At 34.3% G+C, this 72,089-nt stretch overlaps 1 protein-coding gene and 1 long non-coding RNA gene across 2 annotated transcripts; one reads left to right on the top strand and one right to left on the bottom strand.

The window, feature by feature from the left end:
- Positions 1-15,357: 15,357 nt before the first annotated feature.
- Positions 15,358-51,919, bottom strand: LOC131037790 (probable disease resistance protein At4g33300). The gene is made up of 5 exons (XM_059219654.1): positions 50,418-51,919; positions 17,826-18,235; positions 16,984-17,339; positions 16,688-16,899; positions 15,358-16,226 (listed from the first exon to the last, which is right to left on the bottom strand). The coding sequence occupies exons 1-5, from the start codon at positions 51,094-51,096 to the stop codon at positions 15,358-15,360; spliced, it is 2,526 nt and encodes an 841-aa protein (XP_059075637.1). The 5' UTR covers positions 51,097-51,919.
- Positions 15,594-25,281, top strand: LOC131037791 (uncharacterized). The gene is made up of 4 exons (XR_009372262.1): positions 15,594-15,722; positions 15,839-15,916; positions 22,569-22,642; positions 24,859-25,281. It is a non-coding gene; the product is annotated as an uncharacterized LOC131037791 (long non-coding RNA).
- Positions 51,920-72,089: the final 20,170 nt, after the last annotated feature.

Below are 72,089 nucleotides of genomic sequence, written 5' to 3'. Positions count from 1 at the left end.
CTGGGCATGGAAAAGGGAAGCATGATGGTGGAGGAGCATGTATTAAAAGAGCTTTAGCACAAGAAGCATTAAAGTACCAAGAGAATGCAAACTTGAAAGATGCAAAATCAATTGTTCAGTTGTGCAATGGTACAATTGGTCTAGGTAATCAAGGTAAGTCTTCAGTTCGTAGGTTTTTTTGGTTGGTAGATGATACCAACATTGCAAAATTCAAAGATTGTTGTACATTGATAGGATCGAGTGAGCTACACTCTTTCAAAAGCTCTAATGAAAGTTCATGGACCATCCATATGCAACAGATGGAATGTTATTGTTCCTCATGTAGAGATGGTGCCTATAATGAGTGTGAGTCAAAGGAGTGGGTGGGCGAATGGTGTATGAGGCCTCTAATCCCACTTGACACATATTGACCTCTGAGTGCACTACAACTCACATAGATGGAAGAATCAATTGACTTTGACTGTGTGTCAGATTTAGTCCAACCAGGTAAATTATCCACATGCAATTTTTTTTACTTTAATATTTTACCTTAGTTGTTTGCTAAATTCTTCTCACTTTATCATTGCAGGGCCTGTTTATGCAGTTATTGCAGCTGAAGACAATGAAGAAGGAATGAATTATTAAAGAAATTGGATAGCCCTATGGTAGATGGAGAAAATATTGAGTACCCCACAGAATCAGTAGTTTTTACTGCTACATTGCTTAGAAGGTACCCAATGAAGAAGTCTAACTTGTGGTTGTTTGAGGACTTCGAGACACATAGGAAGATTCTTCATTATTCTAACCTTGTTGTACCTTCAAATGTTCATTTGATTAGATAAAGGGGTAGACCACTAAACATGAGCCTATGGAAGGTTCATGAGTTTGACCATAAGGCCATACTAGACATGGTAAAGAGTAGAGTAGATCCAGATGGTTCATTGGATTAAATGTAAATGCAAAAAATTGTAAGATCAATCATATTTGGAAATATGTACATGACTTGTATTTTTTGACTACTCGAGGCATTGTAATATAAAAATTTGTGCTTTTGTCTTTTTTTGTGTGATTTTATGTAAATAATGTCATTTTGGTCACATGGGATCATTTTGTGAAGTTTTACGCTAAGATGGTAAAAGATGTAAAACTTGCTCATTTATTTTCAATCACTCAAAGTGTGACAAATTGTCAAATTCAGTGTCATTTTTCTCGATGTTAGTGACATGTAAGAACACGTCATCTGATCCTATGGGTTCATGAGATGGTACTCTAAAAAAACTTCTCTCAGTTTAGGTAGACTCCGATCCAATTGCTTGTGGTGACACTTTCTTGGTTACGACAAAAAGTGTTACATGAGTTCAATGAAAAGTTGCACAATGCCCCATCTTTCAATCCTCTCATTGCGGAACCAAAATTTTAGTGCATACTCATCTAGGTGGCTTATTTAATGCTAGGAATACCTTCATTCCTTTAGTTAACTCACCCGATTGATGTGGGCCATACCCTAGCAGCAAAATCGCTCAAGTTTCTCAAAGTTGTCAATATTTGGCATCACATTTCTCAGCGCCCATTAATCATAAGAATAAGCCAAGTGATCCTATGAGGTCATGTTATGGCACTCTAAAAATCTTCTCTCAGTTTAGGTAGACTCAGATCCAATTTCTCGTGGTGACACTTTCTTGGTTGTGACAAAAACCATCTGATGAGTTCAATGAAAAGTTGCACAATGCCCCATCTTTTAATCTGCTCATCACAACACTGAACCATCATCTCATACACATTGGGGTGGCCAGGTTTATGCTAGGAATGCCTTCATTTTGCTCTCCAACTTGTCTTATCGATGCGGGCCACACCCTAGCAGCGAAATCATTTAAGTGCTCAAGTTGCTCAAACTTGTTAATATTCGAATTCGTATTTCTCAGTGCTCGTTAATCATAAGAATGAGTCATCTAATCCTATGGGGTTGTGTTATGACACTCTACACAAGCCTCTCTCAGTTTAGGTAGACTCTGATCCAATTGCTCGTGGTGACACTTTCTCTATTGCAACAAAAAGCGTCAGATAAGTTCAATGAAAAGTTGCACAATGCCCCATATTTCAAGCCACTCACTGTGACACAAAATCGTCTACTCGTACGCAATGGGGTGGCCTTTCTATGCTAGGAATGTCGTCATTTTGGTCTCTAACTCATCTGATCGATGCGAGCCACACCCTAGCAGCAAAATCGCTTAAGTGCTCAAGTTGCTCAAAGTTGTCAATATTCAAAATTGCAATCTAAAAAATCCTCTCTTAGTTTAGGTAGACTCGGATCCAATTGCTCATGGCAACACTTTATCAGTTGTGAGAAAATGCATCGGATGAGTTCAATGAAAAGTTGCACAATACCCCATCTTTCAATCCACTCGTCGGGGCACCAAACCGTTAGCTCATATGATTCAAGGTGGTCCGGTTTACACTAGTAATACCTTTTTTTTCTCTCCAACTTGTCTGATTGATGCGGGACACACCCTAGCATCAAAATTGCTTAAGTGCTCAAGTTGCTCAAAGTTGTCAATATTCAGCATCACATTTCTCGGTGCCTGTTAATCATAAGAATGCGCTGCCTGATCCTATAGGGTCATGTTATTGCACTCTAAAAAAACATCTCTTGTTTTACGTAGACTTGGATCCAATTGCTCATGGTGACACTTTCTCGGTTGCGACAAAAAAATGTCAAATGAGTTCAATAAAAAGATGCACAATGCCCCATCTTTCAATCCGCTCGTCGTGTAATGCCCCACCAGGAACCCTAAAGGAAAACAACACAACTAGGCAACTAAAGGGTGAAATAATTTTTTCTTTTTCTTTTAAAGACTAAGTGCACTAACTAAAACCATTGCATGTTTAATAACATAGCGGAAGTCTAACATATGTTTCCCTAAGGGTTACCAACGAAGATTAATTCATAGATTACATTAACACCACAGTTAATCCAATTGTCCATTTAATTAGATATATTAAATTTTTAAGTTCAAAACTACACATACATCTAAATTCCATAATGAAGAAATGAAAGTACTCCAATGTATCCAAATTCCATAAAACAATTTAACATAAGATCAAAGCAACTGAAATAACATACATTCCACTGACATACTATTACAATATCCACAAATACATGGCTTCCAATAATGCCATAGATTACAAAGTTACATTATCAAGGCTACATAAAAGTCTGATACAATGACCACAAGGTCTCAACTGAACAATGATCTCGAACAAGAGCTGGTACATGAACCACGAACCAAGAAACACCAGCAAAGCCTTTCCTCACCTGAAGATACAATCTAGAACATCCGATGGGAAGTGGCACTACCCCCTGACCGTGTGATCCCGAAATGGAACCACCTCACTGTGCTAGGAGATAGTAGAAAACCCACAAACAAGCAAAGTAAGACAAGTACAAAAGGACTACAAGCCTCTGCAAACATCCATGTAACTCAACTCACAAAACACAAGTGACTCTAAGGAGAGAGTGTCATCACATGTCTTATGGTGGATACCATGGTACAGCCTCCATAGGTCCCGACCCCCATCTTGTGTTTCTCCTGGTAACCTCTCTCGAGCCTTCGGTTCCAACTAAGTCTCATGCGGACCCTACCAATCCTTTCGTGAAGACAAGGTGGTAAGTTTGCCATTCCAGGCCTTCTCATAGCATTATGAGCCTTGTACTAGCACTACACCTATGCACGAGGTACATTATCTTAATTAATATTTATCTCACTCCCCCCCAATATATTATTAGGTTATCACTTTTTAATTGACTTTCGACGGGTTATCCTGTCATCCACTTCGGGCACGGCCCCCACTCAAAAGCCACTCTCTCTCATAGGAAACTAACAGGAAATGTCTCTCTACGAGAACTCTATGGTGAAACAAATAACCATAGCTAATCCTGACAAAGCACAGGTGAAGGATACACAATCACTAACCCAAGATTGACCATTTGCACAAACACACACAATGGCTCATATCAATAAGGTTATACAACAACACCTAACGAAGGAAATATAACAACATAGGACACAATGACAACTCAACCAGAATTGCAACGAAATTAAGCTTGACTGCAAACACCATTTACAAAAGATCCTAATATATGCAATCTTTTCTTAAAATAGCCAAAAGCACAAATAACTTGCAATTAAAGATTTTCCAGACAATAAGAAAATACAACTATATTAATACAAAGAAATCAATTTTGTCATTTGTCCAATAAGGTTAAATCAATCACATAAAAATTAACCCCCTAATTATATGTTTATGATTACTTTACAAACAAACCCGATTAGATTGTATCAATATTCTAAATTAAACTCCAAATTAAAAATTATATATAATAATATAATATAATTACATAAATATATATATTCTATGAATATAATATTATATAATTATATCATATTAAATTATATAATAAAAAGATGATTTAATTTGAAATATCTTTCATTTCCAAAATAACATAATTAAAACCACATAAAATACTCTATATATATTATTAATTATTTTATTTAATTAATTAATTAATTTTTTTTTAAAATTTAATTAATTTTTTTTTTGTTTAATTTTTGTAATTAATTTTTTAAAAATTCACAACTACTTTAAAAACAGTAAATAATTTATTTTTTTTAAACAGAATTAATTTCCAAACCAATTTATTTCCAAGGAAATTATTTATTACACAATTTCTCCAAAATAATATAATAAAATAATTTCCCTTAACTTCTAATAATACAATAAATTTAATTAATGATTAAATTTATTTCTATATCACAGAGATGCACAAATATTAAAAAGGACTGCCATAGCCAAATATCGAAACAAAAATCAAACAAGAGGAAATGGTTTCTCTAGTAAATCTCATTCTTCCCAAATCTTGCAATTTCCATGTACAATAAAAATCTTGGCAAAATTTGGCAAAATAACTTTTCTCAATTTTCTCAAAATTTAATCTACAAACACCCAGGTAATAAATTCTTTCCACAAACTAGAAATTAACTTCAAGGATAGACTTTAGCCAAGAACAAGAAATAATCAGACAAAATTTTAGATTTGACAAACATCTTAACACACATCATTTAGAAAGAAGAAAGAAATAAAATATTTTCTTAAAACAACAATCAAAAGAAGCCACCCAACTTGGTATAGCTTTCCTAGAAGAAATCTATAGAAGACCCCTAATCTTTCCAATAAGCTTCCAATAAATTTCTTCACCTAAATTCCTGACTTGTTTCCTGTGTATCTAAAATAAAAACCTATTTCCCTATTTAAACTAAAATTCTAGGTTCAATAGCTTTTTCTCAAAAACCTAAATTTAGAATAAAAGTAATTTTATTTTCTTTTCTAATTTTATAAAAAAACATAAGCTAACATGCAATAATTAAAAAACATTATTCTTTCTTTTCTTTTCTCATGCAATTAATTTTCTAAATAAAGAAATTAAAGCAACAGTATAATTCTAATTAATTCTTTTATTCATTTATTTATTTATTCATTTATTCTATTTATTATTTTATTCTATTTATTCTTTTATTTATTTAAAATTCTAGGAAATAATAAATACAATTAATCTAATTTATTTTTCCACTAAAATTTAAATAAAATATATTTCTAATATCATGCAGGTTGCAACTTAATTTAATAATTTCTTTTAAAATACTAAATTTATAATCTCAATGCATAAATAATTCAACTATGAGACAATTCCATAAACTTAATTAATTAATTAATTCAAATCCACAAAAACACACAACTGAGCAAATCAAAGCAAAGACTCATAAGAAGATCAAATGACAAAATACGAAGGCCGAACTAACTGACAGGACGACCAACTAACGACACTCACACGAGTGTAACTGAGTAAAATAGGGTCAACTACTATCTCCTCCACTTCCATCAAAAACTATAAGGCATGCTCAGACCTATGAAGCTAGGTGGAGACGATACCCCGAACCTACTCGGTACTTGTACCTACAATATCCTACATCACCGAACCACACATGCATATATATACAATATAGAAAACAAGACATACACACCGATGAAGGAGAACTGTGACGCTCCATGTCTCACTGAAATGAGTGAAGGAAAATCATCCCCTTGCATCCAATACACTTGCAGACACACAACATATAATTCCACATTGCATAAATAAAGTAAAATGTCAGTACATAGCAATAATCCATAAAATGTCATAAATCACAAGTACTGAAATACTGCAAATAAATTATGCATCTCACATCTAGATAAAGCATGAAATAATGTCATAAAAATCTGAATAACACATCATGGTAATGTATCCACTGAAAACAAACAATAATAAAGTATGAGTCTAAAGAGTTCAAACGAGTAGGGGTACTACATGTCACGACACCGAGCCATCAAATCATACACTTTAGGATAGTCGGGTTTATGCTATGAATTCCTTCGTACTTCTCTCCAACTCATTTGATTGATGCAAACTACACCCTAGCAAGGAAATCACTTAATTTCTCAAGTTGCTCAAAGTTATCAATATTCGGCATCACGTTTCTCAGTGCCCCTTAATCATAAGAACGAGTCATCTAAACCTACGGGGTCACGTAAGGACACTCTACGCAAGACTCTCTCGGTTTAGGTAGAATCCGATCCAATTGCTTGTGGCAACACTTTCTCAGTTGCGACAAAAAGCGTTAGATGAGTTCAATGAAAAGTTACACAATGCCCCATCTTTCAATCTGCTCGTTGCGGCACCAAACCGTCACCTCGTACACATTGAGGTGGCCAGTTTTATACTAGGAATTCCTTTTTTTTCTCTCCAACTCATCTGATTGATACGGGCCACACCCTAGCAAATAAAATTGCTTAAGTGCTCAAGTTGCTCAAAATTGTCAATATTCGACATCGCGTTTCTCAGTGCCCATTAATCATAAGAATGATCCATCTCATCCTATAGGGTTGTGTTATGACACTCTACACAACCCTCTCTCGGTTTAGGTAGACTTTGATCCAATTCCTCATGGTGACAATTTCTCGGTTGTGACAAAAAGCATCATATGAGTTCAATGAAAAGTTGCACAATGCCCAATCTTTCTATCTGCTCGTTGTGGCACTAAACCGTCAACTCATGCATGTTAGGGTTGCTGGGATTATGTTAGGAATTCCTTTGTTTTTCTCTCGAACTCGTCTAATCGATGTAGGCCACACCCATAGTAGCAAAATCGCTTAAGTGCTCAAGTTGCTCAAAGTTGTCAATATCCAAAATCGTATTTCTCGATACCTGTTAATCATAAGATCTATCCATTTGATCCTCCAGGGTCATGTTATGGCACTCTAAACAAGCCTCTCTCTATTTAGGTAGACTCTGATCCAATTTCTCATGGGGATAGTTTCTCGGTTGCGACAAAAAGCATCAGATGAGTTCAATGAAAAGTCATACAATGTCCCATCTTTCAATCCGCTCATCATGAAACCAAACAGTCAGCTCATACACATCAGGGTGGTCGGGTTTACGCTAGTAATGCCTTTTTTACCTTTCCAACTCGTTTGATCGATGCGGGCCACACCCTAGCAGTGAAATCACTTGAGTGCTCAAGTTGCTCAAAGTTGTCAATATTTGGCATCATGTTTCTCGGTGCTCATTAATCATAAGAAGAAGACGTCCGATCCTACAAGGTCGTGCTATGGTACTCTAAAAGATCCTCTCTCGGTTTAGGTAGACTCAGAGCCAATTGCTTGTGGCGACACTTTTTATGTTATGACAAAAAGCGTCAGATGAGTTGAATGAAAAAATATACAATGCCCCATCTTTCAATCCGCTCATTGCGGCACCAAACCGTCAACTCGTACATGTCGGGGTGGTTGGGTTTACACTACAAATTCCTTTGTTTTTCTCTCTAACTCATCTGATCTATGCGGGACACACCCTAGCAGCGAAATCGCTTAAGTGCTGAAGTTGCTCAAAGTTGTCAATATTAGGCATCATGTTTCTCGGTACCCATTAATCATAAGAATGAGTCGTCTAATCCTACGGGGTCATGTTATAGCACTCTAAAAATGCTCTCTCAGTTTAGGTAGAATTGGATCCAATTTCTCATGATGATACTTTCTCGGTTGCGACAAAAAGTGTCAGATGAGTTCAATGAAAATTTGCACAATGCCATACCTTTCAATGTGCTCCTAGCAGAACTAAACTGTCACCTTGTATGCATCAAGGTGGTGGGGTTTACACTAGGAATGCCTTCATTTATCTCTCTAACTTGTTTGATCGATGCGGGCTACACCCTAGCAGTGAAATTGCTTGAGTGCTCAAGTTGCTTAAAGTTGTCAATATTCGGTATCCCATTTCTAGGTGCCCATTAATCAAAAGAATGAGCCATCTAATCCTACGGGGTCATTTTATGACATGCTAAACAATCCTCTCTCAGTTTAGGTAGACTCAGATCCAACTGCTCATGCCGACACTTTCTCGGTTGCAACAAAAAGCGTAAGATGAGTTCAATGAAAAGTTGCACAATGCCCCATCTTTCAATCCATGCGTTGCATTACTAAACCGTTAGCTCGTACGTGTCGGGGTGGCTGGGTATATGCTAGGAATGCCTTTATTTTTCTCTCCAACTTGTCTGATCGATGCAGGTCACACCCTAGCAGCGGAATCGCTTAAGTTCTCAAGTTGCTCAAAGTTGTCAATATTCGAAATCGTGTTTCTCGACGCCCGTTAATCATAAGAATGAGTCATCTGATCCTACGGGGTCATGTTACAACACTCTATACAAGCCTTTCTCGGTTTAGGTAAACTCTAATCCAATTTCTCGTGGTGACACTTTCTTTGTTGCAATAAAAAGCGTCAAATGAGTTCAATGAAAAGCTGCATAATGCCCCATCTTTCAATCTGCTCATTGTGTCACCAAACCATTGGCTCGTATGCTTTGGAGTGACAAATTTTATGCTAGGAATGCTTTCTTTTTCTCTCCAACTTGTCTAATTGATGCAGACCACATCCTAGCAGTGAAATTGCTTAAGTGCTCAAGTTTCTCAAAGTCATCAATATTTGGCATCTCGTTTCTTGGTGCCTGTTAATCATAAGAACGAGTCATTTGATCCTATGGGGTCATGTTATGACACTCTACACAAGCCTCTCTCAGTTTAGGTAGACTCTAATCCAATTTCTCGTGGCGACACTTTCTCAGTTGTGACAAAAACCTTCAGATAAGTTAAATGAAAAGTTCCACAAATATCTCTTCGTAACCTCAAATTTAGTGATGTCTTATCTCTTCGTAACCTTTCTTCTAGTTGCTCAAATATCTCTCTCTTTTTTTAACTTTATCATGAGTATGTGTGTAGTCTCATACTCTTATTAAAGTGGGGGTTAAATGTAGCACCATAAACTATAACCCTTATGAATTTTAAACTAATTTTTTGTGTCATTTCCTTGGTGTGTTTCCTCCTAACTCTCCCCAAGTGTTATTTTAGCCTAAATACTATAAAACTGAAGTCATTTGATTATATGGTAATCTTAACCCCTTTCTTGGGACCAAACACACTTGTTTCACACTTGATTCACTTTTATTTTGGGTGGAAAAGCGAATTTGGGTGCCCTTTTCCCTTTTCTTTTAAAAGGGCATTCGGGCACCCTTGTACCCCTAATATGGGCCCAAATTTGAATATGTTAGTGCTTGATTCATGCAAGTTAGTTCTTGATCCTAATACATCAATATGATTATTGGAGGTCAACCTAATTTATATAATAACTTGATAAACCTACATAAGAGCTTCCTTATTCATTCATTTTCATCCTCAAGCATTCCAATTACAAGTATATTATAGCATATAAAAAAGAAGTCATTTCATCCCACCATATTCTTCAAGCATTCTTTAGATCTAAGCATGTCATGGAGCAACAAGTTAAAACAATCTTCATGAAGGCATGTGTTTATGACTAATTCATTTAATTGTCTTCTCATGTCATGTCATATTATTAAATTAACAATTATGATCACATTCAAAGAGCATTGCATCATCAACCATCATCAATTATATTAGGCTTGAGGTATAATATTCAACATTCTACTTTAGATATTTTTTTTTAATTTATCAATTTCATTCAAGGGTTATTAATTCAAACTCAAGGTTTGACCTAGGAAAACCCTCATAAAACTATACCATTTTCCTCTTTTGTATGTGCAGGTGGTAGGATCTTGAGACAAGATATACAGATTTGGGAAGAGTAGATAAAAGCCACATAGAGCCAACTTATGTAAAGGCAGAAAGTGGAGAACAAGGTTGCCCAAGATCTATTATCTAACACTTTTCCAATAAAAATTTAGGCATATATTTTGAGGAGTGTCATGATCCCAAAATTATCTTTAAAGTTATCTACATTAATGCTCCTCAACAAGGATGGCCACACACTATTCTCCCCCACTTTTGAGTTCAAATTTTAGACATAGGTTCCTTTTTTCTTCTTATCTCTAGATGTGTACATTATATTTACATATCTGATTTGAGGCTATTCATATATGTTGATAATTGTCTTTAACTCTAGATCTTGCATTTAATTCATATCATTCAATAGCTCATTTTGAACTCAATCAAAGAAGGAACAAAATTGAATTATCTTTCAACACCTTTCATGTAATTAAGGTTGAATCTATTGAGTTCATCCCTTTTTATTTTAATGTCAATTGGAAGAGGGTTAATCCCTTGTTTACAAAGCTAAAATAGTGAATCTTATTTCCAAACATTACAATAGTTGTGCCCAATTTTTGTTGTACATTCAAATGAAGGAGAGTTTTATTTTATTGGTAAAATTCAAACCTGTAGAGATGAAAAAAATTAGTTAATTTTCACCTCAAAGTGGAGCACTTGGGAAAGAGGTAAGGGTAACTTTTTATTTTCTAACATATATCTTTTGCAATTAACTATGTAGGGAGTTTTGGATAGTGAAGGAAAATACTTTTTGGGGTGGGTTTTAAGTTCTAATACTAAATGTAAAGTTTTGATGCCAATAGCTAACAGGATGAGAGGGGGGGTTGAATCATACAAACTTAATAATCCATAAAATCAACAGATTCAACCTCGGTAACTTATACTTCAGCAATATAACCAAAAACTGCTAAACATACAAACTCATAAACACATAATCATCATCACACATATAACACCAGATTTAACGTGGAAACCCAAATAGGGAAAAAACACTGTGGGATTTCGGACCCACTAAGAAATACTCTTCTAGAGTATGCTTGGTTAAAAGAAAATCTTGTTAAAGATTACAAACACATTGCTAGATGTGACCTGGTTAAGGGATTTCCCTCAGATCTGTTAGGATCTTCACTTTGTTAGAAGTGACCTTATCAAAGGATTCCAAAAACTTATTTAGAATGTTACTTTGCTAGAGGGTTTACAAATAAGACTGTTAAGTCCACTCGGTTAAGAGAATTTCTGTCACTTACAAAATAACAGTAATAAAAATATATCTGCAACTTCACATCTAAAATGCTAAAGCAGATTCTTGTTTGCTCAAAATAATCTTGTCATAGGACTTATCTTGTCCCTCTGCTGGGCTCTCTACTCTATTATTCAAACAGGTCTTCAAGCTTCTGTTCTCGGTAATCACTATGTAGCATCTCTGTGCTTACACTTGCCTGCATACATTGTTTATCAACAATTCCTTATTTATAAACAATTTGCTAACCGCTTAATCTCCTTGATCACATTTCCCATGACCAATCTTAGCCATCAGATCTTCAATCTTGACTAGGTTCAATGCATCCTTCGATCTGAACACGTTTTACCTTGCTTAGGGACTTGCATTCCTTTCTTGAAACTTGCACAAGGTTATTCCAGTTCAGTCTGCATTGTAGATCTTCATGCCGATCTTCTATTTCCATAGATCTTCAACAAACTTCATGCACGACATACCAATCATTTATATATCTCCAGCTAATCATTGTCCTTCATTTAATAATGCTTGTATTCATCCAATGCGCTTTGTCATAACTCGGTTGCAACTCGGTAAATACTAAACTTTACTCAGTAGACATTCTGCCTTCATTAACCGATATCGATAACCTTAGGGTTTACCGACTAGGTTCTTTGCTCGGTGACATAGTATAGTATTAACCTTACAATCAACAATATATGTAGGATATCAACACTATCTAAACATCATAATCTCATCATTGTCTAACTCCGTAATAGTTTCCCATTGAATAACTTATTCCTCCTCTTTCTTATCACATTGTTTCTGTGTCTTTTACTGACATCTTAATTCTCTTCAAATCAATCTTCTCAAGATATGGCAACATCATACTGAATCAAAAAATGAATTTCTTGACATCAATGACAAAATAATGTTATAAATATAGTTATCATCCTTTTTCAGTTATATCAATAATCTTCAACAACCTTCTCAATATCCTTAATGAATATCAATAATCTTTCTTTCTATTGAAATATTTGTAAGAAAGAGATAGAGAGTTGGATGTCTTGATATTTTTCATTGGTACATTATTGTTGTCAGATTTGAGGCAAAAAGAAGAATGGAAGTATAATTTTATTATAATCTTTATTTAAACTTAATACATGCTATATCTCTTTTCTTTGCAATGTTTTTTCCCCACAATTTTTTGGCAAGTAAATCCTTTGATACATATTGGAATATTAGTGTTTTATAGTTTTACAAATTTCTAATTTAAATCCATTTGATATCTTCATTCTAGTCAAATATTATGAACACTTAATTTTATATTTCCACACAAATTTCATGTTTCTATATTGTTGTAAATCAAGCCTCACATCTCACCAAATTGGTATCGTAATTGGATGTTAAATAATAATTAGATATTGCTATTTCTTGATAGAAAAATCCATTCAAATAATTGTGTGAAAAGTATTTTTTTTTTTGGAGGGGGTTAAAAGACCATAACCCTATAATTATATTAATATAAATTTACAAAATTACATAAATTTATAGATTAATACTCCATAATAAGATATCATTCTCCATAATAAGATATCATTTGGAAGTTATAGGGTCTGTTATGGCAACCCAATCCTCACACAATATGAGCATCCCAGATCAAAAACCTAATTTCCCTATTTTCTATACTTGATCCGATAATATTGATTAACCAAAAAATCAAAGTCGGCGAGTGATCTTCGAGTAAAACAGTCTATTTACAAACTAGGTAACTGACCAAACCAAAAAATATAGTTTCATTTTCTCGATATAAACAGAGAGGTAGTAACTATCCCTCTTGACTTTGTAAACCGAGAATACATATTTGTTTCTACATAATATTATCATTATAGTTCGGCTCGGCCTGGAATTTGACGAAGAGACTGTAGCAACATTCCCCTTCAATAAAAAACATTCATTTTCCAAAACATCTTCCATTTCTCAAAATTTAACTACATATCAACTGGGCACGATCATTTGCAAAAAGAATTATGAAGACAACATTTGAAAACCATTATACTGTCAGTCCACAATCTCCATGCCCGCAACAAAGATGGGAGTTATCTTTCCTGCAACTTCTGTTGGGTCTCCCACAACTTGTATATTGAATGCTTGGTCTTCAACAATTTCTCCATTTCCCTAGACCTTGTAGACAAGGTGGTACAGGCAGACTGGAGCATGCTTTTGGTGGGTAGTAAGCAGAATGAAGGCCTGATAGGTCTCAGTTACTTTGTTGCAAATCCATGCACCTAGCTCTAGTTTGTGAGGCGATAAGGCTTTATCAAGCTCCATATCTTCTTTGGCAAGTATGGATCTCTTCACTGTAGAGTAAACGCATAAGAAGCCAAAAGTTTTAATCAGGCCCTTTCAACGGAATAGAACCCCGATTAACGCTTTCCGTAAGTGGAGGTCGTACTTGGATGGTAGCATTGAGGGTATTACCAAGAAACAATCTATCATTCACATAATTGACTGTAAGGTCTACCACTAGGGCATACAACTGGAGGAGGTCCATAGAATTTGACATAAAGATGTTGGCAACATGGGTGGGATACAAAAGGTAATGGACGACATCTAAAATCGGATGGCTTAAATCGTACATACTAAGTTTTGATTTCTAGACTTAAAAGTGTTAAATATGTTGCTTAATGTATGTGGTTTGAGGTTGGCCATCCAAAACATGATTTCCTATAACACATTTATACCCACTCAACCATGGAACATTGAATTGTAAAGATTCCATGAAATATTACCAAGAAAAATTCCATAGACTCTAGAAACTCACCCTGTGAAATAGGCAGAGAGATGGGCTTTTAGACTGGGGAGACATGAGCATGGTGGTCCTATGCAATCACTTGTTGAGATTAGTGACTCAAGCTTTAGCAACATGTATTGTCTTATTCACAATTGAAAATAAGAATTAAGGATAATTTAGAATATTCTTCTATTGTAATAGAGTTGGTACCATCTATGGATTGAAAATATGCTAGAGAAAAATAGAGAAGTAATTCGAAACTATTTAACTAGTGTATAGAAAAAATGTGCTACATGGTTTCAAATATTTCCTTCCCTATCCATTTACATTTCCTCAAAAGTTTTTCTGCAATTTTTCTATCATTCACAAATAAATATTTATATTTGAATAAAATTATTTTCTTAAATTCTCATAATTAATAAAAAATAAATTTTAAATAAATATTCTCACAAAGGAATCATATATTTATTTTGACAAATAAATGTCTCATATTATTTTATTTAAATATTTATGTTACACATTAATTAAAAAAAGAATATAAAAACTCAATACATTGAAAATAAAACAAAACTAATTCTCATGAAAAAAAATGATAGCTAAACAGAATAAATTACTCACATAGAACCATTCCCTAAGTGTTAAGATTTTTTAAGATCTTTCGATACTACTATGCTACTTGCTATATGTAGTGATATGCTATTGCATATAATTGCCCCTTAAGTGATATGCTATTGCATTTAATTGCCCCTTAATCAAAAGTAATTGAAAAGTACCTAAACATAAATGATACCTACCTCATAATAATATGCTGCAACTTATTAAATTTTTTTTTTTTATTAAATAATATTTTTTTCCTAACCAATTAAAATTAAATTTGAATCACCATCAAAAGAATTAGAATTACCAAACATTGAAAAATCCATGTAATTTGTATGGATGTCAATACATATAAATAGGAAACAATGATTCTCCAATCCACTGCCAAAGGCAAATGGGACTGAAAATACACTCGATATCAAAAGTAACTGATCGTATTTTCGGTGGCTTCTTCTATATGCTATAGCCGACCTTATTGAAAGAATAAAATAGTTGATATCATATCTACTAGGCCTATTTTGTGGTGCACTTGCATACACCTAAAACTTTATTTGCTAGGTAAGAAATGCATTTGAAGTGTTAGAAATGTGCAGAGATCTGAATCATGAAGCCAATCCAAATTAAACTCTGCTTCCACAATCTCTACTTCAAGTCCCGGGATAGAAAATCTCTTCGCCCGCAACCACTGCTTTCCAATCTCCTCATCACAGACGACACGTTTCAACGAACCTAACCCACAAACGGTTCTAGGTAGCCTCCTCAAACGAGAACACTCCCTCATGTCAAATTCACTCAATTTCCCCAATTTTCCTATTTCCTCTGGAAGTTTTTTCAAACCCTCACATACTGATATGTCCAGATATTCCAGCCACAAGAGATTTCCAATTGAGGAAGGAAGTTCTTTAAGGCCTGGTAATGCCGATAGCCTTAACACTCTTAGACAGCTCATACTCCCAATATCAGAGGGTAGATTCTGAATAAGATGACAATTTGTAACGGACAGCATCTCAATGGATTGCATATGGCAGATTCCAGAAGGCAATACCTCCAGATCACTGCAGTGATCCAGATTAAAATCTTGCAGCTTGATATTGTTCAATGTCCAGGTACTTTCAAACCCTTCACATAAGCTTAAAGAGAGCTTCTCTATGTTTTGTATTGCTTTGTTCTGTATTTCAACCGATGGTGCAATCAACCTCTCCAAGCGAAGAACTTTTAACTGAGTGAGTGAAGATAAGGCATCTATTCCTTTCAATGTGGCCCTTTTTGAACCATAATTGAATACCATGAGAATTTTTAGTTTTTTCATGGATTTCAAAAATGGGGGAAGAAAGTATTCTCTTGAAGAAAATATTATCACCATAACCTCTGCCTCTGGAAAAATCATTTCATCCCACTGAGTTTCATTCATAGGACCTGCACGAAAGCATCACAAATGAAATCCAATTAGGGCATTTTAGGTTGGAATAGGAATACTAATTTTTAGGTTAGTTTTCTACCATATTGTAGTCGAAACAGGGAGAATGGAAAATGTACATCAACAGAAACGCCAAACAACTAGTTAGAGGATGACACCAGTTATGTTACATGATCTTATGTATGAGAAAGCTAGACAAATGTAACAATAAATCTAGAAATGCAGAATACTTTGCATTGTTTCTTGAGCCAACAGAGTACATAGATGACTATATATAACAAATGTTTTAGAACATAAAAGGAATGATGGTTCAATAGTTTATGTGGGTGGCCTAGAGAAATATATATCTAGGCTTCTTTGAAGGTTGAATGAAATGTAAATTAAGCTGCATGGAGTAATCATTATTTGCTTAACAATATTGTGACAATTTATATGTGAACAACCCTTTTCAATAACCCACCTGTGTGAATAGAGACAATTTGAGCATCAAATGTTTTATTAGTATGCAATTTCCATTTCTGTGGTAAACTACTCTCCTTCCTAGGCATAAATAACCTTTTACTATGGACTGCACTGTCTCTGAATCCCAAGTACAAGGCTAAGTCTCGTATCACATCATGCTGAAAAAAGTACAGCTCCGAGGCATTTCCATAAGAGATAGCTGCTTGATTCCTGCTCAGAACAACCAACAATTCAGTTCAATGCTTAAATAAATGATAACAAGAAGTGTACGTATACAAGATTAGAGAAGTTCACCTTGGATTGCTAATTAAATTCAAAAGGTTTCTGCCTGCAAGTTCCAACAGGATGACAAAGGCATCTTGCCACTCTAATTTTCTAACATTCACCCAAATATCCAATAGTGTATCAGCACAGATTTTCTTGTCCTCTGGAAATGATCCTAAGTCTAGGAAACATTCTCTCACTATATCATCCAACAAATCAATACTAGTCGCTAAGCATTCAAGTAAGCCTTCTCTGTGATAATCTGATATAGATTCTCCTTTGGAGAGCCTGCTCTTTGCCCTTTCCCAAGCCACTTGAGGTTCCCCATGCAAAGTGCTTCCAATCACCTTCAGAGCAAGTGGTAGGCCTCCACATTCTGCTTGCACCTGTAATTGATTTCGAGGAAATAAATTTGTCAGGCAGCCTTATAGGCCAGTAAGATTACATCAGAACATAATATTTGCGGATAACATAAAGCCAACCTCACAATGATCTGCAATTATATTCCAACATCTTTAACATGGTTAATGCAACCTTTTAGCTAATGTTTCGATCTTGGCTACATATTCCTTATATTTCGTAGGCCTAGGACAATGAAACGTGATGAGGTTTACATGCAATATGCAGATGTGGATGAATCTCTATTCTTTCATCATATGCCAATAGAGGCACATTCTCCAAGCCATGTGTTAGTTGTATAATTTTATATATAATTTTTCCTCCATTCAATATTCTTGCTTTCACTGTGTGTAAGGCTAATTTATGCTTTACCCATTGAAAGTTTATAAAATATGTAAAAAAGAATGATTAAACCTAGAAACTGCATTCATCCAATTATATAAAACCCAATGGTTTAGAAAAAAAAAAATTACCTCCTTTACTAGATTTGCATCTGCAGTTGCTGGAATTGTTGTCTGTCCAAAAGCCCAGAAGCAGAAAAGGGACAGAGCATCTCCTTGGCTCAACAATGGTAATTGATACAGTTTAGTACAGGGATTTTTGGGGATAATAGAAATCTCTCTTGTTGTTATGAGGGTCTTGTATCCTCTGCCTTCGAATAGTAATTTATCCAGACTTGATCTGGACCAAACATCATCCAGTATCACTAGAATTGGTTTCTCTTGTTTAAGAAGTTGTTGCTGCAGCTGTCTTTGCCCATCCTCAACATTCTGAAACTCAGGTTTCTTCTTTTCAAAAAGTTTCTCCCACATGGTCTCTAATATTCCTTTGAGGTTTGGGCTTTGTGAAACAGTGATGAAAAGCACCTTATTCCTAAAGTAATCTAATATCCAAATCAAACAAGTGCCTTTTAGATGGAGAATTCCAGAATGCAAAATAAACCAATAATTAACACTGAAGAAATAAATAATTTAAATACATATTAGATAGCCAGAGTACCAGTACATGTGAACTACACAATATTCCACTATGAATTCTCAACCCCACAAAAGTAATTTACTACTAAGTAGTGAAGGGACATGCACTATACAAAATCCCTGCCTTCTACCTTATCCAGGATACCTAACATAGTCAGAGTATATAAGATAATTACCAATACCATGGCTGTCACAACTTCAGGTTCAACTATAACTAAGAGAATGAGTAGCTTTACACATAAAACTTTTGTGTGTACCTAGAACTTTTCGACCATAGAAGATGATTCGCACTTTCCTTCTATGGCCAATTTATGTGTTCTCTTTCCTGAAGGCCACATATTAGATAAATTTCATGATAAGAAAAACTAGTAGTTTCTATGTATCTAAACAATGCAGATATGATGTAACTATCTATGTATTTAGTTTCCTTTCTTTCTACACAATGTAGATATGACGCAGTTATATTTGTGTTTTGATTGGAGATTTACATTGCTGTAAGTTTTGCAAGGAGCTGCTTGCTTATATATAGACAGACGATGCAGTCTATTTCTTGTTGTATATTTGAACTTGAATATGGCAGGAAAGCTGTTATGAGTCATGTTAGTATAACTGAAGGAGGAAGCTGGTTGATTTTGTTTGCCAATTTTGTAAGACTTGATGGATTTTATTTTTGGTAAATTTTCTTTTCTGCCATTAAATCAGGATATTACCTTTCCGTATTTTAGACACATCTTTTGACTGAGAAATACATTTGCAATATAACATTTTTATTGGAATGCAAGAAAGAAGAATTAGAAATGGTACGCAATAATGTGATGTTATGAAAACTCAAAAGGGTTAAAAACACCTAGAAATTTGGCAATATGAATGAAGGGGTTTTGTTTTTACAGTTTGACAGGGATTCTTTTTCTAAGGCAATGTTGATGATGTTGGGTGCTGAGATTGTTAGACATGGGTGTCTTTAATATGAATAAACTTTGTGTGATACAGTTTTTATTAGTTCTTGTTTATGGAACTATAGCGAAGGGCGCTCACTTCATTTTTGATTTTCTGTATATTATATCATTTATGCTGAACCTATAGCATTTTTGCTTTATTTTGTATCCAGTGTTAATCTAAAGTATAACTGTAACTAAAAGATCAACCTTGAGGTGCTTGATGACATTGAAGCACTACTTATAATGTTTCTTCAGACCTTATGGGTAAAAAGAAGCGTTAGAATCCCATCATTATGACTATGTGATCCTTCCAAAATTTCCAAAACTTTTTCAATAAAATATTCTTGTTCTTGTCCTCTTATCATGCATTTTGTCAAATAATTCACATGTGAAATCTTTAGGCAGGTTTTCGGGACATTTTGTCATCTAGTTTGTGACTTATAAGTTTATAACTAGTAGATGAAGATTTGTTAATTGATACATTTTATCAAACAATTCACGGTTTTTGGCTCTGTGCTCCACGTTTTGCATTCATCTCTGCTGCAACATTTCCAACTCCAGTATCTAACAAAAATCCTCCATTAATTATGTTTTGATGGATGTCCCTGGCCTGCTCCAAAGTGTCCATTTTAGCACAGATAGGGGTGACTGTTGGCAAAGGGTGTAGAAACTATTTTTTGGCTACTCAAAAGGGCATGAGAAAATCAACAAACGTCATAAATTCACTTCATACCTTCCAGTTGTATTTGTATGAAGTTTATTAAGTGTTTTCAACAATTCCATTTGTTATCTCCAGAAATCACTGCATTCTACGAACCATAATTCTTCGGGACATTTTGTCAGAGAATTTAGGTACCTTTCCTGGCTGGTTACAACACAAGCATCTAGCAATTTTTCTCTTTAAATTATGCTTTGATATAACACCTTTCCTTGTTTAAAGCTTCTAATTTCTCATAGGTTTTGGGGACGTGGGCGTAAGTTGAAAAAAATGACTTTACTATTGCCAATTGCATTTCCTTGGAGTTTTCCGTAGCCTTTTCAGCAAATCTATTTTGTATACATCATGCAATGAATGCAGTCCAGAAGACCACATTTCTCCGATACATTTTATAAAAGAGTCTATGGGCCATATCGATGCTTCAACATTTATTATTATGTTTTTCAGTTTTTGCTTACATTTTTGTTGTGGCACTGAAATAGTTTTTAATCACATCATTTTATTCTTTAGACTTTGACTATGTCCATAATATAGACCATCAAATTCCAGGCCTGATGGGATCTCTCCTACAACAACAAATTATTTGGTACCATACATGGTATTTTATCATTCTTTATTTAGCACTGCATGATCTTTTTGCATATTCATGGTCTATGCAACTGCTGTTTTTATGCAGGGATATTTCTTTTATTTTTGTTTTATGCATATTATTTTGTAATAGTCGATAAAACTGTAGCATGCATGGTAAGAGAATATTATATATTTCAGCAACTTCACTAAGAAAATTAGTACATAATTAATATAGCCTTTAGTGTTATTCTCATAATATGCCTTTCAGTGCTGAACTTTCCGATTCTTTCATACAATTTGTTTGGTAGGAGAGCCTGGACTCTCTGGGCAAGGGAGCTTTTCATCTCCAGGATGTCCAAGTTCAGGGTAAACTAGAGGCCTCTGGCACTTCCATAAATTGTTTAAATACATTATTCTCTCCTTTCTAGTCGTATACTGCTTCTATGTTTCACTTCTGTACAATATTTCTTTGTGAAGGGAAATGTGTAACAACCATCAATAGGGTTTCCACATCATAGAACCCCATTTGAGGAGCTCAGTACTGCAACTAATGAATTTGGAAAGGGCAACTTATTAGGAGTTGGTGGCGTTGGCTCTGTATATAAAGGAGTTTTGGATAATGGAATATTGATAGCTGTCGAGGCTCTCAATTTGGAAGATGAAGCAGGTCATAAAACATTTTTTCATTGAATGTCTAAACATTTTTTCATAGAATGTCAAGTGCTCGGTAAAACGAGACACAGAAATATAATAAAAGTAATAACCTCATGCTGTAATCTTGACTTCAAGACTCCATATTATGACTCCATATAGAATCTTTGAATGATTTTATTAGTCCAGTTCCACGACACCTATATTTAATGTTTGTACGGAGAATTTTAGGATTCTGACCAGTGATTAGTGCTGATAACATGCAGCAAGTTAATATTTATTAGGCAGGGGTCTCATGGGGGTTTAAGTTTCTATTTTTAAGGAATAGGAGGTCTTATGGAGAATTTTTTTCGCTAAAAGATTATTTGAAATCTTTGTCTGAAAATTAGAAGCTCTGACTTCTTAGCCCTGCATATTTGAGTAGACGAAAATGGGATAGAAATAGAAATTGCCCCACCAGCTTAGAAATATTGTTTCTCAGTTGTCACTCATCTGAATTTAATTCCCCCAAAAAAGGATGAATCCCACCAATTTTTTTGTTTATAAATACAAAATCTATTTATCTGATTTTTATCTGTTTATACACTTGACCGACGTTGCACACACAGTAAGGGAGATCAATAATAATCACAGGTACTGTGCATGTTTTAAGATTTATTTTATTTTCTTTTTAGTTTGAAAACTTTTCAATTATCATTCCGTATCAAATTTTGAATAAAACTTCATCTCTCTGTTTTGTTGTTCTTGAGTTTTACTGTTATGTGTTAAAATGATAATGTGTATGTTGACTCTCCGATTAGTAGAATAGATACACCCTTTCTTTTACAGCCTTTGAACTTGACTGCAATTTATTTGTGTGACGAGAATTACATTAAGGAATATTTTATCACTTGTTACCTCAAATTTAGGAGTTTAAATTTTATCACTGCGAAATTTATGGGACCACCAGCTTTAATATATTCCTAAAATATCTCGGTAGCTTTTGCTCTGTTTTTAAGGAAGGCCCCCTCCATGGGGTCCCAGCCTTATTAGGTCCTCCAAAAGGCTCAACCTAGTTGCAGGTTCAATGTGGTCTGTGTGTGGTTCTGGTTGGGCCCAAGTTTGCTTTGGGTACTGCCTAGTGCCTAGGCAGCCAAGCAATACCTGGGTAAACTCGAGACGCACCTAATGACCCAAAAAACTATTTTTTCAACCCTAAAAAACTATTTTTTATTCTTTCACATCTCCCAATGATGGATTTTGCCCTAAACTTCCTCTTTTTAGAGTTTGCAAGTCATTTCACAAACATAAAGCAACAAGAAAACTATTTTTCCCTCCAAGCTACCATTGTTGGGTTTTGACAGTGGTTTCATTTTTTTGAAGGTGAAGCCTACATAAGAGGAAAACACACACCAAAAGGTTAGGAATCATTGGACAAGGAAGATTTACCCATCAAGGTGAGTAAATGTTTTATTTTTTTCAACCTTTTTCAAGTTGTTTAGAAGTTTTAAATATTTTCTTGAGGTTTTTATGCATAATAAGGAGTTATAATGTTATTTTTTAATTCAAAAATCAATAATTTTTTCATTTTAGGTTTATACAATATGGCCTGAAGTTCTAGTTTTGTCTCTCAAGGTCAAAATAAAGAGTCATTTTCAAATTGATACAACATTGTCTCTATGGTGATATACAACAATGATTAAACCAAGTTCTAGTGATGGGAGTTTTCTTTGGTGGTGTAACCATTGTAAGATAGAGTTTACAAGCTTAATTTTTTGAGTGAAAGATAACTTATGCACCATCCCTTTATAAGGAACAAAATCTTGTAAGGGGCAAAATAGTAAAGGGTTGTCACATGACCTAATATTGTCTTATAATATTAAATAATAAGAGGATGCCAAAATGAAAAGTAAAAAATCAAGTGGTCTTGTACATTCTCTTGCCAAGAAAAGCTTGGAAAAACCTCCTTGTGTTTTCACGCAACTAATTGCGCAATATCATTTCATGCCATTGCCACCATCTTTTGAAGAAGAAAATGTTTTGGTTTCATCAAAAAGAGGTTTGTTGGACATGGCCTTCAAAAATGAAATTAAAGAGGTTGTGAATTGGAGCATTGCTCGTTGCATTTTTTGCAATGGGCTTCCTTTCAACATTGTTAGATCACCTTATTGGCATGATATGGTGAATACCCTTTGCAATACACCTCTTGATTATGTTAGTCTTGGGTATGAAAAGGTTTGAACTACCTTATTGACTATGCAGAAAGTTTTAGTAGAGACATCATTATGAGTGATAAAGGATACATGACCCAAAATATGTCCATTAGATCATTTTTTATGGATAGAAAGATTACAAAAATAGACAATTGATTAATGTTATAGCAATGTCCCTTAAAGGGGCAATATTTTTTAAGGCAGTGGAATTTGATGGAAAGTGAAAGATGCAAGTTTCATTGCCAATACCCTCATGGAATTTATTGACATGGTGGGGCCTGATAATTTTGTCAAGTCATAATGGACAATGCTAAATTTTTTTGAGCAACTAGGTCTATAGTGGAGGTTACATACAATCACATTTTTTGACACCATGTGCAATTCACTCACTCAATTTAATATTGAAAAAGGTTAACACAAAAAGAAATGGGTTAAAAAAGTCTACATAAAGGATAAAGAGATTTAAATGTTTGATACTAATCATCATATGTCACAAGCCATATCCAGGACCTTCTCCAAGTTGGAGTTGTTGAAGGTAATTTAAATTTTTAATATATATATTTTTTTTAATGTTGATATGTGACATGCCATGCATTTGTTATACCATGTTAGGTTGATGAGACCTGATTTGTATCTCACACAACCATATTAAGATGACCTGTAAAAGTACAAGAGGCCTTGAGTTCTATGGTCATCAATAGCATGTGGAGTGTATGGAGGTAGTCAAACATGAAAAAGTCCCAAAAAGTAAAAGCATTGATTTGAGATGATGAGTGGTGGGTTCATCTAGAACATACTTTTAATTGCATTAAGCCTATCATGAGCACAACAAGGTATGTTAATACTAATTGCCGATGTTTGAGTAAAATTTATGATGGCATGGACTCTAGGTGGAGAAAACATGAGCAATAATAGAGAAAAAAGATCATGATTAACATAAACATTTTTCAAAATTGTACAAAAAAATATTGTTGATCATTGCAACAAGATGACCATCCCCTAACATCTCTTAAAATTTGTCTTGTTGCCAACATACTATAGGAAAGTAGTAGTTTCATTGTCAAGAAGGGTGACACCGTATATATATGGGGAGGTGTCTATTAGCTGCATTTAGAAAGATATATATAGATGAGGAAATCAAAAGCATTGTCCTGAGCGATTTTGGCCAATTAATAGCTTTCAAAATAATATAATTTTCTTCTCTTCATGACAATTATAAGATAAATGCTTATGAATGGTAATATCTACATTGTTGAGGCTCCATTTTCTTATAGCCTATTGCAATCAAAATTCTCTCCAAGTATGTGCTTTTTATCTTTTATTTATATCATTTTCTTTCAATGCTATCGTGTTATATATTATATTTAAATATTTTTATTTGATAATTTATGTCCTAACTTTTAAGTTTTGATTCTTGAATTATAAAATTAAACACTAAATTTTGCATGCAAACTAAATAGGTTGCGAATTCTTCTTTAGCTACGTGAAATTGGAGTACATACTTCACCCACTCAATCAAGTGCAATTGTTTGGGTCCAAAAGAATAATATGATTTGGTCTACATAAGAAACTTAGTCTCTTTTCATATTAGAAACTCGAATACAATGATTGTGTGACAAAGAATTGGGATATAGCCCTGATGTGTGCTTACTTAGATGTTATAGTTGCACAAATTGCCCAACTCTCTATAGATGAGACAACTTTTGCACTTGACATAGTGGGAGTGACAATAAAATTGATTTTGTTTCAAATGATGTTGAACCAAATGTTCAGATTGAATCTTCTGATGAAGAAGAATACAAATATGAAATATTGATTGTAATTTGATCTTTCATTGTTCAGTGACATTTTGAGACTTTAGTATATTATAATTTTTGTAATTATGAGTATGATACTATAAGGTATTTCATATATTGTCAATTATGTATTTAAAATATTATGAGTATCACTATTCTTATAATTTAGGATTTTTAACACACATACATATTTCCATACCTGTACCCAAGGAGTAAAAAATGTCATATTATTGTATTGGGTTTTGATTCCTATACATGAATCAACAGCTTAGATTAATATTGTTACTTGAACTCGCATTATTTTTGTAAGATTAAAGGCCACCTAGTTGTCATATACAAGGGACTTTGGAATTTGCATCTTGTATTTTCTTATGCAACTAAATGAATGTTAGATAATTGTATCTGGCTATAATAGGAATGTAGAAGTGACAAAACTTACAAGTGCAACATTCGACAAGATAAGCTTGGATATCACACAAATCAACAACCTTACCATCATCCATGAAACTATGGTGACAACCTTCAAGGTTTACTGAACTCAAACTTGGAGGTCTCTATTACAACTATCATGATACACTCTACCTATCAAATGGTGATGGAAGGGAAAGTGCATTGATTTGTGTAAATATTTGTGCTCGGAATCGTTGGAGAAGGAAACTCGTGTACCAAAAACATTCACTACCAATTTCACTACAGTACCATCCTCATCTCTTTAGTTTTCTATTTCATGAATGGACTATCAACTTATGCAGAGAAGGTGTTTGACCCTAATAGACTTGTTGTGGTACAAGCACAAGACCATGCTTGAGATTTCAAAGATTCCTCATCCTTTACAACCATATACTTACGGTTAATAATTTTTTTTGAGGAGAACATGCTGAGTATAGAAATAATCTCTTATGATATGGTCCAATAATATATACATAACATAGATTTTTTGGTAGAAAAAGAATTTGTCATGGTGGAGGCTATAGAAATCCATACCTCATGGATTCCTAAAGTACCTTATGAAATTCTAGATAGTGAAATTGAATACTTTGTAGAAAATTTACTAAGCCTTCTGAAGGACCCTCAAGCAAAATGATACCCCACAACTCAAGAATTCATGGAGTTAGTGAGAATGGAAAAAAATGTTAAGCATGTGTAGAAAATGAAAGAGGTGTGCCATGAAAAATGGGTATTTGGTACAATAGAACCAAATGAATAATTGGAGATTACTCATAGGAGATCTAGAAGACATCTAAAACCTACACAAGATGAAATGAGTAGGCCAAGGAAGAGGAAACCCACCACTACTCCTTCACAAAGGGACTTGGTTAAAGGAGAATACTTAGAGGCACTACTACATATAAGTTTGAAGAAGAAACAAAAAGAAAAGAAGGGAAAATCACACAAACTAGTCTCCCGATAAGTAATTGATCCCAAAGAGGAAACAAAAATTGGTTTAGACGATACCTTAGACCTAGTACCATGGTGACCTTGATTGATGAAGGTAAAGTATATAGTGGGTTATTTGACAAGTAGGTGATGTTGGATATTATCATGGTCTACCCGAAGCTAACCTCAACTAATAAGGTACTAACATAAAATATAATAATCGGACATTTGGTGACCAACAAAACACTAGAAGGTTTGATGCATACGTTTTTGAATCCTTGACCTAAGTATTAAAAGCACAATGAAAAAGAGCAATACAAGAGGAGAAACTTAAAATACAAGCCATTGATTAATTGACTCCATCAATTACCCCTCTATAAAAGAAAAGACTTTTTGAGATACAAACCAAGGAACTCAAGACCAAACAAAGGTTAGATAGATTGATGCTAGAAAAATTAGAGGTCATAAACATAGTCAAGACATATATAAGGGAAGCCATTGCAAAGGATTATAAAAAATATGTGAGGAAGAAGAAAAATATAAAGCTACATCTTTTGAAGAATTTTCTCATACTCCAAGGTCCTTAGACACACCATCATGTTATACACAATCTTCGATGTAGAATATCAAGGACTTTTTTGAAAGGGAAAGATGAAACTAGAAATCCATTTAAGAACTCTAGTATGCACCTTTGATATCTTATATTTTTCTTTTAATCTAATTCACAACTTGATACAATCATATACTACTAAGCTATTAAAGCACAAACATGCAGAGTTAATTTCCCATCTGTTAACCCTAAGAGAAAAGATAATGTAGTTAGAAGATCTAAACAAATTTTGACATCATAATGACATGTAAATCAACAAGTTTCAAGAACATGAAAGAAGAAGAATAGAAGAAAGATAGATAAAAAGGAAGAAACACTAATATATGTGGGGAAAACCCAAGACTCAAATCATCAAACCAATGTATTAATTTACAAAAAATTATTACAATAATCTTTCAAGATCATAGCGCTTACTTGGAGTTTACATCTTTCTCTTCTGGAAGAAAAATGACAACATAACTGTGCAAAGAACAATTTCCTCACTCCCCTTCTAACCCACATCAAAGACATATAATACAAGTCTAAAGTAGCTTCTAGATCAAGCAAAAAGAGAGGGTCATCCAAATGCATGTGGCTCATTTTTAAACCACCTATAAGCATACAATGTACACTTGTACATCATTATCTAACCCCTCTCTCATACCTCCAAACATGGGGACTTTTTTTTTTGCTACTAAGAGGTATGACAAAATCTCTTACACACCTTACAACTACCATATATGAAAATGCTTACAACTATAAAAGAGTCCATCATAAATGACTATAATTAAATAATTCTCTTACAACTCATCATAACCCAAGATGGCTTCTAACGCTTTTCCAACCTATCATAAGAATATGTTAATAACTTTTAATAAGAATTTTTCATACAGTAACGACTTACACAAGTTTCTAAGATGTTTACACATGACAAAATATCTCTACCAAAGTAGACAAATGTGCCCATATAAGGACAAAATACATTCTTTCCATCTTCCATGTCACCTCCCAACATGAAGACAATTCACCATTCCATGTTACACTAGATGAAAAAATATGATGAGCAAGAAATTACGATTTAGGCAACGAATACATACAATGCTAGGAATGGCTAACGTTGAGATACCTTGATTCCCAACATTACCTCACTTGTCAAACACCTTCACATAACCAATTTGAACAAGATTTATCTACAAAGGGAAACACAAAGAGACACAATCATAACCATCCATGAAACCACATGAATCTCCAACATGCTCTCGTGTGTTAGGGTTTCAAGCAGATCCGAAGCAAATATGAACTAACAATTATATGCAGATTTAAATACAAAAGATAAAGAAATAAAACAGGACACAGATAACATAGAGATTTAACGTGGTTCACCTAGAATGGGTTACGTCCACCATACACAGCCGTCCAATCTTTCTTATTATCTAGCAAAAAAAGTACATCAACCTTACAATGCCTTAAGCATCCCAGCCACTTATAACATGCATTTTTAGGGCAACAAACAAAGTCGGCCTTTTTAGGGTTTTATTACAATGTCGGTTTTCATCAACAAAAACGGCAAAAAAAAAAAATGTTCTCGGGGGCTGCCGCCCCCGAACCCCCGCTTTCTCGGGGGCTGCCGCCCTCGAACCCCTGCCCAGGCCCCGGCCCGGCCCCGGACCCCGGCGAGGATACGTGCTAAGTGTACAGTACTTTGCTGATCAGTCGCCACATTTCAACATCGTGCTCCAACAATATATCTACAATAACATCTATATATCCACCATATCTAGAAAAAAATCCTCTTGTTGTCCAACATAGCATCTATGGAAGAAAATGAACAATAGAAGGTGAAAAAGTACTAATTGGAAGAACACAAACATGAAATAGAAGTGATAACAAAGGCTATAAACTGTTGTCACAATTGTAGTGTGCTCACAAGTTTTAAAAAAGCATCAATATATCCAATTTCAAATTCACTACTAAGACACAACTATGAAGTTCAAAATATTCCCTCCAGAACAAGATTGAACATGAATGCTAAAAAATAGTTAGAACAACAACCACAATTGATTAGTAACTCCAACTAAAAAACCTAGATGACTGGAAATAGTAACAACATCAAGTACTAATCCATCTAATCATCCATACCTCAAAGGTATTTGAAACATCAATAGAACTCAAGACAATAACATATCAACCCATAAATTACAATCATGAGCTCTCTTAATCAAACTTGTCAATGGAATACACACATATTGAAGAACTACCACTATATGGGTAATATCAAAACTAAAAACAAATGATTGCACACTAAGTATACCAATCAAAACTTATACAAAAGATCTAGCAAAACAATTAAACCATTTAGTAAAAAAGAAAAATCACAATGATCCACATACACAACACAAACTATTGCATAGTCTTTGATAACTTGTCACCATAAGTCTCCTAAGTCCGTCAAACTGAAAAAATCTGATCACTTGGAACTCCAAATATTAGCCATTGAACAAAGATAAACATGGAAATAATATTACAATCACAACCGTTTGCCAACACCTCAAAGTGATAATCCATGTCAAGTAAGATCTTGTCCACAACTCCAACAAGAAGACTCAACAACACCCAAACATTTTATTTTATTAGATTAAACAAAACATATATAAGATATTACCATCACATATGTAATTTTCTTTAAAACGTGGAAGATCAACCTCAAAGTAACCATTCCCATATTCAAAATACAACCCAATAAATCATCTCCTAACATACTCATAATGATATCATAATATCAATCATATGCATAAGGAGATAAGCATGTTATCCATCCATCAATATGAATCCTCAAAAACTAACCATTTATCCATAGGTCAAGATGCATTTCTATGAAAGATAAGAATAAATCATAAAGAACCTAAAAGAAATACTAGGAAATGCCTCTCAAGTAGTAAACCACCATGAAATCAAAGACTAGGGAATGAGAATTCTCATCCAACATATCCAAGTTGTCATGACTCATACATGGACACTCTCATTATAGGTCCATGTTGAACACACGCCCAACCAAGTTGTAGGCTCCTTAAACTTCTTGATGAAATATCATCAAAAGTATCCATCTGAACTTGTCTCTAATCACAAGAGAACTCCATCCTCACCTAAGTCTCCATATATCCATGAGAACTTAAAGCCGATCAATACATGCCAAACTCCAAATGCAACATATCATTATCATGGAGTAATCCAGAAAATTATCATGCACTCAATTCAAAGAGAACTAACAAGATCAATGTCAAAGCTCCAATCTCAAGAGTTAGGAACATAAACATAACACCATGATATAAAATCTCATAAAAAGATCATATAGTCGAATAAGCATATAATGCTCTTGAAAACACCTATATCATGCCAATATGCCAACTAGTATCAAGAGTACATCTTGACATTGTTGGTTTACAAATTTTCCTCCCAAAAATAATTCAAAGATGATCATAAATAACCAATACAAGAGAGACAAATAAGAACTAACACTTGGATAAATTTCTATTGAATTAGCAATTTTCCTCCAGTAAATCTATAGGTTCAACTCCCTCTTATGATGTATGTACTCAAATTTATCCTTTGTAAAATATCTATCAAAGAAAAGGTCCAGAGGTGAGCCAAAAAAATGTCTTTTTTCTTTGCTTCCTATATTACATAAATAGTCCACAATTTGTAATTGCCTTTTTTAAAATAACGATCTTTGAAAGCGACCACTTTAAGAAGTAATTTGAATAGATAGTCAAAAAAAAAAAAAAAAAGTGACTATAAGAGCTTGATTTTATCACTTTAATGTAGTCATGCGTCTAGAGGGCGGGATTTATGAATTACGGGAGGTGCAAGGTTCCTTTTTGCTAATATTTTTAACTAGAGCTAGGCATCATGAATTTCATCCTTTTCTTTTTCTTCCAACACAAAGATAACCCTTACACATTCTCCATAGCTCCTTTTACATGCCCAAGCCAAGGTAGTCAATCTGGAAAGGATATCCTCTTGTGGGTCTTCAACCAATATTGGGTCGAGTTGGAGTATGGGAGTGATACCTTCCCTTGGGATAACCAACTTGTACCGTGTTGACTTGGAAATGCATTGGGTTAATTTTCCTCAGGTGTGAGATTCTTTGTTGTAACAATTTCTCTCTGTAAAAATTGGTTGTGAAATTTGGTTCACCTCTCCTTTCACTCTAAAATGAACTTATCCTGATGTATTCAACATGATTGACCTTTTTTCTCCATGTAACTTCTTTCAATTGAGAAATGATATCTTCTTTCTCTCTTTGAATCCAATTTAAATCATGTTGGGCTATTGGAAGTTGATCCTTATGAGGAAGCACCATACTATTTCTAGGTGGGTGAATAATCCCTATCGAATGTTAGCCCAATGAATTCTAAAACATAAATAATTGAAATTCTAGAGTTTCTACTTCCCAAATAAACATGTTTGCTTGCCAATTTGCCATTTTTCTAACTAATCGCTAAAGAAATGATGAATTTCAAATTTTTCCACCTTTCACATGTGTACAAGGCCATCAACTCACTAAATTTCAACAGGAAAAAATAATATGTTTGTTCTTCAAAAATCATGTCAGTAGCTTTACATGCTTTAGCCACCTGATCTGTCATTAAGGAGATGCACCCACCATATCTTTGGGCAAAATATGTCTCATAAAATGAGAAATTTCATGTAGTTGGGTGGCTACAAAAGAAATATCAACTGAGGTTATGCTGACGTAAGTGAGTAGACACTTCTAATGTGGTTGAGTAATCAACAAATATTGGAATCGCCTTATGCTGACCCATAAAATGAAGAAAACTTTTCAGGTTGGTCCCTCAGTTAGGGCTTTTTAGAATTTTAGAACTAGTTATGGGGTTCAGGAATAGTTTGACTATCTAAATTTAAAGGCTTTGATGCTATTTATGACTAACAAAACCATTTCCAAAAGAAAGTTTGAAAAATCAACGACTTTCAACACCTTAAGACAATGAAAATTAAACTTTGAACTCGGTGACATTGCTAGCAAATTGTGGAAATCGGTAATGGGGTTAAGTCGGGAGTCAATTTCAACAAAGATGATTGAAATACATAATACCAAACATCCTATAAGTAAGGATCACCTATCAAAACTGACAAGTCATAAACTAACATCTCAACCAAAGACTCCATGAGTCCTCCATGTCTTTAAGATGTCAACATCTCCAATGTCATGAAGATAACCTTCTTGTACCAGTGAACCTGCAAAGTTTTCTATTGGTTCCTTAAAATAAACATAGTATTGTCGTCTCTTACATTTCTATATGAACTTGTGAATTAGAAAAGTTTGAAGAAAATTTTTAATCACTAGGGTTTTTGGTACAAATATTTTGTAAAATATGAGTTTTTGTAGCAAGCTAGTAATCTTGGTAACTTTTTCATCTCCTCCTTAATGTCTAAAAGACTCAAGAATGCCATATTTGGCTTTCATTTCACTGAAATCAGAGTACAAAAATTCAAAGAAAGATTGAAAGTGTTTTCATTTTTGCATCTAATGTCTATCTTTTGTAAGTTAAATTGAAAAATGATTTATGGTTTTTCTTCTTGGGCTCAAAAAACCATCTCGGTATCTGTTAGATTTTGTAGATATCGATCAAATTTTGCAAAAATTGTGCAAAAAGTGTCTTGTGGCCATTTTTCGACTAGCTATTTAATTTAGAATTTAATTTATTTTTTTATCTTCTACTTATTGAATTAAATTTTTTTTATGGCTTTGGTACATAGCTCAATTTTTTTTTTGTTATCATCTACATAAATTGAATAGATTTCTAGAAATCAAGTCAGAAGTAAACTTTTGGTTGCTAGAAAATACCATTCCTTGAGGACAAAATCAATTTAAAAAAAGATTAAAAAATCATATCTTTTGCCTCAGGTTTAACAAACAAGATGTTGGTAAAAAGATAAAGATAAGCACTTTCCATCCATATTTCTTTTGATCAGATTTGTTATCTCCTTATTTAGATATTGCATGTTGAATTTGGGATTGAGTACAACTACATAGCTAATTATTCTAGATTCTCTGATTGTACTTTTGACCATTTTTGGGTCTTAAAACTATTGTAATTTAGAAAAAACTTTGCAAACACAATATAATATGAAATGTCGATTTTGTAATATTTGTCAACAATATTATCATCGATGTCAACAAATTTAAGTTGTAAGACCGTCACAGTGTGGTTATTCTGAAGTATGCTATATCGTTGGATCTGGAACCATAAAGTGCAGATAGTATTAGAAAAGACACAGAGTTAAAGCTGGAATGAAATAAAGAAACAAAATTAAATCTGGCATGAAATCATATCGAAATCATATCTCCAATAATGTAGGGCTTGTCTCCTCCACTCATTTCTCTCTTCTTCATTCAACGTCTAAACATTTTATTGTCAAGTTTGTAGAGTATTTTTGTTTAAGGATTATGAATGATATTGTTATTAAAAAAATGGCCCACTATGAAAACATAGACGAAAGTGGAGAAAACAAACAAATTACTCAGCTATGATATTCATTTATCATTGCACAAGATAGACGGTTTGAACTGTTATTAGTTGTTGGCTATAACAACTAATATATTATGTGTTAAGAGATGCAGTTTGAAGTTTGAACTAGAGAATTTTGATTTGTCAATAATTATTTGAACTTCTTTGTGTTAACAAATAACTACTCCCAACTGGTGACAACTATATTCATTCTTATATATGTTTTCTTCAAAGTAGTTGCTGAATTCAAATAAGCTTATCATGTTGTTAATCCGAAGAAATTATAACCAAGACTATAGATTTTGTATTTCCAGTGTCTATATACATACACAATTAATTCCATACAAAAAGTCATGATCAAGATCATGGATAAGCAAGATTTGGTATTAGTAGTGTGAGTATTGTCCAAAGTTATACTCAAGGTATCAAGATCATATGAAAGATTGCTATATCGTTAAAGTAGTTTGTGAGCATTTTTCATATTGATATATCATTAAGCAATCTTGCTTAATACATTGAATACAGATTTGAATGTAAGAGAATACATTTCTTTTCATTTAGAACATAGATATTATTTTTAGTTCATACATGAAATGAAATTTGTTTAGCCTCTGTTTCAAGTTGAATCACAAGAAGAAGAATTATAGAGGCTATGTATTTATTAAGGACAATTCAAAACAGACCTGTACATGAAATGTTGATTATAGAATGTTATTCTTTATCGGACGTTATCTAAATATACAAAAATCCAAAAGTTAGAAGATCGATACATTTTTCATTTAATATCAATATTGTTGAGAGTTTCAAAGATTGTCATTTGAAACGTAAAATTATAGTGAATTGAACTTATGTAATGTATTGAATGGTAGATGCCACAAAAACTTGAGTTGGTGCTCAAAGATTTTGGATTGAAAGTGTTGGTGCACTTTTAGACAGGGTTTTGGTGACCCCTTAGGTTGGTGCCCTTAAAACATTGTAATTGGATGATAAATTATGAGGTTGGATTAGGATAGTAGATCTTAGCAACATTCTCACAGTGTTTTTTCCCATCCTATGTTTACAAGTAAATCTTGTGTATTGTTATATTGTGCATCTTTTTGTGTCTTTCAGTTTTCAAATTTAAACTTTTTAAAAGTTTAATTTGTTTAAGAAAGATTAAAGTTCTTGTTTACTACTGATTCACCCCCCTCTCAATAGTACTTATGTTTTCTACAATTGGTATGAGAGCCAGTTCTTGTGAAAAAACCTAATTAGTCTAAATAGATTATGGTATTAGAGAACATGGCTTGTCAGGAAGGTTCATCCTCTAACAAAGCACCATTATTTGATGACACCAATTATGATTTTTGGAGCATAAGAATGGAGAGTTGCTTGTCTTCTCAAGGGTTTTATGTTTAGATGTTTGTAATAGATGGATATACAATGCTAACTCATGCTATAACTAATCATGCAAAAAAAGAGACTATGAAAACAATTCTAGGGCACATAATGCTATTCTCTATGGATTGTCTAATGGTGATTTTGTGAAGGTTATGCATTTTAAAACAACCAAGGAGTTATGAAACAAATTGAAAAGAATCTATGAAGGAGATGATAAGTTAAAGCAAGCAAAATTGTAGACAAATAAGGTCAATCTTGAAGAGTTGAAAATGAAGGAAGAGGAACGCATTGCTGACTATTTTCTCAGAGTTAATGAGATGGTTAATGCAATCAAGGGACTTGGTGAAACAATAAAAGATTCAATTATTGTTCAAATTTTTTTAGGGTTTCTACCTTCTAAATATAGTGCAAAAATTTTTGCTATTGAAGAGGCAACGGATCTTAGTAAACTTTCATTAGATGATTTACATGGTATTCTAATAGCTTATGAAATGAGAATGATAGGTGATCTAATGAGTCAAAAAGGGAGGTTGCTTTTAAAGAAACTAAAAAGGTAAAAGATGAACGCATAGATTTAGAAGAGGATCTAGAGGAACCGCTTTGGCAAAGTATTTTAATTGTGGGAAAATTGGGCATTTTTCTACCAAATATTCTTATGTTAATAGTGATGAGGAAGAAGGGTTCAAAAAGAAACAAATAGAACAATTTTTTTATAAACAATGTAAGTTCTAAAAGAAAAAGAAAAGTCTTTATATTAAGGGAGAAAGTACTAATTTTGATGCTAGTACTTCTGATTTTGACACTTGTGAAACTTTTTTTATGGCGATAGGACCATGTTCTATAGGTCAGAATGATGTTAATTCTAATAGTGATGCAGAAGGCGAAGTGGATCTGGAAGAAGAGCTTGTTTGTGGTCTAGTTGACATTAGCAGATTGAAGAACAAAGGGTCACAACAATTGAAAGACACAAAAGCCAAAACTTAGATTATCACAAATCTATAATTTGAACTTGAAGAAGGTAAACAACAAGGAAAAATAGTAAAATCTAAACTTCTTCTAATTCAAAACTAGAAAGTCAACTAGTTTCATTAAAAAGTGAAATCGAAAAGCTAAATATGGTTTCAAAAAAAGAAGCTAAGTTTGGAAAAATATTAGAAATGGTAAGTGAAATGTTGGCTAAATAGAGAAAGAATAAAAATCAATCAGGTTTGAGATTTGAAAATGATGAAAGTTCTAATAGTACAAAAATTAATAATTTTGAATCACAAAGAAGGAAGAATTTGTATCCTAGAAGATTTTATTCTTTTTATGGCTATTGTAATTTTTGCAACTATTTTGGTCACAAAGCAATTAACTGCAAAATTATGCCAAGGAGAAGAATCAATTTTGTTAATTCAAATTCATTTGATTCCTTAAGGAATTTTAATGTGATTTATTTTAAATGTTAGAACGTTGGACATGTTGCAACAAATTATCACATGAGTTAAGTAGATACTGGAGACAAAAAGGAAGTGAAATTTTAGAGAAAGGAGAAAAGATCTCTTGTTGTTGAAACAACCCTACATGCAACATGAGAGAATCTTTGGATAGTGGATAGTGGTTGTTCGAACTGCATGATGAGTGAAAGAAACAAGTTTTCCAAATTTACAGAATGAAATGGTAGTGCAGTGTAATTTGGAGATAGATCCTAGGTACAGATTCGTTGTAAAGGTTCCTTGACTATTAATGGTAGTTTAGAGGCAAATATTGTTTGTTATGTTGATGGCATTATATACAATTTACTAAGTGTAAGTCACATGTACAACAATTGTTATTTTGTAAATTTTAATGCTCAAGGTTATGAGATAAAAGATTCTATATTTTGAAAACTAATAGCTAAAGGTAAAAAAACTGAAAGTAATGTTTATGATTTAATGGAAGTAAAAGGTAGAAGTTGTTTGATAAGTCAAACTAATGAAAGATGGCTTTGGCATAAAATACTTGGTCATGTTAATTTTGATAATCTTGTAAAAATGAGTTTTTTGAATTTAGTGAGACATATGCCCAAGATTGTACAACCTTAGAATATTATTTACAAAGAATATCAATAGGGTAAGTAGGCTAGAATTAGTTATAAGCCTAAAGAATATTCAAGTTTACAACCTCTTGAATTAATCCATACTGATCTTTGTGGTCCAACAATAACTAAAGATCTGAAAAATGAAAAGTTCTTTATGTTGGTTGTAGCTGATTTTTTTTAATGACATGGGTAAAATTCTTAAAGGAAAAATCAGAAGAATTTGATAGGCTTAAGATCTTTAGGGCAATGGCAAAATTAGAGAGTGATTTTCAAATTAAATGTCTCAGATTTGACAAGGTTGGAGAATTCCTTTCTAATGAATTTTTGGCTTATTGTGAAGAGCATGGCATAAAGGGAAATATTCTACATCTAGAACACCATAAAAAATGGTGTGATGGAAAGATGAAACAAAACAATCAAGGAAATAGCACGAACTTTGCATAATGAAGAAAAAATTTCTCACAGGTTTTGGGTAGAAGCAATTTATACAACGGTCTACATTCTCAACAAAGTTCAATTGAGACCAAATAATAAAAGAACTCCATATGATTTATAGTATGGTAAGTCTACTTTAGTTAAATATTTTAAATTCTTTGGCAATAAATGCTTTATTAAAAGAGAGGATGGTTGGTTGGGTAGCTTTGATCCTCGATGTGATGAATGTTTGTTTATGGGATATTCTACTCATAGTAAATCCTATAAATGCTATAACAATATATTGAAAATAGTGATTGAAAGTGTTAATGTAAAAATTGATGAAGAAAGTCAAAATGATAATTGTAAATAATCTATTGTTGAAATTGATAATGTTGTAGAAGTCAATCCTAATACTTCATATAATTCTGGTGCAACTATTCTTGCAACAAATACTTCTAATAATGATGAGTCTAATTGAGAGACTCCTAGTGATATTTTTTTTGAAAATATTGGTGAAAAGAAAAATTCTAGATTTGTTAGAAGAAATCATCTTGAACAACAAATAATTGGGCATAAAGATGATGAAATTCAAACATGTAAAAAGGCTGTTAAAAATTATAATAAAGAAGCATATCTTTATTTATTGTTTGAGATGGAACCTAAGTCTTGCAAGGAAACTAGTTTATATGTTCGTTGGATTAATTCCACGAAAGAGGAATTAACTCAAATTGAGAAAAATAACACTCGGGAGTTAGTTCTTAGACCTTCTAACAAAAAAATTCATTCGTGCAAAATGGGTATTTAGAAATAAATAGAATGAAAATGGCAAAATTGTTAGAAATAATACCAGATTGGTTTGTAAGGATTATGCACAAAAGGAAGGGGTTGATTTTGATGAAACATTCACTCCTATAGCCCAATTAGAGGTAATCCATATATTTTTGACTTTTTTAGTTTATAAGAACTTTAAAGTCTAGCAATTGGATGTGAAATCAGCTTTTCTTAATGGATTTTTGGTTGAGGAGGTTCACATGAAACAACCAAAAGACTTTGTGTGTGTTGGTAAAGAAGGTTATGTTTGTAAGCTCAAAAAAGACCTCTATGGTCTTAAACATGACCTTAGGGCTTGGTATACCAGGCTTGATCAACATCTTCTACAATACGGTTTTCATAGAGGTAATGCTGGAAGTAATTTATATTTCAAATCCATTAAAGATCGGGTGTTTGTTGTGGTAGTATACATTGATGATATTATTTTCAATGGGAATGATGAAGATTGTAAAGATATTGCCAATCAAATGCAAACAACTTTTGAAATGTCTATGATAGGGGAATTATCATATTTTCTTGGATTGCTAGTATCACAGTTGGATGCATTAATATTTCTACCACAAACTAAATATGCCAAGGAAATGCTTAAAAAGTTTCAGATGGATGACTATAAGTTGGTCGATACTCTAATGATTACGGGTAGTAAACTAAGTAAGAATGACGATTCACCAGCCACAGAACAAATAGACTGCAGATCAATGATAGGCAGTTTGTTGTATCTCACAACATCAATACGTGATATTATGTAGTCTATTTGTATGGTTGCATGTGTTCAGGCTACACCTAAGGTGTGTAATTGTATACCCTAGGTTTGTTAATCACACTTATATCTTTTATTTATGCCCTAGGTTGTAATTATATTTGTCACAAATAAGTTAACATTCAATAAAATCATAAAGTAAGTAATTAGTAGACAAACACACATACCCTGGGAAAACCTCCAAGGAGAAAAAACCCAGCATGAAAGACCCATAGGTCAGATTATATATTCTCCTCTTAAATGCACAAATACAATACTTAGCTTCTATGTCAGATCTAATCCTTTTGTATAGCAGATCTGCTCTAACTAAGTTCTCCAAGTTTGTACAACACCACCTATGTCCTCTTGAACAAATTCGCACAAGTCTGAATTCGCTTCCTTCCTTATGAATTCACACCTTATTAGCAGAGCTATTTTTTGCATTTGCTTGCAGAATGGATGAGTGTGTATTGACTTGCAAAATGTCTCTTATTTATACACATCTTTAATCCTTGATTACAAGTCGACCTCCTTTGATTTTTGGTGCCAATATATTAGGTGGCGTGTATTTAGCATAGCATGGATATTGGGCTGGGCATATATTAGGGTCACGTTACCCTAGGATAGGGCTTGGACCTAAAGGGGTTTAGATGTTGCCTTAAGGCAATCCGAACCCATACATAACCCTAGTTACAAACAACACTCCCTCTTAACTAGGGAAGAGGAGAATACATAATCTGAACCTTTAAGTTCCATCTAGCACATAAGCATATAATGGATCTAGCACGCAAGCATAAAATTACATCTTCCACCCAGCACACAAGCATAGGATGGTTCTAGCACACAAGCATAGCAAGTGTAATACACTAGTGGGTCTTTACATTATTACAATTAACCATCTAGCACACAAGCATAGATTGGATATAATTCATTCTTGCACACAAGCAAATAATGATTCAAAGTGCTACAAATAGAGTCACTGAGACTGAAGCTCCCTCTCAATCAGGGTTCTATTTTCCACAACACCAAGTCTATCTTTGTTCAATATTTGAACTTCACTTTGGATAAAGGTTTGGTGAGGATGTCAACAATCTATTCATTTGTGCTGATGTACTTTAGATGAATGGTTCCTCTTTGCACCATATCCCGAATGAAATGATAGTGTGTTTCCACATGTTTGGACCGATCATGAAATACAAGATTTACCAACATCTTTATACAACTTTGATTATCGCAATGAATGGTGGTAGGACCACTAGCTTGACCAAATAGTCCAACAAGGAGCTTATGAAGCCATACTACTTCTCTGGATGCAACAGATGCATCAATGTACTCAGCTTCTGCAGTGCTTAATGCTACCGAAGATTGCTTTCTACATGCCCAAGAGATCACTGCAAAGCCCAAGTTGAAGTAGATACCTAGAGTACTTTTCCTATCCTTGACACTTCCTGCCCAATTTGAATCTAAGTAGCCTTCCAAGAGGATTGGGGTATTCAGTGAATACTTCAGCCCATAGCCAATCGTGCCACATAGGTATCTTAGAATGTGCTTGGCAGCAACCAGGTGAATGAGTTTAGGTAAGCTCATGAACTGACTGAGAGCATTCACAGCATAACAAATATCTGGCCTAGTATTGACTAGGTACATCAAGGATCCAATCAACTGCCTGTACTCAGATGGATCTGCAAAACCAGAGTTAGCTGTAGAAACACTTAACTTCTTTAAGTTAGATTCCATAGGAGTATGCATAGGTTTACAATCTATCATCCTAAATCTTTTCAAAATATCAATAGTATATTTTCCTTGACTTAGAAAAATTTCATTGGATCTTTGCCATACTTCTAACCCTAGGAAGTAATGCATTAAACCTAAGTCCTTCATTTCAAATTTTGAGGCTAATTCCTTCTTACATCTTATGATTAATTTACTTTCACCAATGAGAAATAAATCATCCACATATAGAACTAAAATAAGCATCTCACCATTATAAACTTTCAAGTAAATATTAACATCAACATCATTCTTGCAAAATCCTAAGCTTAGTAAGTTTTATCAATTCTTTCATACCAAGCACGAGGAGCTTGTTTGAGCCCATATAAGACTTTCTTCAACCTGCAAACATGAGAATCTCTTTTATGGATTCCATAACCTTTTGGTTGCTCAATATAGACTTCCTCTTCAATAACTCCATTGAGGAATGTTGTCTTAACGTCCATTTGGTGTAGCTCCCAACCTTTGGCTGCAACAATAGTTGTTATAGTTCGAATAGAAGTATATCTAGCAACAGGGGCAAAGGTTTCTTCATAATCTATTCCTTCCTTTTGAGAAAAGCCACAAGCTACAAACCTAGCTTTATATTTTTTAATACTACCATCAACATTATGTTTAATTTTAAACAACCATTTAGAGGAAACAACAGACTTACCTTTGGGTCTGGGTACAATGTCCCAGACATCATTTTTGATGATAGACCCATACTTTTCATCCATGGCTAGTTTCCAAGCATGATGAGACATAGCTCCTTCGACATTGTGAGGTTCAAACTCAATGATATTGCACATCATAGAGATGTAGTTGGCATGATTTTGGAATCTCTTGCAATCTCTAAAGGTTCCTTTGGGAGCAACAAGTCCTTCAACATCTTGAATCGTGTTTCTAACCCAAAATTGTCTCTTCTTGGGGACCACAATATCTTGAGGTATATCGGTAGAGTGCATAGGTTTTGATGGGTCATTCTGAACTTCCTGATCTGGAAGGTCAGTAGACTCCTCCTCTGTCTTAGGGTTAGCACTAACTATTGAATCTTGATTTTCAATCATCATATCATTATTGATGGTTAATGAACCTTTAGATCTTTCGAAAGCAAGATCTTCTTCAAAAGTTACATCTCTGCTTACCTCAACATACCTTTGACCCAGAATGTAGATCCTGAAGGCTTTGGAAGATTCGTTGTAACCCACTAAGATGCCTTTCTTTCCCGATGGATCCAACTTGGTTCATTTTTCTTTAGGTACATGAACATACACTGGACTCCCGAGATTCCTTAAGTGACTGATGTCAGGTTTGATTCTTGTAAAGGCTTCTTCAGGAGTCACATCCTTTAGGGCACAATGAGGACATCTATTCTTAATGTAAATTGCAGTTTTGGATGCTTCCGGACATAGAAAAGGTTGTAGGTCTTGATCATTGATCATGGCCCTTGCAGCTTCAACAATGGTCATGTTCTTTCTTTCAGCAACTCCATTTTGCTGAGGATTGTAGGGAATGCAGAACTCCCTCTTAATTCCTACTTTAACACAAAAGTCATAGATACTACCTGAGGTGTATTCACCTCCATTGTCAGATCTCAAACATTTAATTTGATTTCCTGTAGTATTTTCAACTAAGGCTTTGAATTCTTTAAATCTGTTTAGAACTTCTTCAGACTCTTTAGATTTAAGAAAATAGATCCATGTTTTTCTAGAAAATTCATCTATGAAGATAACATAATATAGGAAACCGGTAGGGGATGCTACAGACATAGAACCACATAAATCTGAATGAATAATTTCTAACCTTTCTTTAGCCCTACTATCTCTTTAATGAAAGGGAATCTTTATATTTTTACCCATTTCACAACCTTTACAAGCATCATCATGAGATAAACTGAGTTTAGGCATACCTTTAACCATTTTATCGAGAGTGGGAAGAGCTTGGAAGTGTAAGTGACCCAATCTTTTATGCCATAGTTCGCATGATTCAGGGGTCTCATGAATGAGAGCTTGGATTGGGTTAGCTGCAAGCTTATATAAACTATCACATCTATTTCCAATAATACGAGAAGATTTGAAATTAGATTTCTTAGGCCAAGCGAGTACTTTCCCTTCAGAAAATGCTATTTGCAACCCCTTATCTTCTAAGGCAGAAATGGAAATCAGATTTCGTTTAATACCAGGTACAAAGAGAATATCATAGAGTTGTAAGGAAATACCAGAATCTAGATTTAAGGAGGTAGTGCCAGAACCTTTTACCGAGTATCGAACATCATTACCGATTAATACATGAAGGTTGGTGTCTTTTTTAATCAGATTTGAGAGATGCTTACGAAATTCTCAGATGTGTCTGGAGGCACCACTATCAAGTATCCATGTATTGCTATCCGTAGGAACATTACTGGATAGAGCAGAGATAAGAAGATAATCTTCACAATGTTCGGCAACTTCATTTAAGTTGGCTTCCCTCTCCTTTGGGTCATTCTGACAATCTCTTGCATAGTGACCATACTTATCACATCTGAAGCAACGAATGTGAGAGGAATCTCTTTACTTTTTCCTTGGATCATAGGATGAGGATCTAAAATCTTTGCTTCTCTTTTCTTTCTTCCAATGTCCACCTTTCCTAGATTTAGCCAAGAGAACATGATTATCTTTGTGAGAGTTCTTGAGTTTTCCTCTTACCTCAATTCGAGATTCCTCTTCGATGCAATCAGATTGAAGACATTCAAAGTTGGGACGATCGACTCTTCCACCAATGCTACGAATGAATGGTTCCCATTCATCAGGTAAACCATTTAATGCAATCATAACAAGATCTTTATCAGAGATTTGGCAATCAAGAGTGCTTATCTTGTCCTTTAGTTCATTAATCTTCATGAAGTAGGCTATGATTGAGTCTTCTTCTTTCATTTTCATGTGAAGAAGTTGTTGTCTTAGAGCAAGAGCCCTGCTGAGGTTGTTGATCTCATACATCCCTTCCAAGTGTTTGATCATTTACCTGGTAGATACGAACTTTGATATGACAGTGACAAGATGATTCTTGATAGACTCAATTATGATTCTTCTAGCCTTGAGGGAATCTTTCTTGAATTGTTTCAGCTCTTCAGCATCTTCTGGAGGAGACAGACTTTCTTCTTCTACAAATTTCAGCAGATCATTCTCTTCAAGGATCAATAGAATATGGACTTTCCAAGAAGCAAAATCAATGGCTCCCTCAAGTTTATCTTCAGCCTTCAAACCTATCATTTTAATCTGAAAACAAACAGCAGCTATATGCAACAATTGATTTGCTAAAAATCAGATGTTAGTGAAACCTTAGCTTTGATACCATGTAATTTTATACCCTAAGTTTGTTGATCAGACTTATATCTTTTATTTATGCCCTAGGTTGTAATTAGATTTGTCACAAATAAGTTAACATTTAGTAAAATCAGAAAGTAAGTAATCAATAGACAAACACACATACCCTGGGAAAACCTCCAAGGAGGAAAAACCCAGCATGAAAGACCCACAGGTCAGATTATATATTCTGCTCTTAAATGCACAAATACAATACTTAGCTTCTTTGTCAGATTTGATCGTTTTGTATAGCAGATCTGCTATTTCTAAGTTCTCCAAGTTTGTACAACACCACCTATGTCCTCTTGAACAAATTCGCACAAGTGTGGATGAATTCGCTTTCTTCCTTATGAATTCGCACCTTATTAGCAGAGTTGTTTTTCACATTTGCTTGTAGAATGGATGAGTGTGTATTGACTTGCAAAATGTCTCTTATTTATACACATCTTTAATCTTTGATTGCAAGTCAGCCTCCACTGAGTTTTCACGCTAATATATTAGGTGGCGTGTATTTAGCATAGCGTGGATATTAGGCTGGGCATATATTAGGGTCATGTTACCCTAGGATAGGGCTCGGACCTAAAGGGGTTCAGATGTTGCCTTAAGGCAATTCGAACCCATACATAACCCTAGTTACAAACAAGGTGTCCCATCTTAATGCAGTTAAAAGGATTTTTTAGGTATCTCAAAGGTACTATAGATTATGGTTTATGGTATCCTAGGACTAATGAATTTACCTTGACAACATATACAGATGCCCACTAGGTAGATTGTGTTGATGATAGACAAAAAACCAATGGTGGTGCATTCCTTTCGGGGAATAGGTTGGTTGCATTATTGAGGAATAAACAAGGTTCTATCACTTTGTCTATAGTAGAGGCAAAATATGTTGCTACTGCTTCTTGTTACACATAGGTTTTGTTGATGAAGCAAACCCTCACAGATTTGAAGGTGGTATTTGATTGTCTAGTTTCCATATTTTGTGATAATTATAGTTCTATTAATATTTTCAAAAGTCATGTTCTTCATTCTCACACTAAGCATATCTCTATCAAATTATTGTTCATAAAAACAAAATGGATGAGGCAAGGGGACTCATAGGACTTCATGTGTTAGATAGTTTGTTGTTTCATATTGTTGAGTGTTAAACACCAAAAGAGGTGTGGGATAAGCTTGTAGAGTTGGATGGAAATGTCAACTAGTTTAGGATCTTGAAGCTTGAAGGCAATCTTACCTCTCTCACTCCAAATGAATTTCCTACATTTCAGGAATTTTTCACCTAGTTCAAGTTGATATTACCATGATTAAAATGGTGTGGACATGAAAAAGAAGATAAGCAGTGTATTTTCTTGATCTTGTCTAAGCTTCAAGGTCTATTTTTAGTGTTTGCTTCTACCCTCTACTCCATAATAGATGCTATGGGGGAAGATCATGTAAGATGCCTTCTCTTAAGGAGTTTTGTGATTGATTGACATGGGAGAAATTCAAATTGGTTTAGATAGATTCTCTTCCTAAGAATCATTCTTTGGTGGCTCAATCCTCCAAAAGAAAGTGGAAGAACACAAATAAGTCCAAGATAGAATATGGTGACACTTCATCTCCCTCTTCCGAAGAGGAAAATTCCAAGAAGCAGAGACCCAAATATTGACTTTGTAAGAAACTTGGGAATAGTGATGAGAATTGCAATAAGGACAAATCCCCATGTGGTTTTTGCAAGAAATATGGACATGATGAACAAACTTGCTTCAAATATAATAACCATGAGTTGCAATAATTACTCAAGATGCATAAGATTAATGATCCTTCTTCATCAAGTTCATCTCTTACCACACATGAGGACCGATTTCATGATCTCAAAGGAAAGGGTTATACCTTGATTACCACTCATGTACTAAGGAACATTGGCTAGATTCTTGATTCAAGTGCATTAGTGCACATTTCCAATTTAACTAACAACATGATTCCAGATTCTCTAGGTCCTCCACCATATCATGGCATCTTGATTACGAGAAATCTGTGTGTGCAAGTTGCTTTCATAGGTGATGTTGGCTTGGTTGTTGTAGTTGTGTCTAATGTCTTTCATGTTTCTATGGTTGCACATAATCTACTTTAAGTTTACCATATTACATAGGATGTTAACAAAATTACATTCACTCAAGATGCAACTTACATTTATAATGCAAATGGTGATATTCTTGCAATGGGTAGGGTTGATCATATACATAGGCTCTATACCTTTGAATTCATTAAGGATGATGATGATTCTTACATTCCTCTGACTACTCCATCTAGTATGAGGACTAATGGAGTTCCTCCTACTGGGTTTGTTGATCTTCTCATGACTCGTTAAATTTAAATTACATCAGAATTGACTTTTGACATGGATTATAGGACTTCAACATAACAAGAGTTATTTGGTTCTTCAAATTTGTGGTTTCAAGATGGTTTCATTTCAATCCTTACAATATTGGCCTCTCATCCCTCTACTTTAGAGTTGAAGGACATAATTGAGGAGTTATCTCTTCTCTTTGTAGTTTTTTCATTGGCTAATGATCTTGTGTGTCCTTCATTTTCTGTTTCATTCTTGATTGAGGATTTTATAGTAGTCTTGATGAGACATTTGTGGAGGTATTTAACTTTACTTATGATTTTTCATTGTCGAGACATTTTCACTCTCATTGCATTATGGACATGAATTTTATTCTACATGCACCATTGGAATTCTTTCTTTCGAAGGCGAGATATGTTGTTTGTCACCATTGGATTCTCTTTTGGCCTTAAACATAGTTTAGTGGTTTTGATGATACTTGATTGAGGGGGGAGGGGAATGTTGCCTCTATCTTTCCCTTTATTGGATGGGTAATTTTATTGTATTCTTGTGATGGCTGTAGTTCCAAGGGGGTATTGATGTGAGATATCCATACATCACATGATCTATCATTTGTATATATCTTGCATATCTCTTTTTTTGAGAGTTTTGTTCCATGAGATTTTCTCCTTCTTTTCCATTTGTGAGAGATTAGTTGCATGATTAGTTGTTCATGGGTACCTAACATGGCTTAGTTGTCATGACCTATATATTTCATCTTCATATTATTGTTTACATCGTTTGCATGTTTTTTCTCCCTAAGTTTCACTGAAGGGGGGATGTTGGTGTGAATAAAGATATTTCCCAACTAGTTCTTGGTTAGAACCTATTTACACATAGCTTAGTTGTCACATGACACCATAATTTAATGTTATTCATGTTAGTTATCTTATGTGTCATTCTAGATAAAGATGAGTCAACATTAAGCATTTAATTTTGTCACATTGTAGTTGTAACGACTCTCTCCTTCTTGCATATATAAGAAAGCTCATTTGTACATTGTATCATATCAATTCATAACAAAGTTTTGTCTAGCATTTCACTTTGATCTCCATTTTCCATCATTGCTCAAGTAGCAACATTCTCATGTGTGGTTGTATAGTTTCTTTGTTGATCCATTCAAGTGTGCACAACTTCTTGGGCTCATAATTTCTCCAACAATAGTTACTTCTTTTGAGTCATAATAAATTATCAAACACTTTACTGAAATATTATAACATTTGTTGATTCATTTTTATTCAACACATGAATACTTATGCCTTTAATTTCTTTTGAATATATATGTAAGCTACCACCAATGCAATCCATTGATCATATAGAATTTACTTGCATATAATTTGTCATAAATTCCTTCTTTTGTGATCTATTCCAATAAATATTTTTAGAATGATTTCCCTTAAAATATCATTATGCATCTCATCCTTATGAGAATAATTAATTTTTCTTTGTGAATTTTTTTAGCAAATAGATCTCTCTAATCTTCAGATCTTCCTGCAATTTTTGTGTGACTTTTTGACTAAGATTATTTTGTTCCATGAACTCTTCTCAAGGAGAGGACCCAGTAGTTGAGCACTTTAACTTTGCACCTCTCAAAATTCTAGATGGATATTTCAAATCACTCCCAATTTTTTACAGCGACTTACTTGGAAAGTCCCCTACTTATAACTAAGGTTTTAGGGCCACATCATCAAACATGATACCACATCAAAATTATTTTTGCTAAGGTATCCAAAACAATCCAAAAAACAAAATAGTGAGATCGATACTTGTGTATTGATGTGGCATCACATGATTCATTACTTTTTAGTGCTTAGTGATAGGTTTCATTCAATTATCGGTAATCATCATTGCAATAAAAACTTAAAAGTCACAATTATTGGTGTAATGTTGTAAAAAATATTGGGTATTAAGTCAACAACTATGGGCATTAAATCAACAAATGATATCAGAGTCATTCGAACATGCTCAACTATTGTGTCCTTTCCCCTAGATCTTCTCAATTTTGGCTTACAATATTTTCCTTCTTTACTTTTCACTAACTTCAATATTTTTGGGAGTTGTGCTTGTTTTCAAATAAAAAAATTTGGATCTTCTTCCAAATATAATTCTCCACCAATCTTCTAGCTCTAGTACCACTTGTTAGAGGTGGATGAAAATAAACCAAACACAAAATATATAGAAAATAATAAACATATAATTTCTTTCAAATTTTTCAAAGTGCTAGTGCACTCAAATATTCATCAATCACTTTATACTCTAATGAATTGATTACACAATTACATCATTCTTAAACTGTTAAAAGTTGTCTCAATATAGAAAAGTATTGAGATCTTTCTAGAGATTTGAATAGCATAAAAGATTGGAAGAGCTAACTAACAAATATTTAATATTTTTCCACTTCTAGAAACTACTTGAAGCAATCATTTACTAATTTTAGTTATAAAACACAACCATATTCCAACAAATTTAATGTTCAATCGAGAATAATTATAGAAGAAAAATTAAAAAAGTGAAGGTCTTAAACGTTGTTTAGAATTAGGATGACAAAAATAAATAATAAAAAATGAAATTCCATAACATTTAGAAGATTGATGCTATTAGATCTCCACAGTTAATGTTAATGTTGTATGCAAGCTTATGGATTTGATTGTGTAGAAGATTTTTTTATCATAAACATTTCAAATCACACTTCATGATCCATCATACGATGAAAGAGAGTTCAAATAGATGTAAGAAAATTGATCACAAATCATATTTGAATCGTTTTTAATGTAAAATACACAACTACATCAAAGACCAAGATAAAAAATAAAAGACAACCAAAACAAAAAATAGAATAAAAATAAAAAACAAAACATATATTACAAACACAATCAAAATAAAAATAAAAAAAGAAAAATTATTATACCGTAATATTTCTATTTATTATTTCCAAGAGAAATTCCTACAACCACAGCTCGTCGTTGTCAATTAAGAGTCTCCAGCTTTAAATTGACAGTTCATGGAATTAGAACGTTCTCATTTTCGAATTCACTTTGCGGCTGGCTTTCCGTAACTTTCGATCCTACCATTGTCGGTGGCAATTGAATGCCTGAAAGATTCATCCTGGAGTTTCATTTACCCTGTAGATTAGTTTGCATACAAGAAGAATTATCACACATGTATAGGTCTAGGAAATCCGTCTTTCACCCGGGCGACACTGACTCGAATTCAGGCAACAGAAATCTAGCAATTTGCCAAAATTTTACAGTATCGCTAGCAAAATTTATGGTTTTGGTTAAGATGCTGACATCGAAATCTTCTCTCTATGTTTGAATCTGTCTATCATATTGAGAGAAGCAAATACGTTATTGGTTCTTTGCTCCGAAAATTTAATATTTCTGAGCTTCCTTCTATGGAGAGTATGCAAAAAAAATTGTCTTGATCATTCTATTTTCATTTTGAAAGGGAAATATAAGTAATGGGTTAGAATAGTTCGGCTGGCTAAAGCGTTGGAGCTAAATCTTCAAACTGCTTTCCCCCAAATTCCTTTGTCTCAGAAGCCCATATACTACTACATAATTACATATCTGGTCGTTATTGCACACAAACAACATCATGATATATCATTCATTAATGATGAAAGAAGATTTTAAGGTACTATTAATTTCCATATTATGGTGAATAAAACAGAAAAAAAAGTGAAAAATAATTAAAAACCTTATGTTGGAAATGTTAATGTAGGCAAAGTGTGTAGTATCAGTGTACGTACCGATATCTCCCCTCTTGTTAATCGCACATATAAACCTGGTCATAGAGCATAGAAAAATATAGAAAAGAACTGTAGGATGTGGAACTTACCTTTAATTTCAGAATCATTGGAGAGAGCAAATGCCAATGTAGTTTTGCCACCGCCTCCAATACACTGTAGTCCAACGACAGACACCTCTCTTTGGAACAAAATACCCTTCAATTCCGTAATAGATTTGTTCATTCCCACGTAGAACTGCGATTTACCAGGAACATTGTTATGATAAGAGTACGTGGAATCCTTCACCATTTCTGTGCAGTCAATTAAATTTGCTGATTCCATTTGTTGCAGCATCATGGTGTTCTGGCACGGATCATTAGTGAGCACAGAAGCTTGTCTAAATATTGATTCCTTGAGCATGCTACGTGTATGTAAATACTGGATGTCTTGTGGATAGTAAACACTTCCCAGATCTCCCATGAGCCTTCTCATATGCAGTAATATGTGGGCAGGCATTAGTCCCATAAAATCATTGATCTCCTTTTCGAGCTCCAAGATTCGAGATGCATACCTATGATTCAGAGGCAGGTTAAATGGGCTTATATTCTCACACTCTTTTATCAATGAGGCTCCTTTTATCAGGGTCTTGAAAAACTCGTGAAAGATTGCGTTTTGTTGATGTGTGGGTAATTGCAAATCCTGCAAACAAATTTCTTGAATGGCTGGGCTTAGAGCCTTCAACAGGGCGTCTACTCTAATGCCCACAGACTTGCAGTTTAACATCTCCATAGCCTGATTCTTCAATGAAAACTATTACAAGAAGATAGCTTCTCCTCTGCACTGTTTCCCTTTTTATATTTTAAAGTCGTTAATGCCTCCTGACTGTTTCTTCCGCATGGCTGGCCTAAGCCAGCAAATCTAGAATGTTTCATATTCAATTCATGAAAGTGATAAGGAAAGCAACACGACGTCTTCATGACTCCACTTGGAGAGCACGCTAAAAGGAAAGATCAAGTCATGCTGAGAATCGTATACATATTGTGGCATGTTCACACCAAGGTCTCCATACATACACCGTATTTTGTTTTATATAACACTATCTGACAGATTCTTGCTTGAGAAGCTTTGTCATTTGTAGAGCTGAGAATTTCGATGAAGTTTCTATGAGGAGGAAAATTTCCAAGTCCAACAGGAGAGTTTAGTTTCCTGCATGTTTCGCATTGAAATTTAGATCTTGTTGGCTTTAGACTTCTAGCCTTTCGTCATTCAACGTGTCGTGTACGCCTTGCTTTCTTATTTGATTTCGTGTACGCCTTGCTATTATCCCGCAAGCTGCTGTCATCTATAATACCTGCTACTAGATGCTTACGTTGAGCAGGCGGTAATTGTTGGACACAATAATGTCAATATCTTAGTTAATATTAAACTAACAATTGCACCTCGGTGTGCATTGGGTACGTCAAGGAGTCATTTGATAGTTTGAAATTGTATGGGTGAAGTTCAGGTGTGCGATGTAAAACAAGCAAACCAAAAAAAAATTAGAATTATATAATTTAGTTATATTTTGGTAAATATGTCAAAATGATATATTTTACAATTGTTAGATTTTTAAAATATAACAATGAATGCAATGGACACAATAATGTAGATATTAATGCTTCATTTTTTGAAATTTGGTATTAATACCTCATTTTTTGAAATTTGGTATTAATGCCTCATTTTTGAAATTTGGAATTGAGGAAGATAAATATTCTCAAATTGTATTTAAGAGAAAAATTTAAATGTATTGTGAATACAATATTGTAGATATTGATGTCTCATTTTTTGAAATTTGAAATTAACAAAGAAAATTACTTTGAAGTGAGATATATATAGAGAATAAATTTAAAGATACATATTGGGTACTTTTTTTGTGCATATGTAAAATTTGCAAGTTATATAAAGTTAGAAGTAAGCAATAATAGACAAGTATATTGCATTGGGATTTTGTTTCCCTTGTAGAAATTGATCCTGTAAAAAAGAAAATTATATATAATTAACATGTAATCAATAATATAACTTATGTTAGATGCATTATTGGTTGGAATTCTAGATTGAATAGTTATCTTAAAGATTAAATAATTAAATAGAATGTAAATTTGTGGAAATGATATGTAAGTGCAGTAAATATAGATGAAATAAATTAAGGAACAAACTTGAAGTTCTTGTAACATTTTCTAATCTTTTTAAGAGCTTTTATTTGATTATGCTATCGAGCATCCATCTTCTTTTTTATGACGAACAATATACCCATTGGCTTTGTTGAATGTGTTTTTATAATTGGAATGTGAAGGAAAGGTGTATGCAAAGCTTTGAAAGTTCAACTACTTTTGAAATAGTTGTCAGTTTCAAAACTTGTCAATCAATATTATTGATGTATACTATTGTGTATTGAAGTGTAAGGTCTTTTGATTTGTGTATTGTTAAGGTACATAAATTTATTAATGAGGTTTGATGGAAGATGCCACATCTCAATGGGGTTACAAGGAATTTTTGGGCTTGTTTTGATTATAAACTAACACTATGTGATGTTTGAATTGAACAATAACAAATAAGGAAATTTTTGGTGGTTTTAGCATTCTTGTATATAATTTCTTTGACCTATCCAAGCATACTATTGACAAGGCCAATACATAGGAGGATCTTAGATCCAAGTTTTTATTCAGATGGATTTGAGCATGTTGATCCCCTAAGTTAGTCCATAGTGGATAGGGCAATTTGAATTGTTATATAAAAAAATATACATTTATTATATACTAAGACCATTTTATTTGTTGCAAATTGATGTATAAAGGATTGAAAAATAGATTTGTCTTTAAAGGTGAGCAAGGAACATGAATGTAAGATTAAAATTTGGAATCTTCACTAGAGAGTTCAATGACATCATGATAATTTATGTGTTTATGCATGTCTTAGGAGAGGAGTGAATTGAAAGTATGTAAAAGTAATAAATCAAGAAACAATCGTGATGAGTGTTCTATAACATTTATCAAATACATGATATATTAAATCTATATTAAAAACTTTATAATTTTATATTATATTTTGAATATTTACATATTATTTTTTAAATAAATTTATTCATGGTACCCCACAAAGAATTATTATGTTGGTTAATATCCTATTTTTCTATGATACTTATTTTTTAACACTTGCCTTGAAATAGTTAACTTGTAAGAGAATAAGTATTTGTTAGTTGATATTAAGTAATTTGACCAGGTCATCAATAAGTGGTATTTGCCAATTTGAGCTAATTAAAAGAAAAAAAATATTGTATTCTTCATTTCGCATTATGTAGTTCAGTTTAGGGGTCATTATGGATTTATACTATAGGATAAAACTTTAAATATTAATCATTTAGTATTCATAAATTTAGTCCAAGCAAGATCGATGAAATAAAATGAATACTCCATGTCATGAGTCAAGGAAAGAAAGCACTAATTAGAGAAAATGAATCCTTTTTAAATATAGATTAATATAATAAAATAAATTATATTTTGAAAGAAGATAAATAAAATAATGTCAATATATGGAATCTTGTATGTATTGGGATTAGAATTTAGTTATTTCAATCTATAGGTAATTTGTTGATTTCACAATGGGTGTTTGGTTGAAGGGGATAAAAATCATTAAGTTTCATTTGCTAATAGATAATGTTTGCATTATATGACATGATATAATGAAGACATGCAATGATTTGAATAGGATTGGACGGTTTGTTTTTAAAGAGAAGTTACTTTTGTAACAAACAACATCTAAAGGCTAAGATTAAACACAACTCATTTGAACAATGTTACAAATTCATGGCTCCTTTTTAATAGACAAATAATTTAAGTTATATAATTGTAAAGGATTTATTGATTACCAAGCTTTATATGCTCATAAATGTCATGCTTATGAAATATGAAATACCTCTATAACAAAAGAGTACTACTATTGATACTTTCAATGTAGAGAAAAGGGTTTGAGAAGCAATGCCAATATTTTTTATTCAATCATAGTAGACATGCTTGTAAAAAAAATAACCACAATCTAAAGGGAAATATAAAAAAATGAACATAATCCTTTTTCAAGATATATATTAAAACATGTAGTTTGTAAATATATATTGCTAGATTTTTAAATGTATCATAGTGAGTTTGTAAGTCTTATGAAGAATGCTAAATGCTCCCTTAATTTTGATAGTCTTATTCATGGCCATTTAGATTGAGTAGTTCATTCAAGTGGTCAATGAGTGGCATTTATGAATTTGAATTAATTAAGGTAAATGTTTGTGATATTTGTCATTTGGCACTATGAAGTTTAGTTGAGGGTCATATTAGGTTTATATTGTAAGAGGAAATTTTGTGATCTTTCTATGAAAAAAATGAGTTAACTATGTCTCTCTAAAGAAGTATGAGATTTTGGTGTTTAGCCTAAATTTGTCTTTGAAGTAAGGATCTACACTCTTGGAAAGAAAAAGAAATGTGTGAATGTCAATGTGATTTAAAATTATTTCCAAATAAGATAAATAAGATTTTAGAAATTTATTTATTCTTCTTTAAATTTGTCAATGATAAACATTTTCTCTGAAACTATATATTTAATTCACATTACTTGTGTGAAAATTGTTTTGAAGGAATGTACCAAGTACTTTGGTTATGGAGAGGAGAGGAGAGGTTTCACTCATGAAAAGAATGTAACCCATGAATTTTTCTTCACTATGTGCATTTCAATTAAAATATTGGAGGGGTAAATAATAATGCTTGAACTAAACAACATAAGCATTCTTTATTAAGTCCCCTTTAGGAATGCTAGGTAGAAAAAACCATGAGGTATTATGATAATAACCTATTTATTTTTATTTTTATTTTTATGCTTATGTTATCATAATAAACATAAGAGGCGTTGGTATATCGGTTTAATCCATCTCTATAAGGGATTGATTGAATAGGGGGGGCATTCATTTTAGAGGAAGTTTAAGATGCAAACAAAGAACAAGTTTTGAAATAGATGCTCTGTAATTCTTACCCTCATTTTGTATATAATATGTGTATCATCTAGTAATGGTTTTTACTTTCCATGGTTGACTCTTATGGCAATGTATTGGTCTGAGGATGTCACTGCAATAGTGAAAGAAGGTCATACTTTGTCTGAAAACATCTTTGCTGAAGTGAAGATAAGGCCATTGATTGGATAAGCCAATTGATTTATGTGACTGTATATCTTTTGTGCTGTTAAATTTATTCTACATCTGTGAATCTGGTTACATTTTTTTATTTTCTATCTTAACAATTTGTATCTTTTGCGATGAAATATTGTTCCTTCGAGAGAGAGACCGTCTAGTTTTTGTTGCAGGAAGCCAAGGCACTGTTAAGATATTGCTAAGTTTTTCTTGAATTACTCCATTTGACAAGAAAATAGATCGAGGAAAAACTCGGTGAGAAAAACCAGTGTGACAATGTTGAACTTTGATGGTCAATGTAGCGTGAGACTACTCTGATGGGGGTCGTGTAAAATTAACGACCAACCCTGTCAAATCAAACATTTGAATAGCTACCTATTGTCATTCTGAATGTCTCACATGTTGCAATGTGAAGTCTAAATTGGAGTCTTAGCTAGTAGCAGTTGAGTCATCATTGCTATTTTAGCTAACAGTGGTTGCAGCATCATGGCTATCTTAGCTAGCAATGGTTGCGTCGTCGTGGAGTACCCACTAGTGCGCTACTAGGCAAGATGTCGAAGGCATCTTGTCAGGAGGCAAAATTTTTGTTTGAGACTTACTATAAATAGAAAGTTTTGTTAAGAAACATTCTATAAATAGTAATTTTGACATGTGTTTTACATGCAGTTGTTCGAGTCATACTTACTATATTTAGTAATTAGTCTTGAAGTAGGACTCTGCAACTCGGTTGTTTTAGGCTGCTCAAAGTCATGTTTTGATGTACAATTTTGAGATTGTTGTAACTATGTAATTCCTGAGAATCAATACGAAAGACAAAATTTGCCCGTAGTTTTTTACTGGTATATTTTAACTAGATTTTTTCACATAAATCTGTGTGTTATGTGTTGTTCTTCTTTGCAAATTTTCTACACTTGTTATTTTTCTCACATCACATTGTAGAATATGAATTTGAGTTATGTCAGTAATCTCTTGTACCATATTGCTATTGATCTCTTCTTGTACCATATCGCTATTAATCTCTTGTACCATATAAGTATTAAAGAAATTATTTCACTATATTTTTTAGTTTTTTGAAAAAATACCGTATAACAATTTTTATAGCAATTTCAGGTCATGTTTTGATTCATCATCAAGATAATTTAAACTTTTACATATTTCTTTCCAAAGAATGAAAAATACTCTTCACTCAAATACCATGGTCTAGGACTTCAAAAGTAATTTTTACCATAATGAATACAAATCGAGTTCATATATATTTTACCTCTTTTCTAAGCTTTGTAAGTTGAAACATAACATTTGCTATCTTTCTTAATTTTTGCTTTTAGAGTTGCATTCATAGCTGTAGGTTGAGAAGATACAATTACTCCTGCAAAGTATCTGATGTAGGCTAAAGGTGGCTTGACAAATTCAATGTCTGTGGTAAAAATAGAGCATTCGGTGGAGGAGGGTATTTGAAATTCAATTTCAATTGCTACAGCGTCAAGGTAGAGCACTTGGCTACCAATATATCTGCTTGTCACTATTGGAATGAGTTCATTCAAATCTAGTGACTGCCATGGCATATATCCACCGCGAACATGCAACTACCAAATCTCATTCTAAACCGTTCTTCGGCTTATTGTGGATCCTCAAATTTTTAACTTAAAATTTTCTGCCCTTTCTACTCGATTGTTGAACACACATAACACTCTGTTTGGATACAATTGTTTGTGAGGCCTCATTATTTGTAATGCGCAACATAGTGCGAAGATTTGTTTTGTTTTTCTAATTCAATGGAAGAATCAAGAGTAACACAAACAACAATGATGCCATTAATTGTGTTAATATTGAGCCTGGTGGGCCTCATGACTGCTATGGGAAAGTACCAGAATTTCAAATATATCTCAATTCTCAAACCTCTTTCGCTTTCAGTAATTGTTTGGATTTCAATTTATTGTTTTCTTTGGATTTCAAGTGTTCTTGTCATTGGATTTGTAGTTTTTTCAAATGGATTGTTCTGCCATGGCTACAAATAGGGGTGCAATGGCAGGCAACAGTAATCCTACAACTAATTTGGGTAATTTTTCTCCATCATCACTGAGACGACTTGCAATGATTTCTGTGTATCATGATCGGAGTCATTTGCAATATTATGCTAGAGCTCTCAAGGTTTACTGCGGAAAGAAAACTAAATTAGAAAAGCTAAAGCTCTGCGGTCTCTATGCTCTACACGAAGGATCTTTATCAGAACGGCGAATGACCAAGTTGCCTGTATCGCGATTTGATTGACTGACATTTGTCAGAGCAGGGTATGGAGATTGGTATGTACACACAGGCAGGAAAAAGTTTATGGTGCAGCAAAAATTAAACGGTTCATATGGTTTGAATCGTATTGCAAGCTCTTCCTAAACTTTTGGCTATTAATTTTAAATAATAGGTTGTTCATATCATATAAAGGGATGTCTTGGACTTAATAAATATAATTAAGATATAAATACAATGAGCAATTTTATCTTAATTATATTAAAAAAATATATGGTCTATTGGTGAAATATATATATATATCAAAATATAAAATAAATATATAATAATTTTATATTTAATTGTTAAAATTCTATTTTTGACTATTCAAGCATTGAATGGATTAATATTTTAAAATATTTTTTTTTATCATTTTTAATTCATGTTTAATATATTTAACTTCAATATTATGATTTTAAGTTTCTGTCTTGGAATATAATTATATTGGGTGAGTGACCAAAATATTGTAATTTGTTCTAATGTTCTTATATAGATCCTACAGATCCAGGTGCAAGCAAATTAGTTGCACATGAAGTAATAAACATGTAGGTGTTCTTTGATCACTAAGGGATTGCATTATGTATGATTAGAAGTCCCATTACCCCCACATTGTATAGGGGTGGCTCCCCTATTTATTCATATTAACATGGACATAATTAGAGAAATCATATAGGTTGAGACTCATAGTAATGCACTTTCTTAGCCACTTTTTAGAAGGATTCATGTCTATCATTAACCTACATCTATCCTCATGACCAAGGAGTGCCTAATTTGTTTCCTAGCAAATTCACATGTTTGGTTTTGACCATTTCTCTAATTTGTGATACTTGGCTACTTAGTGATGTTGTAATGAAAGAATATTTTGCTTTTACTAATTGAGATTTGAGTTTGGAGCGAGGCTCCCAAGCTACAATCATGACTGCAACAACTTCCAAAGAAAGAGAGGGATAAATATTTTACCAAAAAATAATAAATGATATTTGTTGAGATGAAAAACTATGAACATATGCTCTTCATATAAAGGAAAGAGTGGGAGATGAGAGAACACAATAATGACATGTGGCTCATTGAGATGCAAGGGTAGGTGAGAGTAGTTAACCCATCAACCACCCAACAAAAATATTAATTCAATACAACTAATATGTTGGTTACCTAAGTTTGAATTAAGCACCATAAATAAGTGACAATCTATTTACTCCAACACCCCCTCTTAAGTGCAATGTAGGGAGAAGAACTAATATGCAAAATTGGATATGATATGATGATGCCATATGGGTCTTGACAACTAGACCATGTTAGGTACCCATGTAAAACTAATCATTCAACTAATATTTTACAAACAGAGAAAATGATAAAACCTTGTGGGACAAAACTCCTCTCCAAAACAGTGATAATGCATATCATGAGGTGATGAATGGAGGTTTCAACACCACTACCCACCAAAAAATTCATCCATCAAGAGAATGCAATTAGTAGCCCCCCCTCGAGGAGGGAAAATAAGAGACTATGAAGGTCCCCCATAAAGAATAATTTCATGCAAGAATGATAAATGAATTGAAGGAAAAACAAAATCCAATGCTTCCAAACCACTCATCTCACCTTAGGATGAAACAAAACCATGCAGAGATGTAGGTATGCTTTTTATTATAGATAGAAAGTGATAGGAAGAACAATCCAAATGTATAATGATGTCTCCTAAAATTGCTCACATGTCTTGTTGTCCATGAAAGATGAAGGTGCCACAATCAAATCAAGTACATGACCAATTAAGGAAGAAAGCGACAAGAACTATGCAAAAAATGATGTAGAACAAGATCTAATAATGAATATTATGTGAGAATAGGAATACAATGAGTTATCAAAGATGACAGATAACCCCTCAAATATGTCCTCCAAATCTGAAATATGGAACTCCACAAATAATTAACCAATGTTTGTCAAATAGAACCCCAATCAACAGACAAATAAATACCTCATGCAGTGAATCACTAATGATGTGTCCTTTAGCCATGTCTAAAGGATAATGATGCTACTATTGATCACAAATAATGGAAGTCTCAAATGAATCTAGTAAAGAGTTAATGATGGTGGATCAACTACCTTTGAAGAAGGATTAGAAACCTCATAAACAATGTCATCCTCCTTTAAAGTCTCAAAATACTTATCGTCATATCATAAGCTAAGCTCACATATTGTTGTTACATGTTGATGCATGGTGTGTTTAAATGGCCATTGTGGGAAGCTTGTTGTTGATTTCATTCATGGTGAGATTGATTTGGCATTTTGTTGGCATAGGCACCCATCAAGCCAAATTAGGCCCCCAATTTTCTAGTCGAAATAATTATGTAGACACTGTATGTTGGTGGTTTTTTATTTGATATAAGCACTGACTTTATACCTTGTGTGTGGTTGCATATTATCTCATGCATATATTTTTTGTAGTAGGTGGCTTGATTTGTCACTTCCATCCCATTGTCATCTTGCCAAGGACTTCTTCCTCATTGTGAATGATCTAAGCATTATATTTAGGATTTTTTTTATATATATTCAATGTGAACATCAAGTTTCATTTCTTTATTAGATACCACCAAATTTCAACACTAGGTTTATCATCCTCCTCTTGGCACAAACTCTCACCCTATTTGGGCCCTGCCACTATCATCAACAATTCATGTTTTCTTATTGCCTCGTTCTATCTTTTGTAAAAGGTGAAAAATATTAAGGCTTCCACAATTAGATGTATGAAACCCACTAATATTTTAGGTTTAGGGACCATTATATTGAAGAGGGAGGGTAAAACCAATGGATTTAGCCACAAATCAACATTTATAAGGACTGATAATCGTGTTGGATTTATCAAGTTTTATTGGATTGCCCTCTTTTAAGTTGAATTGTGAAAATTTTAAAATTAGGGTAAATGTGCTAGAATTGATATAAAAATGCATGTATAGTAAGCTACAGTCTTTGGATCGTACCAAAAACCTAGATTCAAGAAATGTAAATATATTCAAATCTATTCCTAGAAGGAGCTCCTGATTGTTAGGACCAGTATGGTGGACGCCTTGGTCCTCAACACTTTTCACACTCCAATGGGGGATTGATTCATCACTATAAATAAATCTTATTCTAAAGATCGCAACTATGTACCTATTCTTGTGCACACTGTTGTGAAATTTTGTTTGTCTCCACATGGAATTAGGGTTTCATGAAGTCTTCAATAACATATTACATGAATATAAACTACAATGCTTAAATCTTGACCATATCTCTACTCCAATGCTTGAAAGAAGACTGATTAATTTCTCACTTGAACTTGAATGCTTGATTTCTTGATGTTGAATTGAATTTCATGTGTGTGTACATCAAAATGAGAGGGATAGACCTCCTTTTATACTTTCTCATTGAAAAACAACTTAATTTTCTGACATGAATCGACATAGAGCCAAGATTCCCATCCATATCTCATGACTGTTAAGGTGCTCAAAATTCAGTCCTAATTTGGAAGACCAGGGTGTTGGTATCTCGAGTCCTGAGGGGACTAGGGTGCCACGCCTTGGTCTTTCCCAATCAAACACTAGGAATTAAGGGAAGGATGAGGTGTGAGGAGAAAATGGTGGCAAAATTGTATAATATGAGTCGAATCAGATCCAAATGTAGCCTCAAGGCACAAATGCCAAGGTGAGGGCCCAAATGTGAACAAAATTGTAAGGGAGTACAATTTAGGATGCTAAATTTAGCCCCCACTTTAGTTGGAGTATGAGACTAAGCATACTCTATGTAAAGTACAAAGGTTCATATTGAAAATTTAATGAAGATGCTAAGGAGGCAAGACACATGAAGCCTCCAGTGGACTTTAGGTGTCTTACAACTTCAACATCAAGATTAAATGGACATAATAAGATAAATAGAACCATGAGTAATAATCTAGTAAGGTTCACTTACCATGAGTTATGAAAAGACAAATACCAAAATTGCCAAGAAAGAGGATAAGTTTGCAAAGCAACTTGAGTATCAATATATGCAAGAGAGAGAAACATTGAGCAGAGTGTATAACCTCATGTTAAAGTGATTGTGTATGTCACAATGGGAGCAATTTATTTAAGGTAGTATATATTCATCCAAAAGAGAAACATGTTATCATAGTGATATTCCCCCAAGAAAGGATATATCAAAGGATAATGATCACTAAACATAAAACACATAAGGGTTCTAGTTAACTCTGGGGTCAGTATCCTCTTATGATAATTAATATATATCATGTATATATTTAAATTGAATTATCCTCATCCCCCAAAGAAAGTAGAATCACCATGGAAGAAGGGTACATGTATTTCAAGTCAACATGAGAGAGACCAAAAGAGATTTCAATTCTTTTTGCATCATCCTCAAGTAGACAACACTACCTAGGCAACAAATAGAAGAATTGAGAAAGAAATAGAGGAAGGTTACAAAAAAGCAAGAGATAGAGAGAGAGAGAGAGAGAGAAATCTATGGCAAGAATGAAGCTAATCAAGAAAGTCATTTGCCTCCCAATCTTTCTCAACATTATTTTTGGAAGGTGGATAAGATGCAAGAGGAGAAACTTCAGACATGGTAGATGAAGCTACCACAAGTTCCAAAGAAGGACCATGGTCTAATGATGGATCACTTTTTCTATTGCTAGGAGCTAGGATTAATGCTTGTGAGAATTGTTTAGATAAATCATTGTTAACATCATCATATTAATATTTGATGCACTGCTAAATGGACAAGGTTAACAAATGACAAACAACACAAGACACAAGAAAATTGTTAGTGTTAGTCAATCAAAAACTAATCTAAACAGGCATATCAAAAGAGATACTAAAATCATGCTAATATATCTAACAAATGAAACAAAGATAATAAGGCATCTCCAAATGCCTCTTAGCATGCTCTTAGCTCCTTCTCCCTTGTTCCTCTCCTCTCCAAGTTCCAAAATAGTGTAGCTCTCAGCAGCTTTTTGCACTATGGATGCTTATGGAGGATTGAGATTTTAGTATTGTGCTCCAAATGTGAAATAAAAAGCTAAAATACTAGATGCTTATTAAAATGATTGATTTTAACCAAAATAACAAGATTTTAGTTTGCTATGCTAAATGCTCTCTAAAATGCCTATAGGTTAAATGCATACAAGTTTTCAGGATCTGGATTATGAAGAAATGGGCTCTATTTATAGAAAAAATGGAGCAATGGATGGTTGAAATTGAACAATCTCAACAAGGGTCAGGATTGAATGATTTCAAATCCATGTGAGGGCTTTCAACCCAATCCCACGATGACAATTGTCAATGTGAGATAGGTTGAGAGGAGAGGGAATAAGCATTAAATGCTTGATATGACTTTGGGAGTTAAAGTCAAGGTTAGTTGAATGAATAAACTCTTTATTCAAAGAATAAAGCTTTTATCCAATGGATAAACTCTTGTGCAAATATAAAAAGGGATAAATATGGTCAAAACAATAAATGTTTGGGGAGACAAGTTTGAAATAACCATAAATGGTTATGTAAGAGCAATAAATAGTCATGTAAGAGCCATTAGTGGTCTTGGAAGACTTTGGGGGTTAATTTGTTGAACACACAAAGCATTAAATGCTTTTCAAAGACTTTTGATGTCTTTGAGAAGTGACTTCATTTTGCTTAGGAATGTGACAATAATTAGGGGATGGATTAGACTAATTAGGAAGGGTTTAGAAGAATCTAGAAAGGGATTTTGGAATGCAATTGGATTTGGTGGGTGAGGGAAAATAGGATTTTATTAAAATAAAAATTCATTTATTTCAATAAATGTGTGCAAGTTGCTTTTGTAGGAAAATGCAAGTGGGGGGGGATAATGATTTAAATAAATATTTTATTTAAAAGAGGAAAAGGAGGATTTAATTAAATAAATAGAATTTATTTATTTAATTGATTGGAATTTGGTTTAATGAATTATTTAAAATAAATTGAATAATTTATTTAATTAATAGGAGAATGTTTGGAGATGAATTAATTAAATATTAATTTAATTAACTAATGGCTACTGGATTTTTAATCAAATAAATAGCATTTATTTATTTAATTAAGCTGGACAGATTTGTGTGACTACATTTGCCCCTCTTTGAGACGGTGCGGTTTATCACGTTGTTTCAAAGAAAGAAATACTGGTGTGAAGAAAATGCCCCATAAAATGTTAATTTAATGGGTGGTATGCCTCCTCGAGAGATGGACCAAAAAATTTCAAAAAATCGGGTGATCTCTCGAAAAATAATGAAAATTGGCAAGGTGTTAGAAGAGAAGAAGCGAGCAATAGGGGTGAAAAATAGAAGAAATCGGGGGAATAATGGAGAAATGGGGGGCTCGGGAAGTTCACGGGGACCACGACGGTGAGCAGGGGGAAGTTATGGTGACAGCGAAGGGTATAAATGGGGTGAAAGGGGTGAAAATAGGATCATTTGTGACCGCGACTAGTGTGAAACTAGAGCTCTGATAGTGACATTTGGAGGAGCGAGTAGTAGTCAGGATGCTAGTACCGATTACAGAGCATAGATTTGAGCGAGTCTGACGGTTTCAGCGGCTAGATGACTATGGACTAGCGGTACGCAAATTGGAATTTTGAATTTTTATGTATTTTTGATAGGCTGTTTGCTGAGTCCAAGTTGAGTCAGAGAAATAGCGCTAAAACTATGGTTTTGGGGCTATTGCTCAATTAACTAGTGCTACTGTGCCACAATGGCGCTATTGGTTGATTGTTTGAGCGCTATTGTATACATCTTTAGGCGCTATTGATTAATAAGTGCTATTGAGTGCTTAATTGAGTGCTATTGCTTTTAATGAGTGCTACTGTGTAGTTGTTTTAATGCATTTGTAGTTTGAGCGCTATTGGATAACTTATTGAGCACTTTTGTTAGAGTTGTAGCGCTATTATTGAGAAACTAGTGCTTTTGTTGGTAAAATAGCGCTTTTGTTTTAGGATAAATAGATGCCCTAGTTTGGATGAAGAAAATCTCTCAATGCCAATGATGGATGGACGGCGATGTGAAGTAGGAGTTGTTTTGAACCATAGTAGCCTGATGAGACTTAGGTCATTTTTAGGATAAATGCCCATTTGAAGTTTAGGTGGCCATGATTACTTAACTATTGAGACCCGAAGATACTTGATCAAAGTATCTGTTGATAGTCTAGGTTTAAACTTAAGAAAGTTTGAAACAAAACAACTGATAATGATTGATGAATGCCCATGTGCAGGAGGATCTAGGCATGTTGCAGTTACACGAGAGACATCCTGCGACATAGGGGTTGTAGGATCGATTGACAGAGGCAGAGAGAGATTGTATTGCCACGACTGGATTATATGAGGTGATGCACATGTCCGTGATTCAGATGAATCACAGATTGATCACAGCGTTAGCCGAGCGGTGGCACAGCGAGACGTGCACCTTCCATCTAGCACAGGGGGAGATGACAGTGACCCTAGAGGATGTATGACGCATCCTGCAGATTTTGATTCGGGGGGAGCTGGTCACGTATGACAGATCTTGGGGGACCCTTGCAGTTCAGAGGTTTTTTGATGAGGATGTTTTTATTGATGATGGCTCTATTGCCTGGGAGGAGATAGCTGCATTATATGAGCCTCTACCAACAGTTCTATCAGGTATCGTGGGAGGACTTCTATGTCCTGATAGGCGATCACATGGTTTGGCCGTGGGGTGGGGGCAGGTGATTGAGATGATGATTATCAAGGGGACCCAATTTGCATGGGGGCCATGCGTGCTAGAGCACCTATACTAGGAGCTTCATGAGGTGGTTTACTGGGAGAGGGGTTCCTTAGGAGTGGGCGTAACACTGCTGCATATTTGGGCCTGGGAGCACCTACCAGTGACTCGACCAGTGAGTCTGAGGTTTTGCACAATAGATCAGCTGTATATGTTCATGTATAGTGGCATGATGAGTTAGTCCCACCTGGGGAAGTTAGAGTGGTGGCGGTGGGCAGTGGACGATCTAGATGCAGTCATATGGCGACCATACCTAGAGTGTGAGCCATGGGATGATGATGCAGAGGCACTACCCTATGTTTTTATGACCCGATTCCTCATTGGGAGGACCTCGTACCATGTGGAGAGACAGGTTCCTAGGAGAGTTCTGAGACAGTTTGGACGGCAGCAAGGACTGCCTAGTGGATCAGGGGAGTATGCGCGAGTGATTCGGGAGAGGTATGCATGGGGGCTAGTGTTGCTGTATGATCAGGCACTGGTAGAGTTTCGGATGCTACAGGCGAGACCGTGGGACATATGACCGAGGGTCACGGATGCAGGAGTAGCAGATGAGTACATGCAGTACCAGGCAGCGCACCCGATCCTATGGATATCAGATCCAACAGAGCCGATTTTAGATTTTGAGGATGAGAGAGGATGGAGATGGAGGAGGGAAAGAGGTCAAGGACTGAGGACAGGTGGAGGAGTTGGAGGAGAGGGAGGAGCAAGTGGAGGAGGAGGAGGTGGTGGAGGAGGAGGAGGAGGTGGTGGGTTGGGGATGCGGATTCAACGGAGAGGGAGAGGTGGACTACCACTATGGATAGCACAGGGACCGCTGATACAAGGAGGAGTTCGACTGGGTGGGAGGGGGATGGAGAGGGAGATCCCAATGGACAGAGGGGAGAGAGCTATTGGAGAGGGTGGTACAGGTGAGGATGCTATGGATATCGAGGAGGGAGCCACTGGAGATCTTCGGGATCACATGATAGCACATTTGTAGACCCGAGTAGAGGTTTTGGAGGTGGAGGTGGCAGCTAGGGATGTGCAGCTATTTGCACGAGAGTCAGAGCTTGCGGTGGTGCTGCAGGAGAGGGATAGTGTAGTGGAGAGATTGGCAGAGCTGCAGGAGAGAGTCTGGATTGGAGTAGGAGCGCAGGGGCCTACAAGGGAGGTGATGAGGGAGATGTGGCAAGCACAGGCGAAGATAAACTACTGGCGGGGTTTATATGAGCAGGTGGTGCCAGTTAGTCAACAAGCTCTTAGCTATTCTTAGATGCAGTAGGCTAGATCAGAGCGATCATAGAGGGTGTAGAGCAGTGGGGGTGTGATGGGTCCTCTACAGAGGGAGAGATCAGGGGATGTAGGAGTGAGTGGGGGTTTGATGAGGCCTCCACGGAGAGATGGATCAGGTGGTGCGGGCACTAGTGGGGGAGCAAGTGGCGATGGTGGTACAGCATCTGGCCAGAGTGACATTTGAGAGAGCATTTGTGCATATTGTATCATTGTTTATTTTTTGGACTATATCTTGGATGGCTCTTGGTAGCTGATTTTGTAGACTTCTTTGTACTCTGATATATGAGATGATATATATGAGGAGATCCCATATTTTGATGATATGAAGTTGATTATGTATGGATGTTTATGCAGGATGATGAGTTATTTCTTAGATGGATATGTGTATATGTATGCATTTGATGAGATGTTTCTTATATGCATGTTTTTACGATGATTTATGATGTTGGATACTGACATATGAATGCAGGTTTATATATGTATGATTTGCTTGATTTTTGATGTAATGCTTTATGTATGTAATGCCATGATGATGATGTATGTTTCTGATGATTTAGGAACAAGATTTTGGTGTTTCCTATTGTGATATAATGATGAGATAATTTATGCGATGATGTTAATGCAAATGAATGATTTTATGTATGGATATGCATCTAGATGTTTTTAAATGAATGTAATACGGATAAACAAAATGTAAAGTACAAATGTTTATATGATAATGTCGAAATAAATGGCTATGTATAATGGATATATATAAAATGGTATGAACCAATGTTTGGAAACAAATGGATTTATGATTCTAAATGCTTAAATATGATTAAGTAAAAAAAAAAAGGATAATGTGATGATAATACAACTCCTGGTTTTAATAACTGCACCTTAATTCAATTTAAAAAGAGGATAATGAATGTAATGTGAGTGAATCCTAAAAAATGAGCATAATAAGATACTTAATAATGGATGAATGAATGCACCTTTTAACTAATGAATAGATAAATGAAGGTATGCAATGATAAACGATAATGAAATGATGATGGATAATTGGCACTAAATGAATGCATAGTAAATGGCTTAATACAATCAAGGACAATTTGATCCCACGAATGAATCTAATTTTTTATGATTGATGCAATGATGCAAATGATTAATGAAAAATAATGTAAAAAATGAACTATATGCAATGTGAAGTTTAAAAATGACATGAGTGTATTTGATGCAAGATGCAACTAAATGTGATGATGATATGATCATGAAGAATGCAAGGTTTTTCAGATTTTGTATGATGCATTGATGATGTATCAAAGTACTTGGTCATGATTGTATCCAAGACCAGCTTTAAATGGTCATATATATAAATCTTATATATGAATGAATGAATGGATGGGTGATATGCAATGGAATGCAAGATATAAACAGATGAGATGAAATGATGATCCATAGTGCTCTATTTTCATCATTGAGCTTTAAAATGTTGGAAGAGAATACAAGCATCTTGACATAATGATTCAAGATGACCTGAGTATTCCTTACATGGATTTTATATAGCAAGTTAATACAAACGACTTGATATAAGGGTCAAGTCGACCAGAGTATTGCTTGTGGAACAAACAAGGATTATCTCCGTTCATACATGACTTGGATCGTCCTCCTTGATCTTAAGCTGATCATATCCTGAGACAAGTGCATACCATACTAAGAGATAAAAACCTTTATCCAAATTGGATGAGGGGGAAGGAACCAAAGGAAGAGCAATGTTCCTGCAAACAAACAATATATACATAAAGAATAAAGAATAAGTATCCTTGGTAATGGTTCATGCTCATATGGTCGAGGTATACGCTATAGTCAGCAAGCCGTAATGATCTATGACTGCATTTGGCATAAGATCACGTAGCTTGGTGAACTTCCCACGTAAACACCTTTAGTACATGCCTCATAACTTCATCGGAAATAATGTGCAAATGATGCAAAATAATGCTGAAAGAGCCCGATACAGATAAACAAATGATTGTACTCACAAATCAACCAAGTATTTGATAGCTTAACATAATTTTCTTGTCAAAGAAAATGTCACTTTTTGTCTTTGTTTTGGTAAGGAAGGATGCATCCTTGTTAAAGACAATTTCCGATTTGTTGATGTTGATTGTGTGGTTTGATTGGTAAATGGTCATCGTGTGATTATTATGTCAATGTTTGTTTTGTATCTATGCAGATGAGTATGTACAAGGTGTTGCCATGTTTTTGTTTGATTTTTGATGGTTTTTCATTGTTTTTTGGATTTTGTATTGTTTTTGAATGTTTTTGGTATTTTGTGAGACATTTTTGAATGTTTTCGGTATTTTGTGAGACACTTTTGAATGTTTTTGGTATTTTGTGAGACATTTTTGAATGTTTTTGTCAATGAATCACCAATAATGTAGAATCCACTTCCATAAACTAGATTGTAAGGGCATTGCCCCCAAGTTTGGACATGATTATGAAAAAACGGGATGCCAAACGCATGAAGTACTTTCTTTGATTACAGATCAAATAACAAGCCATGGTTTAGATGGATGGATGTGTGTATGCATTTGAATGTGATCGCAATGAGCCTAAAAGATACTGGAGCCATTGTCTTTACGAGTGCCGCTTGTTTGCTAGGTTTTCACCATCGCAGTTACCCCAAGTGCCACTGGAGTGGTTGTGCACCGTTTGGATGCATGATTTTTCTTTACTTTTTTGATGTTTTTGTATTTTCTTTAGCTCATTTTATCTAGATGTTTTTGGTATTTTCTGGTATGCAGGGGATTCTGATGCTCTGTACAGCTTAGGTATAAAACCGTTTGAGGTGCATGCTGTTGATTGGATCTGCGAGTGGTTCTCCTTCTGATGTAGCCAACTGATATGCCCCAAACCCGAATACAGTAGTGACAACATATGGGCCCAGCCAGTTTGATTCAAACTTTCCTTGATGTTCTTTGTTTGGTTGGTTACGAGGATTCTCTCAGAGAACAAGATCACCTACCTCAAATGTATGAGATCTAACTTGGTGATTGTAGCTTCTACTCATGCACTGCTGATAGGCTTTGAGGTGATTGTATGCAACTTGTCATTTCTCATCAAGTAATTCTAAGTCTTGGAGGTGTGAGACTCTGTACGCTTCATCATCTATTAGATTATGCAAGGAAACCCATAGTGATGGTATCTCCACCTCAATAGGTAAGATAGCTTCGGTGCCATTGACCAATGAGTAGGGAGTTGTGCCTGTAGGGGTTCGAATGCTAGTTCGATATGCCCATAGTGCTGGATTCAGTTGAACATGCCAATCATGACAGACATCATTGATTGTCTTCTTTAGGATCCTCAATATGTTTTTATTGGATGCTTCGGCCTAACCATTGCCTTGTGGGTAATAGGGAGTGGAAAAGCGGTGTTGGATATGAAATTTCTCACAAAATTCATGGACATCCTGATTTTTGAAAGGAAGACCGTTATCTATGATGATGGACATGGGTAGACCATACTGGCAGATGATGTAGTTGAGGATGAATGAGGCGATCTTCTTGTTGGTGACTTGGGTAAGTGGAACAGCTTTGATCCACTTTGTGAAATATATGGTGGCGGTAATAATGAATTTATGGCCATTGGATGAAGATGGATGAATTTTACCCACAAGGTCAAGGCCCCATTGACAAAAAGGCCATGGTGTTGTGATTGGTTGCAGTTCCTAGGCTGGTGCATGTATTAGGTCACCATGAACTTGACATTTCTTGCATTTTCTAACAAAGTAGTAGGAATCTTTTTCCATAGATGGCCAATAGTATCCATTGCACAAGAGTCTCTTGGCTAGTGACGTACCACTTGAGTGAGTCCCACAAATTCCTTCATGGACTTCTTCCAAAACCTTTGTTATCTCACCTTGTTCCAAACATCGAAGGAGAGTACCATCAAGACCGCGGTGGTATAGGGTTTCAACAATAATGGTATATCGAGCAGTTTGGTGAATGAAGGTTTTACGTTGGTTATTTGATTGGTTGAGAGTAAGGGTGTGATCATGGAGATAGGTGTAGAACTCACTGTACCATGGGGATTTAGAATTGACAAGGCGACATATCATTTCAGATTCGAGGATATCATAACCAGGAATCCAAAACTGTTCTACCAAGAACTCATAGCGTGTTGAATTCTGTGGAAGATCTAGGAGAGATGCGATGGTAGCCATAGCGTCAGCAGCTCAATTCTGATCTCTTGGTATCTGCTCAAAAGTGATAGTAGTAAATGATGTCTTTAGATTGTCCACCATTTGCTTATATGGCATGAGTTTATCATCCTTGGTTTGATATTCATCTGTTGCTTGTCAAATGACTAGTTGTGAGTCACCATATACTTGCAGTTCTTGTAATTTCCATTGTACAACTAGCCTGAGTCCTATGATCAAGGCCTCATACTCTGCTATGTTATTGGTGCATGGAAATGTGAGCCTGTATGACTTTGGGATGCTATCACCTTGAGGTGTGATAAATAGAATGCCTACCCCCCCGAGCCATGCCTAGTGTACGAACCATCAAAGTATAGTTTCCATGGTTGTGTTTTTGTAATCATGAATATCTCTTCATCTAGAAAATTGGAAACGAGAGGATGATCACCTATGAGAGGTGCATCAACCAACTAATCCGCAATAACTTGACCTTTGATAGCTTTACGATCTACATACTCGATGTCAAATTCACTTAGAATCATCACCCATTTGGCCAAGCAACCTGTCAATTCTGCTTTGTTGAGTAAATACTTGAGTGGATCAATCTTTGCAATGAGTTGTAATTTGTGTGTTAACAGATAGTGCCTCAGTTTAGTGGCTGCTAAGATTACTGCTAGGCAAGCTCGCTCAATAGGCGTGTAATTGAGTTCATAGCCCACCAGTGTGTGAGAGATGTAGTAAATAGCACACTCTTTTCCTTCTGTATTATGTTGTGCTAGTAGTACACCCAATGCTATACTTGTTGCTGAGATATAGAGTAACAACGGTCTACTTGGATCTAGTGGGATCAACAATGGTGGATTCATGAGATAGTCTTTAAGTGTCTGAAATGCTTGTTGGCATCGGGCATCCCACTGAAAGCGGATGTTCTTGTGTAGCAAGTGTGTGAATGGGTGACACTTATCAGCCAATTGTGCAATGAATCTTCAGATGGATTGAGGTAGCCCTTGTAATGTCCTTAGCTGACTGATATTCTTTGGTGGTGGCATGTCCATGATTGCTTTTACCTTTGCTGGGTC

This window comes from Cryptomeria japonica, chromosome 4, assembly GCF_030272615.1.
Source record: "Cryptomeria japonica chromosome 4, Sugi_1.0, whole genome shotgun sequence".
NCBI classification, from domain to species: Eukaryota; Viridiplantae; Streptophyta; class Pinopsida; order Cupressales; family Cupressaceae; genus Cryptomeria; species Cryptomeria japonica.
This window is presented reverse-complemented; position numbering and strand designations above follow the sequence as displayed.

What these genes read in the sequence shown, in the direction of transcription:
- LOC131037790 (XM_059219654.1), bottom strand. Translation starts at nt 51,096, where the DNA reads ATGGAGATGTTAAACTGCAAGTCTGTGGGCATTAGAGTAGACGCCCTG. An exon ending in ATGCAAATCTAGTAAAGGAG is followed by an intron (nt 17,340 to 17,825) that starts GTAATTTTTTTT and finishes AATCAATTACAG; the next exon opens with GTGCAAGCAGAATGTGGAGG. An exon ending in AATTGTCTCTATTCACACAG is followed by an intron (nt 16,227 to 16,687) that starts GTGGGTTATTGA and finishes GCTTTCGTGCAG; the next exon opens with GTCCTATGAATGAAACTCAG.